This window comes from Dermacentor silvarum, chromosome 2 (genome assembly GCF_013339745.2).
Source record: "Dermacentor silvarum isolate Dsil-2018 chromosome 2, BIME_Dsil_1.4, whole genome shotgun sequence".
In the NCBI taxonomy this organism is placed as follows: domain Eukaryota; kingdom Metazoa; phylum Arthropoda; class Arachnida; order Ixodida; family Ixodidae; genus Dermacentor; species Dermacentor silvarum.
Genome location: NC_051155.1, coordinates 66,721,172 through 66,793,260, shown reverse-complemented (window position 1 = coordinate 66,793,260; position 72,089 = coordinate 66,721,172). Strand labels below are relative to the sequence as shown.

Genomic DNA, 72,089 nt, shown 5'->3' with positions numbered 1-72,089 from the left:
GCAAATGGAATGAAATGCATGAACAATTCCTAGACACATTACAGAAACTACGGTTGTGTGAGAGCCACTAGAAGCGCTTCTGGTCTAGTTCAAAAGTAAATTACGAAGTGGCATTCTTCAACGCGCAATTGGAGTGACCGCGTGAACAATCCCTAGAGCCATATAGAGAAACTACGGGGGCGTGAGAAGCCACTAGAAACGCTTCTGGTCTAGTTCAAAAGTGATATACAAAGTGAAATTCTTCAACGCGCAATTTGACTGCATGAATAAACAATCCCTAGACACATACAGAGAAACTACGGGTGCGTGAGAGGCACTAGAAGCGCTTCTGGTCTAGTTCAAAAGTAAATTACGAAGTGACATTTTTCAACGTGCAGTTGGACTGACTGCGTAAACAATCCATAGACACATATAGATAAACTACGGTTGTGGGACAGCCACTAGAAGCACTTCTAGTTTAGTTCAAAAGTAAATTACGAAGTGACATTTTTCAACGTGCAGTTGGACTGACTGCGTAAACAATCCATAGACACATATAGATAAACTAAGGTTGTGTGAGAGCCACAAGAAACGCTTCTGGTCTAGTTCAAAAGTGAATTACAAAGTTAAATTCTTCAACGCGCAATTTGACTGCATGCATAAACAATCCCTAGACACATACAGAGAAACTACGGGTGCGTGAGAGGCACTAGACGCGCTTCTGGTCTAGTTCAAAAGTAACTTACGAAGTGAAATTCTTCAACGCCCAATTGGACTGGATGCATAAACAATCCCTAGAAGCATATAGAGAAACTACAATTTCGTTAGAGCCACTAGAAACGCTTTTGGTCTAGTTCAAGAGTAAATTACGAAGTGAAATTCTTCCACGCGCAATCGGAGTGACTGCTTAAACAATCCCTAGACACATATAGAGAAACTACGGTTGCTTGAGAGCCACTAGAAACGCTTCTGGTATAGTCCAAAAGTAAATTACGAAGTGAAATTGTTCAACGCGCCATTGGATTGCGTGCATAAACAATCCCTAGACACATATAGAGAAACTACGGGTGCGTGAGAGGCACTAGAAATGTTCTGGTCTAGTTGAAAAGTAAATTACGAAGTGATATTCTTCAATGCTAAATTGGACTGACTGTAAAAACAATACCTAGACACAATAGAGAAATTACTATTGCGTGACAGCCACTAGAAACGCTTCTGGTCTAGTTCAAGAGTAAATTACGACGTGAAATTCTTCCACGCGCAATCGGAGTGACTGCATAAACAATCCCTAGACACATATAGAGAAACTACGGTTGCTTGAGAGCCACTGGAAACGCTTCTGGTATTGTTCAAAAGTTACTTACGAAGTGAAATTCTTCAACGGGCAAATGGAATGAAATGCATGAACAATGCCTAGACTCATTACAGAAACTACGGTTGTGTGAGAGCCACTAGAAACGCTTCTGGTCTAGTTCAAAAGTAAATTACGAAGTGGCATTCTTCAACGCGCAATTGGAGTGACCGCGTGAACAATCCCTAGAGCCACATAGAGAAACTACGGGGGCGTGAGAAGCCACTAGAAACGCTTCTGGTCTAGTTCAAAAGTGATATAAAAAGTGAAATTCTTCAACGCGCAATTTGACTGCATGAGTGAACAATCCCTAGACACATACAGAGAAACTACGGGTGCGTGAGAGGCACTAGAAGCGCTTCTGGTCTAGTTCAAAAGTAAATTACGAAGTGACATTTTTCAACGTGCAGTTGGACTGACTGCGTAAACAATCCATAGACACATATAGATAAACTACGGTTGTGTGAGAGCCACAAGAAACGCTTCTGGTCTAGTTCAAAAGTAAATTACAAAGTTAAATTCTTCAACGCGCAATTTGACTGCATGCATAAACAATCCCTACACACATACAGAGAAACTACGGGTGCGTGAGAGGCACTAGAAGCGCTTCTGGTCTAGTTCAAAAGTAAATTACGAAGTGAAATTGTTCAACGCGCCATTGGACTGCGTGCATAAACAATCCCTAGACAAATATAGAGAAACTACAGGTGCATGAGAGGCACTAGAAATGTTCTGGTCTAGTTGAAAAGTAAATTACGAAGTGATATTCTTCAATGCTAAATTGGACTGACTGTAAAAACAATACCTAGATACGTATAGAGAAACTACGGTTGCGTGAGAGCCACTAGAAACGCTTCTGGTCTAGTTCAAAAGTAAATTACGAAGTTACATTTTTCAACGTGCAGTTGGACTGACTGCGTAAACAATCCATAGACACATATAGATAAACTACGGTTGTGTGAGAGCCACAAGAAACGCTTCTGGTCTAGTTCAAAAGTAAATTACAAAGTTAAATTCTTCAACGCGCAATTTGACTGCATGCATAAACAATCCCTAGACACATACAGAGAAACTGCGGGTGCGTGAGAGGCACTAGAAGCGCTTCTGGTCTAGTTCAAAAGTAAATTACGAAGTGAAATTCTTCAACGCGCAATTGGACTGGATGCATAAACAATCCCTAGAAACATACAGAGAAACTACAATTTCGTTAGAGCCACTAGAAACGCTTCTGGTCTAGTTCAAAAGTTACTTACGAAGTGAAATTCTTCAACGGGCAAATGGAATGAAATGCATGAACAATTCCTAGACACATTACAGAAACTACGGTTGTGTGAGAGCCACTAGAAGCGCTTCTGGTCTAGTTCAAAAGTAAATTACGAAGTGGCATTCTTCAACGCGCAATTGGAGTGACCGCGTGAACACTCCCTAGAGCCATATAGAGAAACTACGGGGGCGTGAGAAGCCACTAGAAACGCTTCTGGTCAAGTTCAAAAGTAAATTACGAAGTGACATTTTTCAACGTGCAGTTGGACTGACTGCGTAAACAATCCATAGACACATATAGATAAACTACGGTTGCGTGAGAGCCACAAGAACCGCTTCTGGTCCAGTTCAAAAGTAAATTACGAAGTGAAATTCTTCAACGCGCAATTGGAATGACTGCATAAACAATCCGTAGACACATAGATGATGATGATGAAAAACTTTATTGAATAAAAAAAAAGGGAGAGGCAAGGGAGCGGGTAGGGTGGGTCCCTAGTCCAGGACTCCAGTGGCCGTTGCCGTAAGCTCAGCCTGGTCTAAGAGACCCTTCTGGATCTCCAAGTCAGCTCGAGCGAGGACGGCCTCCCAGGGCTCCCTTAGTGAGGTTAGTATCAGGGGCGAGTTAATGTTCGGTGGCCTACATAAACATTCCCACATAATGTGGGGAAGAGAAGGCCGCCCCCCGCACCAGGGACATTGACCGGCATATACTGCTGGCCACATTGCGTGCCACAGTCCCAAGTGCGGAAAGGTGTGAGTTTGGATTTTTCGGTACTTCCGAGCGTCTCCTACTCCGAGCTGCGGATGCGGAAACGCGTAGATTTGTCGTTCGCGACGCTGGTGCTCCAGGATGTCGTGCGGGGTGTGGTCCTTTGGTATTTTACTTGGGGCGTCGTCTGCTCGGTTCGCTAGTTCGCGAGCTAGTGCGTTCGCCCGTTCGTTTCCTGGGACTCCCGAGTGACCCGGGCACCATGTAATGCCGTGTGATGCACGTAGTGTTTCGCCTAGTAGCTTGAGGGTTATGCGCGGTAGACGTCTGTTTATGAACATCCGGCATGCTGCTTGCGAGTCTGTCAGGACCGCTATCGAGTTCCCGCTTGCGTCTGCTTGTCTGATTGCTAGAGCTATTGCAGTTGCTTCAGCTGTGCTCGTGCAATGGGTGTGCACTGAGGCCGAGATTTTGATGTTTGAGTGTGTGGAGTAGTTTACTGCCGTTAGAACGTGACCATGATGGGACTTTGCGACATCCGTGTAAATGACATCACGGTGTCCACTGAACTTTTTAGTAAGTTGTCTCGCTCTAGCCGCGCGCCTTGCACCATGGTAGAGTGGACTCATGTTCCTCGGAATTGGGGAAACCATCAGCTGTTCACGTAAAGTCTCGGGAACAGAAACGAGATCTTCCTCGCAGTAATAGGGTCGAATAGGGAAATTTAAATCCGCAAGGACCCGTCTCCCTGCCTTAGAGCGGTCGAGGCGTTCCCTTTGCCCCAGCATAGTCGCTGCCCTCAGTTCCTCGCAAGTATTATGGAGTCCAAGCGCTTGTAATTTCTCGTTTGACGTGCTGGGTGGGAGTCCTAGTGCCGCTTTATACGCCATACGTATTATTACGTCCACTTCTTTGGTTTCGCTAGGGCTGAGCTCTTGATACGGCAGGCTATACGTGACCCTATTTAGTACAAACGCGTGCACTAGTGGGATGGCCTCCGCCTCGGTTAGACCTCTGCCTTTCCTCGTTACTCTGCTTATCATGCGAGCTATTTGTTTGGTGGTCGTTTTTAACGTTTTGATAGTGAAGTCCGCTCTGCGGTTTTCTTGTAGCCATAGGCCTAGGATCCGGATTCTTTGTTTTTCCTGGATTTCCCTGTTACCTAACCATAGGCTAACGCTTTGATCTTTCCGATAGTTTCGGCGATGTAGTCTTACCCATACTGATTTGTCTGGCGCGCAGGACATGCCGCTTTGTTCTGCAAAATCATTTACAGTTTATATCGCTTCTTGTAAGACTTGTTCTTTATACCCTAGAGGGCCTGTTGTCGCCCACAGGGTAATGTCATCCGCATACAGCGAGAATTTTAAGTCTGGAATTGGCTCTAGCCGTCTTGCTAGTCTATTCATGCCTAAATTGAATAAAAGGGGCGAGAGGATGGCCCCTTGAGGGGTACCCTTACCTGGCATGTCGAATTTATCTGACCTGATGTCTTCTATACCTATCGTGGCTTTCCTGTCTGTGAGGAAGGAGCGTATATAATTGTACATTTTCTCCCCACATTCTACTCTTTCTAGTTCCTCAAGTATGAGCGTGTGCGACATGGTGTCGAATGCACTTTTGAAATCAAGCGCGACTACCACGTGCTCCCCTCCCGTAGGTATATTGCTTAGGATCTCCTCTTTAAGCCTGAGAAATACGTCCTGAGTTGATAGGTGTTGCCTAAAGCCGTACATGTAGTCTGATAGGAGGCTACGATCTTCTAGGTGATTCGTGAGCCTCGTGTGAATTACTTTTTCAAAGAGTTTCCCTAGGCATGATGTGAGAGATATCGGACGTAAGTTCTGCAGACTGCGAGCCTTGCCTGCTTTTGGGATGAGTATGACGGTGGCGTCTTTCCACTGTTGTGGAAGGTGCCCCGTCTCCCAGATCTCCTCGTTGAAATAGTGTACTAAGCGCTCAAGCTGCTCGTCACTTAAATTGCGGAGCATGGGATTGGTGACCCTATCTTCCCCTGGTGCAGAATTTTTCCTAAGGGCTTGTGCGGCAGCAAAAAGCTCTGCTTTAGTTAGAGGGGCATCTAGCGCATCGTTTTCTATACCTGAGTAACCGCACGTGACATAATCGGGGTCTTTTGTTAGACACATAGAGAAACTACGGTTGCGTGAGAGCCACTAGAAACGCTTCTGGTATAGTTCAAAAGTTACTTACGAAGTGAAATTCTTCAACGGGCAAATGGAATGAAATGCATGAACAATCCCTAGACACATCAGAAACTACGGTTGCGTGAGAGCCACTAGAAACGCTTCTGGTCTAGTTCAAAAGTAAATTACGAAGTGGCATTCTTCAACGCGCAATTGGAGTGACTGCGTGAACAATCCCTAGAGCCATATAGAGAAACTACGGGGGCGTGAGAGCCACTAGAAACGCTTCTGGTCTAGTTCAAAAGTAAATTACGAAGTGGCATTCTTCAACGCGCAATTGGTGTGACTGCGTGAACAATCCCTAGAGCCATATAAAGAAACTACGGGGGGTGAGAGCCACTAGAAACGCTTCTGGTCTAGTTCAAAAGTAAATTACGAAGTGGCATTCTTCAACGCGCAATTGGAATGACTGCATAAACAATCCCTAGACACATATAGAGAAACTACGGTTGCGTGATAGCCACTAGAAACGCTTCTGGTCTAGTTCAAGAGTAAATTACGAAGTGAAATTCTTCAACGGGCAAATGGAAATAAATGCATGAACAATCCCTAGACAGATTACAGAAACTACGGCTGCGTGAGAGCCACTAGAAACGCTTCTGGTATAGTTCAAAAGTAAATTACGAATTGGCATTCTTCAACGCGCAATTGGAGTGACTGCGTAAACAATCCCTAGAGCCATATGGAGAAACTACGGGTGCGTGAGAGGCACTAGAAGCGCTTCTGGTCTAGTTCAAAAGTAAATTACGAAGTGGCATTCTTCAACGCGCAATTGGACTGCATACATAAACAATCCCTAGGCACATATAGAGAAACTACGGTTGCGCGAGAGCCACTGGAAACGCTTCTGGTCTAGTTCAAGAGTAAATTACGAAGTGACATTCTTCAACGTACAGATGGACTGACTGCATAAAGAATCCATAGACACATAAAGAGAAACTACGGTTGCGTGAGAGCCACTAGAAATGCTTCTGGTCTAGTTGAAGAGTAAATTACGAAGTGACATTCTGCAACGCGAAATTGGACTGACTGTATTAACAATCCCTAGACACAATAGAGAAACTACGGGTGCGTGAGAGCCACTAGAAGCGCTTCTGGTCTAGTTCAAAAGTAAATTACAAAGTAAAATTGTTCCACTCGCAATCGGAGTGACTGCATAAACAATACCAAGACACATATAGAGAAACTACGGTTGCGTGAGAGCCACTAGAAACGCTTCTGGTATAGTTCAAAAGTAAATTACGAAGTGATATTCTTCAATGCTAAATTGGACTGACTGTAAAAACAATACCTAGACACAATAGAGAAACTACTATTGCGTGACAGCCACTAGAAACGCTTCTGGTATTGTTCAAAAGTAAATTACGAAGTGGCATTCTTTAACGCGCAATTGTAGTGACTGCGTGAACAATCCCTAGAGCCATATAGAGAAACTACGGGGGCGTGAGAGCCACTAGAAACGCTTCTGGTCTAGTTCAAAAGTAAATTACAAAGTGAAATTCTTCAACGCGCAATTTGACTGCATGCATAAACAATCCCTAGACACATACAGAGAAACTACGGGTGCGTGAGAGGCACTAGAAGCGCTTCTGGTCTAGTTCAAAAGTAAATTACGAAGTGAAATTCTTCAACGCGCAATTGGACTGGATGCATAAACAATCCCTAGAAACATATAGAGAAACTACAATTTCGTTAGAGCCACTAGAAACGCTTCTGGTCTAGTTCAAAAGTAAATTACGAAGTGGCATTCTTCAACGCGCAATTGGAATGACTGCATAAACAATCCCTAGACACATATAGAGAAACTACGGTTGCGTGATAGCCACTAGAAACGCTTCTGGTCTAGTTCAAGAGTAAATTACGAAGTGAAATTCTTCAACGCGCAATTGGAGTGACTGCGTAAACAATCCCTAGAGCCATATAGAGAAACTACGGGGGCGTGAGAGCCACTAGAAACGCTTCTGGTCTAGTTCAAAAGTAAATTACGAAGTGGCATTCTTCAACGCGCAATTGGAATGACTGCATGAACAATCCCTAGACACATTACAGAAACTACGGCTGCGTGAGAGCCACTAGAAACGCTTCTGGTCTAGTTCAAAAGTAAATTACGAAGTGACATTCTGCAACGCGAAATTGGACTGACTGTATTAACAATCCCTAGACACAATAGACAAACTATGGGTGCGTGAGAGCCACTAGAAGCCCTTCTGGTCTAGTTCAAAAGTAAATTACGAAGTAAAATTGTTCCACGCGCAATCGGAGTGACTGCATAAACAATCTCTAGACACATATAGAGAAACTACGGTTGCGTGAGAGCCACTAGAAACGCTTCTGGCATAGTTCAAAAGTAAATTACGAAGTGAAATTGTTCAACGCGCCATTGGACTGCGTGCATAAACAATCCCTAGACACATATAGAGAAACTACGGGTGCGTGAGAGGCACTAGAAATGTTCTGGTCTAGTTGAAAAGTAAATTACGAAGTGATATTCTTCAATGCTAAATTGGACTGACTGTAAAAACAATACTTAGACACAATAGAGAAACTACTATTGCGTGACAGCCACTAGAAACGCTTCTGGAATTGTTCAAAAGTAAATTACGAAGTGGCATTCTTTAACGCGCAATTGGAGTGACTGCGTGAACAATCCCTAGAGCCATATAGAGAAACTACGGGGGCGTGAGAGCCACTAGAAACGCTTCTGGTCTAGTTCAAAAGTAAATTACAAAGTGAAATTCTTCAACGCGCAATTTGACTGCATGCATAAACAATCCCTAGACACATACAGAGAAACTACGGGTGCGTGAGAGGCACTAGAAGCGCTTCTGGTCTACTTCAAATGTAAATTACGAAGTGAAATTCTTCAACGCGCAATTGGACTGGATGCATAAACAATCCCTAGAAACATATAGAGAAACTACAATTTCGTTAGAGCCACTGGAAACGCTTCTGGTCTAGTTCAAAAGTAAATTACGAAGTGGCATTCTTCAACGCGCAATTGGAATGACTGCATAAACAATCCCTAGACGCATATAGAGAAACTACGGGGGCGTGAGAAGCCACTAGAAACGCTTCTGGTCTAGTTCAAAAGTGACATACAAAGTGAAATTCTTCAACGCGCAATTTGACTGCATCAATAAACAATCCCAAGACACATACAGAGAAACTACAGGTGCGTGAGAGGCACTAGAAGCGCTTCTGGTCTAGTTCAAAAGTAAATTACGAAGTGGCATTTTTCAACGTGCAGTTGGACTGACTGCGTAAACAATCCATAGACACATATAGATAAACTACGGTTGTGTGAGAGCCACAAGAAACGCTTCTGGTCTAGTTCAAAAGTAAATTACAAAGTTAAATTCTTCAACGCGCAATTTGACTGCATGCACAAACAATCCCTAGACACATACAGAGAAACTACGGGTGGGTGAGAGGCACTAGAAGCGCTTCTGGTCTAGTTCAAAAGTAAATTACGAAGTGAAATTCTTCAACGCGCAAATGGAGTGACTGCGTAAACAATCCCTAGACACATAGAGAAACTACGGTTGCGTGAGAGCCACTAGAAACGCTTCTGGTATAGTTCAAAAGTTACTTACGAAGTGAAATTCTTCAACGGGCAAATGGAATGAAATGCATGAACAATCCCTAGACACATTACAGAAACTACGGTTGCGTGAGAGCCACTAGAAACGCTTCTGGTCTAGTTCAAAAGTAAATTACGAAGTGGCATTCTTCAACGCGCAATTGGAGTGACTGCGTGAACAATCCCTAGAGCCATATAGAGAAACTACGGGGGCGTTAGAGCCACTAGAAACGCTTCTGGTCTAGTTCAAAAGTAAATTACGAAGTGGCATTCTTCAACGCGCAATTGGAGTGACTGCGTGAACAATCCCTAGAGCCATATAGAGAAACTACGGGGGCGTGAGAGCCACTAGAAACGCTTCTGGTCTAGTTCAAAAGTAAATTACGAAGTGGCATTCTTCAACGCGCAATTGGAATGACTGCATAAACAATCCCTAGACACATAGAGAAACTACGGTTGCGTGATAGCTACTTGAAACGCTTCTGGTCTAGTTCAAGAGTAAATTACGAAGTGAAATTCTTTCACGCGCAATTGGAGTGACTGCATAAACAATCCCTAGACACATATAAACTACGGTAGCGTGAGAGCCACTAGAAACGCTTCTGATATAGTTCAAAAGTTACTTACGAAGTGAAATTCTTCAACGGGCAAATGGAGTGACTGCGTGAACAATCCCTAGAGCCATATAGAGAAACTACGGGGGCGTGAGAGCCACTAGAAACGCTTCTGGTCTAGTTCAAAAGTAAATTACAAAGTGAAATTCTTCAACGCGCAATTTGACTGCCTACATAAACAATCCCTAGACACATATAGAGAAACTACGGTTGCGCGAGAGCCACTGGAAACGCTTCTGGTCTAGTTCAAGAGTAAATTACGAAGTGACATTCTTCAACGTACAGTTGGACTGACTGCATAAAGAATCCATAGACACATAAAGAGAAACTACGGTTGCGTCAGAGCCACTAGAAATGCTTCTGGTCTAGTTGAAGAGTAAATTACGAAGTGACATTCTGCAACGCGAAATTGGACTGACTGTATTAACAATCCCTAGACACAATAGAGAAACTACGGGTGCGTGAGAGCCACTAGAAGCGCTTCTCGTCTAGTTCAAAAGTGAATTACGAAGTAAAATTGTTCCACGCGCAATCAGAGTGACTGCATAAACAATCCCTAGACACATATAGAGAAACTACGGTTGCGTGAGAGCCACTAGAAACGCTTCTGGCATAGTTCAAAAGTAAATACGAAGTGAAATTGTTCAACGCGCCATTGGACTGCGTGCATTAACAATCCCTAGACACAAATAGAGAAACTACTTTTGCGTGACAGCCACTAGAAACGCTTCTGGTATTGTTCAAAAGTAAATTACGAAGTGGCATTCTTTAACGCGCAATTTTAGTGACTGCGTGAAGAATCCCTAGAGCCTTATAGAGAAAATACGGGGGCGTGAGAGCCACTAGAAACGCTTCTGGTCTAGTTCAAAAGTAAATTACAAAAAGAAATTCTTCAACGCGCAATTTGACTGCATGCATAAACAATCCCTAGACACATACAGAGAAACTACGGGTGCGTGAGAGGCACTAGAAGCGCTTCTGGTCTAGTTCAAAAGTAAATTACGAAGTGAAATTCTTCAACGCGCAATTGGACTGGATGCATAAACAATCCCTAGAAACATATAGAGAAACTACAATTTCGTTAGAGCCACTAGAAACGCTTCTGGTCTAGTTCAAAAGTAAATTACGAAGTGGCATTCTTCAACGCGCAATTGGAATGACTGAATAAAAATCCCTAGACGCATATAGAGAAACGACGGTTGCGTGATAGCCACTAGAAACGCTTCTGGTCTAGTTCAAAAGTAAATTACGAAGTGAAATTCTTCAACGGGCAAATGGAATGAAATGCATAAACAATCCCTAGACACATTACAGAAACTACGGTTGCGTGAGAGCCACTAGAAACGCTTCTGGTCTAGTTCAAAAGTAAATTACGAAGTGGCATTCTTCAACGCGCAATTGGAGTGACTGCGTGAACAATCCCTAGAGCCATATAGAGAAACTACGGGGGCGTTAGAGCCACTAGAAATGCTTCTGGTCTAGTTCAAAAGTAAATTACGAAGTGGCATTCTTCAACGCGCAATTGGAGTGACTGCGTGAACAATCCCTAGAGCCATATAGAGAAACTACGGGGGCGTGAGAGCCACTAGAAACGCTTCTGGTCTAGTTCAAAAGTAAATTACGAAGTGGCATTCTTCAACGCGCAATTGGAATGACTGCATAAACAATCCCTAGACACATAGAGAAACTACGGTTGCGTGATAGCTACTTGAAACGCTTCTGGTCTAGTTCAAGAGTAAATTACGAAGTGAAATTCTTTCACGCGCAATTGGAGTGACTGCATAAACAATCCCTAGACACATATAAACTACGGTAGCGTGAGAGCCACTAGAAACGCTTCTGATATAGTTCAAAAGTTACTTACGAAGTGAAATTCTTCAACGGGCAAATGGAGTGACTGCGTGAACAATCCCTAGAGCCATATAGAGAAACTACGGGGGCGTGAGAGCCACTAGAAACGCTTCTGGTCTAGTTCAAAAGTAAATTACAAAGTGAAATTCTTCAACGCGCAATTTGACTGCATACATAAACAATCCCTAGACACATATAGAGAAACTACGGTTGCGCGAGAGCCACTGGAAACGCTTCTGGTCTAGTTCAAGAGTAAATTACGAAGTGACATTCTTCAACGTACAGTTGGACTGACTGCATAAAGAATCCATAGACACATAAAGAGAAACTACGGTTGCGTCAGAGCCACTAGAAATGCTTCTGGTCTAGTTGAAGAGTAAATTACGAAGTGACATTCTGCAACGCGAAATTGGACTGACTGTATTAACAATCCCTAGACACAATAGAGAAACTACGGGTGCGTGAGAGCCACTAGAAGCGCTTCTCGTCTAGTTCAAAAGTGAATTACGAAGTAAAATTGTTCCACGCGCAATCAGAGTGACTGCATAAACAATCCCTAGACACATATAGAGAAACTACGGTTGCGTGAGAGCCACTAGAAACGCTTCTGGCATAGTTCAAAAGTAAATACGAAGTGAAATTGTTCAACGCGCCATTGGACTGCGTGCATTAACAATCCCTAGACACAAATAGAGAAACTACTTTTGCGTGACAGCCACTAGAAACGCTTCTGGTATTGTTCAAAAGTAAATTACGAAGTGGCATTCTTTAACGCGCAATTTTAGTGACTGCGTGAAGAATCCCTAGAGCCTTATAGAGAAAATACGGGGGCGTGAGAGCCACTAGAAACGCTTCTGGTCTAGTTCAAAAGTAAATTACAAAAAGAAATTCTTCAACGCGCAATTTGACTGCATGCATAAACAATCCCTAGACACATACAGAGAAACTACGGGTGCGTGAGAGGCACTAGAAGCGCTTCTGGTCTAGTTCAAAAGTAAATTATGAAGTGAAATTCTTCAACGCGCAATTGGACTGCATGCATAAACAATCCCTAGAAACATATAGAGAAACTACAATTTCGTTAGAGCCACTAGAAACGCTTCTGGTCTAGTTCAAAAGTAAATTACGAAGTGGCATTCTTCAACGCGCAATTGGAATGACTGAATAAAGAATCCCTAGACGCATATAGAGAAACGACGGTTGCATGATAGCCACTAGAAACGCTTCTGGTCTAGTTCAAGAGTAAATTACGAAGTGAAATTCTTCAACGGGCAAATGGAATTAAATGCATAAACAATCCCTAGACGCATTACAGAAACTACGGTTGCGTGAGAGCCACTAGAAACGCTTCTGGTCTAGTTCAAAAGTAAATTACGAAGTGGCATTCTTCATCGCGCAATTGGAGTGACTGCGTGAACAATCCCTAGAGCCATATAGAGAAACTACGGGGGCGTGAGAGCCACTAGAAACGCTTCTGGTCTAGTTCAAAAGTAAATTACGAAGTGGCATTCTTCAACGCGCAATTGGAATGACTGCATAAACAATCCCTAGACACATAGAGAAACTACGGTTGCGTGATAGCTACTTGAAACGCTTCTGGTCTAGTTCAAGAGTAAATTACGAAGTGAAATTCTTTCACGCGCAATTGGAGTGACTGCATAAACAATCCCTAGACACATATAAACTACGGTAGCGTGAGAGCCACTAGAAACGCTTCTGATATAGTTCAAAAGTTACTTACGAAGTGAAATTCTTCAACGGGCAAATGGAGTGACTGCGTGAACAATCCCTAGAGCCATATAGAGAAACTACGGGGGCGTGAGAGCCACTAGAAACGCTTGTGGTCTAGTTCAAAAGTAAATTACAAAGTGAAATTCTTCAACGCGCAATTTGACTGCATACATAAACAATCCCTAGACACATATAGAGAAACTACGGTTGCGCGAGAGCCACTGGAAACGCTTCTGGTCTAGTTCAAGAGTAAATTACGAAGTGACATTCTTCAACGTGAAGTTGGACTGACTGCATAAAGAATCCATAGACACATAAAGAGAAACTACGGTTGCGTCAGAGCCACTAGAAATGCTTCTGGTCTAGTTGAAGAGTAAATTACGAAGTGACATTCTGCAACGCGAAATTGGACTGACTGTATTAACAATCCCTAGACACAATAGAGAAACTACGGGTGCGTGAGAGCCACTAGAAGCGCTTCTCGTCTAGTTCAAAAGTGAATTACGAAGTAAAATTGTTCCACGCGCAATCAGAGTGACTGCATAAACAATCCCTAGACACATATAGAGAAACTACGGTTGCGTGAGAGCCACTAGAAACGCTTCTGGCATAGTTCAAAAGTAAATACGAAGTGAAATTGTTCAACGCGCCATTGGACTGCGTGCATTAACAATCCCTAGACACAAATAGAGAAACTACTTTTGCGTGACAGCCACTAGAAACGCTTCTGGTATTGTTCAAAAGTAAATTACGAAGTGGCATTCTTTAACGCGCAATTTTAGTGACTGCGTGAAGAATCCCTAGAGCCATATAGAGAAACTACGGGGGCGTGAGAGCCACTAGAAACGCTTCTGGTCTAGTTCAAAAGTAAATTACAAAAGAAATTCTTCAACGCGCAATTTGACTGCATGCATAAACAATCCCTAGACACATACAGAGAAACTACGGGTGCGTGAGAGGCACTAGAAGCGCTTCTGGTCTAGTTCAAAAGTAAATTACGAAGTGAAATTCTTCAACGCGCAATTGGACTGGATGCATAACAATCCCTAGAAACATATAGAGAAACTACAATTTCGTTAGAGCCACTAGAAACGCTTCTGGTCTAGTTCAAAAGTAAATTACGAAGTGGCATTCTTCAACGCGCAATTGGAATGACTGAATAAAGAATCCCTAGACGCATATAGAGAAACGACGGTTGCGTGATAGCCACTAGAAACGCTTCTGGTCTAGTTCAAGAGTAAATTACGAAGTGAAATTCTTCAACGGGCAAATGGAATTAAATGCATGAACAATCCCTAGACGCATTACAGAAACTACGGTTGCGTGAGAGCCACTAGAAACGCTTCTGGTCTAGTTCAAAAGTAAATTACGAAGTGGCATTCTTCATCGCGCAATTGGAGTGACTGCGTGAACAATCCCTAGAGCCATATAGAGAAACTACGGGGGCGTTAGAGCCACTAGAAATGCTTCTGGTCTAGTTCAAAAGTAAATTACGAAGTGGCATTCTTCAACGCGCAATTGGAGTGACTGCGTGAACAATCCCTAGAGCCATATAGAGAAACTACGGGGGCGTGAGAGCCACTAGAAACGCTTCTGGTCTAGTTCAAAAGTAAATTACGAAGTGGCATTCTTCAACGCGCAATTGGAATGACTGCATAAACAATCCCTAGACACATAGAGAAACTACGGTGCGTGATAGCTACTTGAAACGCTTCTGGTCTAGTTCAAGAGTAAATTACGAAGTGAAATTCTTTCACGCGCAATTGGAGTGACTGCATAAACAATCCCTAGACACATATAAACTACGGTAGCGTGAGAGCCACTAGAAACGCTTCTGATATAGTTCAAAAGTACTTACGAAGTGAAATTCTTCAACGGGCAAATGGAGTGACTGCGTGAACAATCCCTAGAGCCATATAGAGAAACTACGGGGGCGTGAGAGCCACTAGAAACGCTTCTGGTCTAGTTCAAAAGTAAATTACAAAGTGAAATTCTTCAACGGGCCATTTGACTGCATACATAAACAATCCCAAGACACATATTGCCGCCAGCATACTGAGAACGAAAAGACGCCCGCCGCATCATAGCTGTGTCTCAAAAGAACCGCCACAACATAAGCGTCAGGCAGGGCACCGCAAGGCAACGCTGCGCCGCACGTACCCACACCACGTGCTGACCGACCGGTGGCTCGTGCTCGAGGTTCGGATGAATGGCACGCGACAGGAGGTGAAAAAGAAGAGAACAACGTTCGAAGGAGTGAAGAACAAGGGACGCTTTTGTTTTGAGTCTACAACCTTTAGTTGACGGGCACAAGTTCGCCCAGAATAAATTAGTTTTTGTAGAAACGGCTGTCGTAACTGTTGGTTACATATCTGGTGGAGGTGCGGGGTATGATTCCAAGCCCCACACGCGCCAGGGAAGGTAACCCGGATCCCCGAAGTTTGGAGCCAGCGGAATTAACGCCTGTCCACCAACGGACAAGTCGCCGCATACGAGGTGAGGCCCCCGAGTTTGGTCCTCTCGTCGATTCAGCAAGGGCAGCGGCAGCAGTCAGCCTAGGAGCCAGTGCGATGGCTACTCAAGAGATCCCTCCTCACATCGTCGTTGACTCACCCCTGACGCCAGAATCCTTTCACGGAGACACATTCGAGGATGCCGAGGACTGGCTCGAAAAGTTTGAGCGTGTCGCCAGATGTAACGGTTGGGACGAAACAAAGAAACTCCGGTATGTGTACTTCGCGCTGGAGGAATCTGCACGCACATGGTTTCAAAACCACGAAGCGTCGTTATCATCGTGGAACGACTTCCGACGAGAGCTGCTTGCAACGTACCCGAGCACGGACCGCAGAGAGAGGGCAGAAGCCGCTCTTCAGGCGAGGAACCAGCGGAACAATGAAAGTGTGACCATGTACATTGAAGACATGTCCCACCTCTTCCGCCGAGCCGACCCAAACATGGCTGAGGACAAGAAATTACGGCACCTAATGCGCGGTGTTAAACAGGAGCTGTTTGCAGGCCTGGTACGTAATCCGCCCCGCACTGTAGCCGAATTCCGATCAGAAGCGACGACGATGGAGAAGACGCTGCAGCAGCGTGCAAGACAGTACAATAGAGACGCAAGCGTCGCATTATTTGAAGTTGGGACAGGAGCCCTCCCCAGCAACATCGACGCCCTACGTGAAATGGTGAGGTCTATCGTTAGGGAAGAGCTGCAGAAATTGAAGCTGGTTCAAAGCCCTCCTACGGTGTCATCACTCGCTGATGTCGTACGTGAAGAAGTACGACAAGTAATTTGTGAACCAGAGCCTCAGGTACGGCCCCTAGCACAACCGGAGCGTCAGCCGCGGATATCATACGCCCAAGCTTTACGGCAGGACATTGGACGCGCTGACTCTGCCCGAACTACCGCGACACCCCAGATGCTTCCTCGCAGTATGCCGCCCATGCCGGAAGGAAGACCACGTAAAAGCGATGTATGGCGTACTCCAGACCGGCGTCCCCTCTGCTACCACTGTGGCGAGGCTGGTCACCTGTATCGGGAATGCCAGTATCGCCGAGTGGGACTTCGTGGCTTCTCCGTGAATGCGCCTTGCCCTCGAAACGGTGAGCGCCCTTACGAGATAGAAGCATTTTTATCTACACGCCGAAACATTCCGTACCCCCAGCAACATGAGCCTCGATCGGCAGCGCCTATGCGTTATCGGTCGCCGAGTCCGCGTCCATCCTCCATGTCACCGAGGCGTCGCTCACTAAGTCCTCGACGGGAAAACTAGAGCCAGCGACCTGTGGAGGCAAGGCCGCTGACGCCCAGGAAACCGAAGGCCTCCATCGCTAACCCGACGAGACGACGGCAGTGACACCGCGACGAACAAATGCAGTGATGGCGACGCAACTTCTGAGTTGCGTGTCATCATCGACGACTTCGAAGTGACTGCGTTGATAGACACTGGTGCTGACTATTCAGTCATTAGTAGTGTACTCGCCAGAAAATTGAAAAAGGTATTGACCCATTGGACCGGATCTCCTATACGTACAGCCGGGGGACACTTAGTCGAGCCTGTAGGAATGTGCACAGCAAGGATCGGAATTAGTGGCTTTATGTACGTCAGCAGCTTTATTGTTCTACCCGAGTGTTCCCGTGATCTGATCCTGGGCATGGACTTTTTGCAAGCAAACGGCGCAATAATCGACTTGCAAGAATCTCGTGTGTTGTTTACTACGGAAAATGCTGTCACCTTTTCTGATGTGGAACAGCCACATGTTGCCTCTCTGCGTATTGTGGATGAACACGTGACGGTGCCGGCAAGGTGTAGTGTGACTGTCATTGTAAGGAGCGACGCATTTCGAGACTATGAGGGACTTGTAGACGGAAATATTGGGCTGCTACTGGAAAAGCAAATATGTGTGGCAAGGGGCCTTGTTCACCTGCGTAACGGATGTGCGGCTGTCCTCTTGACTAACTTTGGCAATGAGGCACAACACGTGGCGAAGGGAACAGCCATAGCATCTCTTCATGGCTATGAACAAGTTACGGATATATCGACTCTCGATACAGCATCACCAGCATCTGGGACTTTAGACAGTGTGCTCGCATCTATCGATATTGACCAAGAGCTGTCATCACCACAAAGACATACGATTGTGAGCTTGGTCAAAGAGTTCGCCGAATGCTTCTCTACTTCATCGAAAGTCCATCGCACTCCCGTTGCAAAGCACCGCATTATAGTCGAAGAACCCGTAAGACCAGTGCACCAACACCCGTACCGAGTGGCTCCAAAAGAAAGGGAAGCGATAAGAAGTCAAGTACAGGAAATGCTCAAGGACGACGTCATACAGCCATCCAATAGCCCGTGGGCATCTCCGGTAGTTCTGGTCAAAAAGAAGGATAACACCCTACGTTTTTGTGTAGACTACAGGAAACTCAACCTCGTCACGAAGCGGGATGTTTATCCACTCCCACGCATCGACGACACCTTGGACAAACTACGCGATGCTCACTTCTTCTCTTCTTTGGATCTTAAAAGCGGGTACTGGCAAATAGAAGTGGACGAGCGAGATCGCGAAAAAACGGCATTTGTGACACCGGATGGTTTATATGAGTTTAAGGTGCTTCCATTTGGTCTGTGTTCTGCGCCCGCCACTTTCCAGCGGATGATGGACACTGTTCTTTCCGGACTGAAATGGCAGTCCTGCCTCGTTTACCTTGATGATGTGGTGGTCTTCTCCACTACATTCGAGCAGCACGTGCAGCGGCTGAGGGCAGTTCTGGATGCCATTCGCACGGCGGGATTGACCATAAAACCCGAAAAATGTCACTTCGGTTTTCGCGAACTCCGCTTTCTCGGACACATTGTCAGTGCTCAAGGCGTCCGCCCTGATCCTGAGAAGATCACGGCAGTAGAAAAGTTTCCGAAGCCAAGAGATAAGAAAGCTATCAGGCGTTTCCTGGGACTGTGTGCCTACTACAGGCGTTTCGTAGAAAACTTTTCTAAAATTGCCGAACCACTCACGCGGCTTACAAAAGAAGATGTCCCTTTCATGTGGCAGAAAGAACAAGAAGACGCCTTCTCTGAGCTACGACGACGTCTGCAGGGTCCTCCCATACTTGCCCATTTTGATGAAGATGCCGAAACAGACATCCACACCGACGCGAGTAACGTTGGTCTCGGCGCCATACTTATTCAGTGGCAGAATGGAGAAGAAAAAGTCATTGCGTACGCAAGCCGTACTCTATCGAAAGCTGAAACAAACTTACTCAGCTACAGAAAAGGAATGCCTGGCGGTTATATGGGCCATCAGCAAGTTCCGGCCATACTTGTACGGCAGACCGTTCCGAGCCATCAGCGACCACCATTCATTGTGCTGGCTGGCGAACCTCAAGGACCCTTCTGGAAGACTCGCTAGGTGGAGCTTGCGTTTACAGGAATATGACATCACGGTTGTTTACAAGTCCGGTCTCAAGCACAATGATGCTGATTGCTTATCACGTGCACCGATCGAATCTACTGCTGCTGAATACGAGCAAGATTTCCCGTTTCTTGGGGCTGTGAACACGTCGGAAATGGCTCATCATCAGCGTTCTGACCCGGAATTACTCCTGCTCATCCAGCACCTGGAGGGTCGGCAAGTAAAAGTTCCACGAGTTTTTGTCCGCGGATTGTGTTCGTATGTCCTCAAGAACAACGTCCTCTACAAAAGAAACTTCGAGCCCAGTGGCGAGACGTTTCTACTTCTCGTACCATCATCGCTACGACCTGAGATCTTAGAAGCTTGCCATGATGACCCTTCAGCTGGTCACTTGGGCGTTAGTAGGACTGTGGCAAGAATCCGCCAAAAATATTACTGGCCGAAGTTGATGAATTCAATGCAGCACTATGTAAAATCGTGCCGAGATTGTCAAAGGCGCAAAACACCACCACTCAAACCAGCAGGCCTTCTGCAACCAATACAGCCACCAGCAGTACCATTTGAACAGATCGGAGTAGATTTACTTGGGCCATTTCCCGTTTCGTCCTCAGGAAAGCGATGGATTGTGGTAGCGACCGATTACCTCACCCGGTATGCCGAGACTTCTTCTATCACAACAGCAACCGCCATTGAAGTGGCTCAGTTTTTCGTCACACACATCGTATTGCGACACGGCGCGCCTAAGGTTGTCATAACAGACAAGGGAACAGCTTTTATGGCCCGTTTGATGCAGTCTGTTATGAAACTAACGCATACTGATCATAGGAAAACCACAGCATACCATCCGCAAACAAATGGCCTGACTGAACGGCTCAATAGAACGCTCGCTGACATGATCTCGATGTACGTGGACATAGAGCATCGAACATGGGACAGTATTCTACCATACGCTACCTTTGCGTATAATACTGCAGTACAAGAGACGACACAGTTTACGCCATTTGAACTTGTTTACGGCCGGACCGTAACAACGACACTGGACGCGATGTTACCTGTGAATAACAGCAGCGAAGACGACCCTGACGTTAGTCAATACATAGAAAGGGCTGAAGAGGCACGACAGTTGGCGAGGCACCGCATCGTCCAACAGCAGCACGTCGACGCAAACCGATACAACCTAAGGCGAAGAGAGGTGCAGTACTACCCTGGAGACAAAGTGTGGGTATGGACGCCTATACGTACACCCGGTCTTTCGGAAAAGTTACTGCGCCGTTATTTTGGTCCCTATAAAGTACTTCGCCGGCTAAGTCCCTTAAACTACGAGGTAACTCCCGAAGGTCAAGTGCGCTCCACACGACGCAGGACTCGTCCAGAGGTCGTACACGTAGTACGAATGAAGCCTTACTACGAAAGGCATTGAATAACAGAATTTGCAGATGTGCCCAAGAATACCACCGGCCGTCCCTCAGCTTTGTTCTTTTAAAACTGTCGGCCTGTCTAGGCCTTTTCTACGCATCGGGACGATGCTTCTTCGGAGGGGGACTAATGCCGCCAGCATACTGAGAACGAAAAGACGCCCGCCGCATCATAGCTGTGTCTCAAAAGAACCGCCACAACATAAGCGTCAGGCAGGGCACCGCAAGGCAACGCTGCGCCGCACGTACCCACACCACGTGCTGACCGACCGGTGGCTCGTGCTCGAGGTTCGGATGAATGGCACGCGACAGGAGGTGAAAAAGAAGAGAACAACGTTCGAAGGAGTGAATAACAAGGGACGCTTTGTTTTGAGTCTACAACATTTAGTTGACGGGCACAAGTTCGCCCAGAATAAATTAGTTTTTGTAGAAACGGCTGTCGTAACTGTTGGTTACAATATGCAGCGACGAACGTGAGCCACGACATGATTTTGCTAAACTCATGAAATGCACAACCACAACACCGTGCTCAGCATACAGTACACGTCATCAGAACAGGCAGTTCGTATTACAATGATACTTCGTAGCTTTTCGGCGCTCCATGTGTGCGCAAACATCCCCACAGCAATCGCATTTAAAGCGATTACGCGTGTAAACAGTGTATCGTGGGGCTCTTAGCCGTGTGTGCTATGCACTGAAATATACGTCGTGCCGGAGACTACCGAAATTGTTATTTTAGGCGTGAGTTTGTGAACGTGCCTTTCAACGCGCTTTGAAAAGCTTCCGGAGAGCACCGATGAATTCCACGTAAACATTGCCTGCCGATAGCGCTTTTGTCCAGGCATGTGCTTACCGAGAGTCTTGAATCCCCACTTCTGGAACTCTGTATTAATTTCGCCACGTGGTGCCACAGCTTTGGTGTTCCAATTCATAAAGGCAGTAATCCTAGCAAAACTTTTTTCCGCCTATTTTCTACTAGAGCTTGAGCTTGTCGATGCAGAAGAAATGCTTTTCTTCGGGTTGATAACTACCATATGCTTTCGTGTTATTCTATACACCATTTTTAAAGATAGCTTGTGGTAGATTACCAGTCTAGCCCTTGAGGTTAATTACACGAAGAGGTGGACATTACTTGCATGAGAAATAAAAATCTGATATCGACACTTTAACAAAATTTCAAAAATATGCTTTTAACAAGTTACTATTGTGGTACATATTGCAATTACCAATTGTATTCAGTAAGCTCGCAAGGGGCGTTCGCTTAGAATGAATTAACCGGATCACAGCAGTGTCGAGCGATTCATGCTAAAATTGTGTGGCGAAATACATTGGCGTTTCAGTTAATTTTGCGGTTCAGTGCATAAAACAGCGCTTGAGTAAGCAAATAGGTTGAACAGCGCATTTTTGCTCCAAGTTCTAATAAGTACATCTAGGCATTGGTACCATCCTCCGAATTTGTTCCAAGTGTAAATGCCTTGCAAACTCTCCAGACACAATTAATAAATTGCAATATCTGTCTTAAAATTTGTTAGAAAGTTATCAGTGATAATCTGGTAATTAGACGATCACACGTTTTCATTTATCGTGATTTATCGTCCGCCTTTTTAAGAAATCCTGCTGACGGACTACAAGTGTGCTGTCACAAGGTATTTTTAAAGTTTGTCATAATGTCATATGTCATAAAGTCACAAGCTAATTTCCTCGAATTGTCTGCACTCTTTCAAATGCCTTCAAGCTTAATTATCTTCTTATCGTATTTATTCTTCAAAAACCGAAAGAAACACAAATCTGTGTTATAGCGTCCTTTCCGGTAAAATGTCAATAATCAGCCAGTTTCCAACCTGGACGTCGTTGCAATTTATGTATTTCCTAAAACCCATTTGTCCTATAAAGGGAGGAACATTGCGACATTATTCGTCCGCATTATATAGTGTTGTATTTCATTATTTTTATGAGTTTTCTAAAATTAAGAGGGCTAATAACTGGTATGGCCTCTGAAAAGATTGCTTACAGATATCTGCAAACATCTCTTAGCTGATCGAAATGAAACTACTCGTTGCCTTCACTTGAACCTGAACTGCCATTTGACAACAGATCTAGTTTGTCTTTTGGGACAAGTGCGTTTACTAGAAACAAGACTGGAGTCGCCTTTATGCTTTAATAATTATTGTTCGTTGCCTGTGACAGCGCGCAGTGACCTCAGTAATGTCCTCGTTGAATTGAGCGTGGACGCTTGTAGCTATGGAAGCATGGAGCTCGAAATTGCATTGGATTTCACGCAAACATATTACGTCTAGTTCTGACAGCAGGATTGCTAGTTTCGCGATGACTGAGAAACATGTGGGTTACGGCTAGGCCGTAATCTGCATAACAAAGTGCTGTTTCTCGTGTAGAACATTTAAGTAATTTCGAGTGCTACACAGTTACATTTCCAAGAGGATGTCTGCGGCGTCGCGGTCAGCACGGCCTCCCCTTTGGTCTTTCTTGCCACACCAAGTCGAAGTTTATGCGGCTCTTTAAACAGACTTCGGTTTTCGTGCAAGTGACCACATATGTTCGGGTGAAGACCATGGTTATCGTGAGAATATGCTGAAATTGTGCGATGAAATCGTTCGCACATTGTTAGTGAAACCTTAGAGCTAGGTGCCGTGAAAATGTGTAACAGCTCCATTAAATGGGGTAATTACACCATATTTTCAATAGTCGCAAATTCCAGTAAACTGTAGCGTACTTGGCATTCCCTAATTTAAAAAAAAAACTGACGAGAGTGCTTATCTTCACAGCAAGCAGCACGCTGGCAAACGATTAGAAAGCACTGTAATCTCTGTAAACGCAAGCTGGAAAGCGTAAAATTTATATAAGAAATGAAAACTTAGTGTAGTAACCATGAGCACTGCAACCTCTCAATCGTTATGATGTTTAACCTACTAACCCGAACTGAAACTCTCGGCAATGAATCGGTTTCTTTGCACATGAGCCGGAAAAACTATTACACGCGTGCGCACAAAATGGAAGGCCAGGAGATCCGTGCGAACAAGACAGAGCGTGATAAATACGTCAGCCGCTGGGGCAAAAGTAAAAACCGAGGTCGTGCCTCCTAGCGAAAGTTGGCGTGAAAACGACACAACGATGGGGAAGCTGTCGGCGGTTGCGTCCGCAGGCATGCTGGTTGTTTGCTTGTTGCAATTTCACACGGCGAGGAAGAAACCGTGAAGAATTGAGCCCGCCGAAAGGGAAGCTACGACAGCAGCAGGAGAAGGAGTCGCGCCGGCAGCAACAATGCCAGCCCCGGCACTTGGTCAAGCCGCTAGGTCAAGCTGGGTCAGAAGCGCGTCACTGGCCTCCTTGCAGCGAAGGCGTTACATTATAAAACGCTGCCGGCAGCCGCTAGTCGGCGCAGTCGAAACCATCACTCAGATCTAGTCTCCACACACCATCAGGATTTCGATACAAGCACCGGCATCGCCAGACGCCAGTTCCACGGCGGAAGCCTTTCGCCTTCAGGAGACTCGTCGTCGCAGAGATTTACTGCACGCTACAGCACGTTTCACTGCCACCATGCTTGCTCAGGTGGGTGTGGCGTATTTCACGCCGAATATGTATTCCTAGAAGTATCTGTACCCATTCAGTTTTTCATTGTGTTCGGGCGAAAAGGAATGAAGTGATTCAGAGCCTGTGCTAAACAATCATACAGAAATAGTCGAAATATTAGGTCCTGTCGGTAACCGCTTCAGTGACGCCTGTTTCACACGAAGTATTAAGCACGTGTTTTGGTGGCAGCTACATAAGGCCCGGTATATCTGGTAAACAATAGGCTTGGATGTTTTTGAGTAACGGGAAGTATACATCGTGAGAAGCGCCCACATGACCATGTAATTAGTTTATATTTGCCCGCTTTTAACTTGAGTTGAATTATAAATTTCTGACCACCTAATTGCATTTACGCCGTTTATCAACTTTGCCTAAAGAACCCAAGCTCTATCCAGTACTCACAGCAGCCATAAGCCTTCAGTGCTGGCTAAACTAATCTCAAATATTTAACTACCATGGTCAACGCTAGTACAATGACGCATATGGTACACCTCATAATTGCGCGAGCAGCTCGGTCACAACCAAAGCGTAAGATCATCAGCGGCAACACCTGGCTACAAAATCTAACTTATTTTGCCAGGCCCACTCAATGTCACAGAAAGGAGAATACCGAAGAATTAAAAAAATATTCACAGATGTATGCCAACCTCACAACTGGTACATCAAAGACAGCTAAGCTGTATAAACTAGTTCTCCCAAATTTCCGTAGCACTAGTGCTTTCTTTTGCTGGCTCACAGCCTTGCTCGAAGATAGCAGCAGTCGCTGCATTGTTCTAATGGCTCGTTATCATAAATGACGGCAGTGACAGCTCCCACGCAGGCTTCGTTGCAGCAACACGCCGTCATCGTTCCCCGCTGCCGCTGTAAATATGCTCAGCTGACCTCCAACGCCGAGCAGGTATAAAGCGATGTGAGAGGCGAAACTTACGAATTAGTGGATAAGCAAAAAAAGCAATAAACTTAAAACGCGCTTATAAGGTATTCTTAATTTTGTATGAGACACACGCAAGGGCAAGTTTTATATTGTAGTCTTCTATTATTACGTTTCAAAGGAAATTCGGTGATCCGACACTACTTGCCTCGCATTTACAGTTGTCATCGACCATGCAGTCGCACTCCGCCGAACAAAGACCCCTTAACAACCTTACTGTAAAAATCGTAGCCGGCGGTAAATGCAAGATTAAAAAACCTCAGCTCGTGACAGATGTTGGAAATTATATCGACGAAGATAACTAGCCAACAGGTGTACAAAGAAAGAAGTATGAAGTAAACCGAAGGTAAAAAAAATTATTCCGGTGCGAAGCATGCTATACTGCTTGAGTCGCCTGCGCAAATGATTCTTCTCGAAATCTGCTATTAATGCGTAAGCATTATACAGCTCATGAGACGGAAAATGCGGCGGAAATGCGATTACTGCTTTTCGCACGTGTATTTATGTATATTCCGCAGTATAAAACGATATTAGAGTTGATGTCTATTGAATCCTTAATAATTTCTGAAAGGATAAAGCTGAATCAAACTCATGGGGGCCTGAAGTTGGATATGTACTTTCGGTTTTGGTGCGTTTATATTATTAGTGTTTGGGCGCACTTATGGAGGGGTATAACTAACGGACATAAACTGAATGCGCACCATTTGTTACGCATATGCAAATATTTTCACTCGACATTGGACTTTGTTGTCTCTCCTTCAGTCTCACAAAAGCTATTACTTGGAGAGGATATAGAGCTTTCGTCCTTTTTTTAACACTTTGATTATTCGCACTTCCTATTCAGCGACCATAACATCATTTTTCAGCGCGGCAATTAAAAAAAATCATATTAGTAAAAGCATGGTCCCCTCACCTCACCTGCAGGCTTTCTTGATCTCATTGGTTCCCGTGGCCCTGGCTGGCGGCCAGTTCGGCTTTGGCGGCGGGTTCGGCCAATCATTCGCTGCCGCCACGCAGTCATTCGCCCGGCAGGAGCAGTACTACGTGAGTAACAATATTCTCGAGCTCTTCATGCAACGTTCCGCCTTCTCAATCATGTGCGAACATAATCTATACAGGACGTCCGAGCTATAATGTCGCAAGTTTTCTTGTTTTTTTTAAACCAAGCATCATTACTAGACCATAATACTCAGTAATCGGCGGCATCGATTAGAGCGTGGTGGAGAGAATGCTGTGCTGTTATCGCCGCCGCTTGGCCAAGTAACAGATGAGCAGCTTACTTTCCCACTTTCATGGCTCTACCGTCCCGTGTGCATGGGTGCGCCGTAACATAGTATTTTCATAGTTCGCGGGATTTTCCTAACTGCGCCTCGGTTAGGCCAAATCAAACGCTCGGAGGGTCTGAAAGCGCTCGCTTGCCCGCGAGGAGTTCATAACTCGAAGGATCGCTCAGGGGCGTTGAATTGGACATTGATGCATACGCATTCACAGCTCGGAAAAGTGCTATGTGTCCCGATTCCTTAGTAATGTTTTGTGAGTGGCAAAAAAATAGCTGCTAGTTTCTTTAGCAAGGCTCTAAACAACATGAACTTGGTCATAATTGCTTGGCATATTATGTTTTCATTTAAACCAGGTACATAAAAGGTTGCACACCTTAGGCATACATCTGACTACAACTGGTAATGTAATACACACGCACACGCACACGCCGTGGTTGCTCAGTGGCTATGGTGTTGGTTTGCTGAGCACGAGGTACACGGGATTGAATCCCGGCCACGGCGGCCGCATTTCGATGGGGGCGAAATGCAAAAGCACCACTGTACTTAGATTTAGGTGTACGTTATAAAACCCCAGGAGGTCCAAATTATTCCGCTGTCCCCCACTACGGCGTGGCTCATAATCAGTTCGTGGTTTTGGGGCGTAAAACCTCATAATTTAATTTTTTAACACACACACACACAGGCGCACATAAACCCAAGCGCATACACAAGTAAAATCGCTGCTACTTAAGGTATTTGAAGCATTTCTTACTTGGATCTTTCTTGTGGCTTTAAAAAACACCACACACTGTTTGCAGTGTTCTCTATAGTATTCCACGTCTTCGCAGGAAGACAGTTTAGCTTGATGTAAATCGGTGCCCACAGCTACGCAGCAAATTAAACCAGCCGCCTATGCTACCAATCTTGTTTCCTTTACTTTTGAGATGCATCCCATTCATACTACCTGCAGTGAGAGTCACTGAGTCAGTCATTTGTTTGACAGACACCACAATAACACCTCTGTTATTGCTCTGTAGGACATACGCTCTTATTTTCAAGCAATCGTCGACTCGAGGTTCTTCTTGCGTTCGACCAAGTTGAACACAGTGGCGCCCCTCGACTGAAGGAGACGGTGCCATCCGCTTTCTTGAGTCTAGGTGGAGTGTTGAGTGGAAGAACGTTCTAGAATGCGGAAGATACACTTAGTCAGCTTCAGTTAGATCTAGTGCGTAGTGAGCCTCATGGTGAAAGTGCTGTAGTGCAGCAAAAGCGCACGAGACATGAAGTTTTTGAAAGTGTATCGCGCTTATACAATCGAATAGGCTGTTCGGCTAACACTTGACGAAAACTTTCAAGTGACTTTATACAAATACAGTGCTCCTGCCTCTCCTATCAGCAAGTAATTGCACCCCACTTAATATATTCGTTTGCAATGCAGCCACCGCAGCCGTATAGCTTCGGTTACGACAACGCTGATGAGTACGGTACAAAGTCCTTCCACAAGGAGCAAGGTGACGCATCGAATACGAAGACGGGTGCCTACGGGTACTCGGACGCCAACGGCATCTACCGCCAGGTGAAGTACATCGCCGACGCCGGCGGATTCCGTGCCAAGATCGACACCAACGAGCCCGGTACCGAGCCTGGAGCCAGCGCTGACGCAACCTACACAGGGAGGCCGCTTCCTGCTGGTCCGCAATACCGTGTCATCGGTGGCTCGTCGCGCCTGTCAGCTCCCTATACAAGTGCTTCCACTTACGGTTTCGGCTATGGCCGCCAGGGTCCGTGGGCCGGCTAAAGAAAATGCTATAGTGGAATAGTGAATGGTGACTGCTGAAAAAAGAAAGATAAAAAAATTTTTAAACAAGCTACGCGCCTTCCAAGTCGATTCTGCGAAGGAAAGAAGAGGCGTGAATGGTCTGCTCAGTGCTACTTGACAGTTAGAGCATACAAACTCTGTTAAGAAATGAATAAATTATTTTTGCATTCAAGCTTAATCTTCAGTGCCAGTTGACTATTTCGCTTCGCATACTTTTTGGTCACTAAATTTGCAACACCCGCAAATTGACAATGCGAAGTGCATCTTTAGGCCAATAGTTATTTGCTTTACTTATACACATGTATTGCGCAGCGCTGATAACTTTTGTTATAACAATCAAACTGAATGTCTGCCGATGAAGTAGGTAAGCAAGTTGCGCGCAGCAGAGTATGAGGTGGAGTGATGAGAATAAGAAAGTGGCAGTAAAGAAAGGTGTCGGTTAAAGCAGATGGATGTCTCAGAAATAGGCCTTCGACTTGTAGTCTTCACGATATAGTTGCGCTGATTATATCCTCCACTAATATTATTATAATTAGAGCGATCATGAAGGGTATTTTACTTGCATAGTGTCAGAAAAAAACCGTACATTTGTGACAAATACATGAGCATCAGAAGTGGTGCCAGACAGATAGAAAGCGAGACATTTATTTTCATAGAATAGCTGAGAGGTCGGCCTGAATCAATGTTCTGAACTTCTACTCAGCATCGGCGAAGGCAGAAGGGAGTAAATAAAGGAAGAGGGAGAGAGGTGTTGAGGATAAAGTTGGTGCTGCGTTAACTTCAACAGCAAATGCTCTTCAATGTTAGAAATCTGGACCGCTCCCTTGCAAGCATTTTATGAGTCTTTAGAATATCATGTCAACAAAAATCCGGCCAAGGTCCCAAAAGCACCTTTTCAGACAGAGATTGATTGGCAACCATGAACAATTGTCTTACCAATGATTAGTACATATTGCGGGCAGATGCACAATATGTTTTCTGTAGTCTCAGGTACCACGCCCTCCCAGCATTCCGTACAATCTGCAGGGCAAATGAGGTGAAGATGTCGTCGAGAGAAGGCCACACCAAGTCGCAACCTGTCGAGCAAGTTTGCAGAGTGTGTTTTGATCGTGGGTGGTATTATCACTTGTATGTCCGGGTCGAGTCTGTGAAAGCGTCGGTGACGGTGAGTCGGCAGCGCACCGAACATTATATTCTTTTCGGACAACGGTGTTTACACAAGAGCATTAGTGTCTGGTCGTGAAAAGGACCTGGACGCTGGCGTGGTATTATTGTGGGCCATCTTTGCTTCTTCATCAGCGAACTCATTTCAATATACAGTTACAGCGTTAAGGAATCGATTGAAACGCTATACGATGGCCAGTTGTCTGAACGAAAAGGTGAGATTCTGTCAAATCTTGAGCAAGGAGAGAATAAGGTCCTCTTTTAAGGACATAGCCTACTGCAGGGCTCATTTCGCGTCACATGATTTAAGGTGGTTCCATCGATAAAAATCGCACTGCTTCAGAGATAGCTACAGTCTCTGCGGCGGTTGATGCTGTCTGGTGGTCGAGTTGGAAGCGCTCACAGAACGTCAACTCCGATATTCCCAATGCCTGTGTTGAAGTAATTGGATGCATTGATCCGTAAGTACATATATGCATACAAGCGGCACATTCTGAATAAATATGGGATGGGCCAAATCGATTGTGGCCACGTGAGGGTATACATGATTTTCCAGTAACTGACGGGATAGAGAAGTGCACTACAGGTCTTGACAATGTCCACGCTGGTACGCTCACTACTTTGGCCGCAGCAAAACCTGATGGAATTGCACTCTCCCTATGTGATAGATCGTAATAAAAGCACACTCTGGACGTAACATGTAAATCGTCGAAAGCGGATGGTGTTCGTGGCGGACAACAGTCGAAGATGCACTCTTACAGGTTCGCAGAAGCGGGCCTCAGGAATTGTGCTCTTGGTTGAAATGCAATGTGGTAGAACTAGATTTATTCGCAGTACTTGAGCTTGTAAGCTCTCCAATTTACATATGCGGGAAGGGCGAATAATAAGGCGAAAGCCTTATATGTCTCGTTTTGAGGTGACCCTGCGAAAGAGGAGCCAAAATTTGGACAAGAAAGCGGTATGAAATATGTACAAAAAAGCAATAACTCAATAAGATCATTACAAACACCATAACATTATATACCAATCGATAGGTGATTACATGAGGAATATAAATATTGATCCATTATTATGATAGACATTAAATAAGTATGACAATTATCCTGACAAAACGATAAATGGGTCGAAAAACCCGAAAAGTAGCCAGGAACAGATAAATAATGGTAGTAATGGGTGTAAATATGGTTAAGATGGCAATGATATTGATAAAAATGGGTATACAGAGAAGTGAATGAGTTGAATTAAGATTGAATTGATGGCGAATTAAACGGGTTTACTTACGTGATAGCAGTGAAACGAAAGGAAATGATCAGATAGAGTTAGCTAAGATAATGAAGAGTAAATGAGAGTGCATTGAGAGTGAATGAAGGTGAATCAAGTGGTGATATAGGGCAAATCAAGAGTGATGAAAATTGGAAATTTTAAGTAATAGAGCAAACCAAGTATTATGGAAGTAAAACCAAGATGGGGGATAAAGCGAATGAAGGTGAATCAAGCAGTGATAGGGTGAATCAAGAGTGAATCAAGGGTTATGGAGTGGGGGAGTAACTTGCAAAAATATATGTGAGATTTGAGCGTCCATGTGAGAGTGACTCAGCAAAAGAAGTGCTGTGTCACGGTCCGAGTTTGGTGAATAAAGGATAACTTGCAAAAATGACTGCATAATATGGGTTCAGAGTGGCGATGACTCCGCAAAAATAAGTGCAAAGTCACGGTACGAGTTTGGTGAAATAAGGATGACTTGCGAAATTGACTTTGCAAAATATGGTTTCGGAGTGATGATCATTTCGGAAAAAAGTGGTCGTCATGTCATTGAGTTAGCATCGCACAGGCTTTCGCCTTCAAGTCGTCCTAATTGTAGCATAAGCGGCCCCTAGTAATTTTTTCTAAAGATCAGTAAGCTGCATTGTAGGCAGCCTACAAAAACTGCCTCATGCGGTTCGAGCCATCATCGCTCTGGTGGACCCCACTTCATTGTTGCAACGTGTACCAAGCATGTGTACCAAGCTGTCTAGCTTAGACATGAGCATTGTGACGTGCTGAGATCAGGACAAGTTTCGGTCAGTGATGAGGCCTAAGAAACTGTGATGCATTTTGAACGTTATAAATGTGCCATCAATTATAATCTAATAACGGTGCATTGATTTCCGGGTAAGCGCAAGCGCTGCACAATTCGCAGTTGCCAGTTGTACACCTCGTATGCACAACTCGAATCAGTCGGACCTGCTGGTTGCTGTCATTGCTGCTGCAGGAACAATCACTGCAATGACTAGTTGCTTGTAGCCGTCTTGCACGAAGTTTGATCGTGAAAAACCTCAAGCCCATGTGGAGATGTCGTCAACGTATAGGCTCATGCTGACCATTTCTGGTACGATATCACCAAGTTCAATTAGGGTTATATTGGGCAGTTTCCGTCATGTCTTGTGCGAGGTCAGTAAGTGTATGTTGGGTGCGCCTTATAAAAGCTGTTGGGCTTGGTTCATGAATTGGGAATACCCAGAGGATATGCGCCGTAGTCTCTGGTGTTTGCAGTGTATGCATCTGGAGGCCAGGGTGTTTGCTCGGGTAAATCTTGCCAAGCACTCGAATTGTAAAGCTTCGAGCTTGGTATCTTCTTCGTATGACATCGTAAAGACGGGTGGAGGTTGGGGTTGGGGCATCGTGTTTCGTGACTTCATTAAAGTGAAATGTTGTATTGGACTGCGCTGTAGTTTGGCTTGATAGTTGACTTCATAGGCATCATCTTCGATGTACGACGTTGCGGTCTGCTTCGCACTGCCATCTCCGACTTCTTCCTTGCTTTGATGTTGCAAGGGTCGCCCATGAATTAGTTTATTCCCCGGAATGTAGCTGCATCCAGGAATCTAATGAATTCTTACCAGAGTGGATAGCTTTTGAAGTTGGGAGGCTTGTCTGACGATATACTTGCCGTATTTCTTGGCAATATTATGGGCAACAAATAAAGAGGGCAGAGACTGCGCGACCCATTTTTTATTCGCTGTCAAAGGAACAAACGTTGACGCGGGTACTGCAGGGGTATAACTTTAAGCACGGCTTCAGCATTATTAGCAATTTCGCATATACACTATGCCTGCAGGACTAACGCCACTCCCACAGGCGACTAATGAATATTTGAAAGGTAGGTTTTAAAAAAAAGCCGTTCGCAGCCAGCGGACGCACTGTAAGGCCACGTCAACGGTATCAGGGATCAGGTTGTTTTTGAGGAGGCATTTCTGCGAAAAAGAGCAACATGACAAGAGATTAACACTGAATAACACATTCAAAATTATTTTTGGTTTACTGAGCATCAAAGTGCAGGTTGCGTAATCCCGTCATAGTTGAGCACTATTTAGTGACCTTGTTCACTTTTCAACAGGAATAACTTATCAAGGTTCAGTCATTTAGGTACCACCATGTGAACATTTATCTTCATTCTGGATATTAACATATCCCGTAAATTTTGCTTGTTACGAGCGCTTTTGCATACTTTCGAATGAACGAAATCAGTTCCAACCAGTGCAGAGCTATCGACTTTCCCACTGTGTAGAGTTGTTCACGAGCAATAAAAAAAAGGCTACAGTGGGCATTCACCGGAGAAGAACCGTAAAAGACAGGCATTCGACCTATGTTCATCCGCCATAAGCACGACATTAAAAGAGATAAAGCAATGGATAAACCACACGGTAACTGTGGTTTGTAACGGTCGACCACAAGAGAAGCAATGAAAGCTTGAAATAAGGTATGCGGGCACTCTGTAAATTGCATTTTTGTTCAAAAAGGTCTCATTTTCAATTTTATATTTATGCAACCTCACATATTCCTCTACCTAGTGCAAACAACTCCGGTATCTGCATTGTGCCATTGAAAACGCACCGGCTAATTTGTAGCTATCGTTATTGGCGAAACGGAAACCGGCAAATTTTGGTTTTCCTTTTTATTTTACTTTCTTTTTTAAATAAAAATCGTTAGGCATTTTGCTCGTATCAATTATGTTTCAAAAAACGTTATATATTACATTATTTTGCTAATGTTGTGCTTAAAAGTCACATAAGGGGGCGCTTATTTGCCTGATTTGGCAAGACCCGTACAAGACGCCCGCGTTCCTGAGGCTCTGGGATTCAAAGCGTATGAAACTTTTAGTGGTCAGCAGACGAGATTCGACAGATACGCTTAGATTGTTGTTGGGAAAAAAGAGGGAAGGCATTGATAGAATCAGAATAGTTACAGGGACAGGTAACTGTACAATATGGAAATAAATGTTTCAATGAACGAATAATATATCAAGGAAAGATATACTAAATGCTATAGTGCAGTATATTTTGTAAAATCTGATGAGATCATGCAGGCTACGTGAATATTTCAACGCGCCAAATTCGGAGGGAACACCAGTCAAAATCGTGATTAGAATCGTTGGAAAGTGTTCCAAAAAGCATTCACACCAGCCTGTCAATCCTCAAGTTTGGCCTGCTTGATGCTATAAATGTAACAGCGAGAACTACGCATCTTTAGAAGTCTTGCGGCAAATCGGAATTGAACCTGGCCAATTCAGTGTGAAAGCTTGTCACGTCAAGGACCACCCTGTTCTGATGGAGACATCTTGCCCGTCGTCTGACGGAACAAAGTAAGCTAGAAAAAAATAGACCTAAATAACTGGTAAAACAAAACAAGAAGGAAGCTGAAGGACAGCCTTGCTACAAGTATGAGTCATACTTCCTATGGCACATAGCTTCCGTTTGCGTATTGCAACGGGTATTTTTTTAACTTGTATACCTTGTAATTAAAATTTGTTCATTTTTGTGCTACGGCGACATTGATGAACTTTTACTGAATGAAGATCTTTTTTTAAAACTATGCAGTCTGTTTATTATATATAAAGACGTGCAATAAACTAGGATGATTGAGTTCTGATCATAATATTTAATATTATGGCCAGTTTCCTCAGAGAAAGGCTTGCAAAAAAGCTGTTTTTCTACGCATCTGTAGTTTTGATGGGTATTTCCACAAACAAGCATCGTATATTGTATATTATAATTGATTGTTCAACTCCTAGGTGGCCTTGTATAAGCTTCACAGCATTATGGGATAAAGCAATTCGTCTGAAATATCCGAACACTGGCATGAAGGGCAAATGCTTTAGAGAACGTGGTGTGGGCTAGTTGGTTCGTATTTGTATGCTTAAAAAGCGCACGCCCTACAGGGACAAAAAAAGGGGGGGGGGTAGACTTATGGCAAGCGCTTACTTGCAAGCAAAGTTTATTCGAAACAGATTTGACAAATAAACAGAAGCGAGATAGTGCACACCGCACTGTGCATAAGTGGCAAAGAATATTGCAGTCACCTTGCATTTCATAAAGAAAGCAATATCGCAGCACTATTTCCAAAACGATTTTGGTCATTGCTGTGCAACATTACAGGGGCGTCAATGATAGACGCCGTCTCGTTCCCTCTGCCAGATCTTTGAGCTTGTGTGCTATTTTGCGTACATATAGGGCACCACCTGAGACCTCTATTATTTTCGAGTAGCGAAACCAGTTTACCGAAAGAACGCAGTCTGCTTAGTAAACCTCAGTAAAGTTTATGCTCGTGCAGCGTATGGATCAGAGTAAAAAGAAAAATCGGACTTAGTGTCCTCAAACTCCACCATCGGGTATGACCGACGTGGTAGTTCTGGGGCTCCGGAATAATGTCGACCACCTAGGGCACCTTATCGTGAACGCACCCGCCACGGCCGGAAACCGACCCTCCATGGAGGCGACGAGGCATGCCTTTAGCCAAGAAATGGCTAAGCGCGACGCAAGCCGCATGTGCTTATGGTGAGCGAACTAGGGTATATACTAGGGTTTATAGCGCGCGACTGGTATATACAGCCAAGCAGCACTATATCTTACGCATTCTTTCTGCACCCGCGAAAATTATGTTTTCCCAACTAAACCCGTTGCCCTGCAACTTTTGAATACTGTTTGCTGAGGGTTACTTCATGCAAAAATCAAATGAGCACATGCTTTGAAGAATCGTCGTCTTGAGAGATATAATTTCCGCTCCGTACGAGCAATAGAGTTCACAAAATATTTCAGCTGCCTGTGATTGCTCAATTATAGAAACTCCTAGACTATGCTCTTCGGACTAGAACAAAGGCTTACGTGTCCTGTGGCCCCGAGTTCTGAACACAGAAACTGCACGCTGAAATGTCATGAGTGATAATGCAGGTTTAATGTATTACGTTACACTTTTTTCTGTATTATGCAAATGCTCCATCGATTGGTACTCCTAATATAGAAATATATTTTATGTTCGTGGCAATAATAGTCTGCATTTGCAACACTTCTTCAGGTCAGACCTTTACAGGGCCTACATACAGGCTACATACATGCAGAAAAAAAGGCGATCAGGCTCTGTGTGTCTGTTTCTTTCTGCGTCCTCGTTTAGTCGTGATTACGAATTCTATCACGTCTGACCATCACCTAGCAGTGACAATAACTGAACGCGCTAGCACCCCGGCCGTTCTCCGTGCTTCACGTGCTTTCGGTTTCTTCGGTCCTAACGATACTGGCACAAAATCTCACTGCTAAATTGCATTGAGTTAACCTATAGAGGAAATCTATCACGGTTGCCTTGAGGTAAAGACTTCTGTTTCAGAAGCGTTTACTTCTTTACTGCTGCGCCTTGGCAGAGACTTTGATTGATGTGCAGGCTGCAGAAAAAGGTACGTTACCCTCCCGTCGATAAGTAGACCCATCGCATCTTGAAGGTCCTTTCCTCGATAGCTCTGGAACAGGTGTGCCCCTCATTTGATGTTAAATTGCTGGCACTGGTTAAACACTTTGAAAATCAAAACGTTCCATTGCCGAATGACATTGGTCAAACAGGGAATGCCGCCTGAGCCACCGTTTGACAAGGGGACTTATATGTTTGCCTAAAGCGCGAAACAACTAGACTGAACTCAAAGAAAATACGACACCACACGAGCGCTGGTGCGTGTAATTTTAATGGCTAGCGCCAACTTGCAACGGTTCGTGAAGGCAACGTGTCTTCGCAAGCCTGCAGAGGGTTTCTGCGTCATGGTTGATGTCCTGATAAAGACAAGTCCCCTCGGCGAAGCGTTGGCCTCAGTGGCATTAATTGTAGCATTACTCAGTGGCTTACGGGGACATGAAGACATTACGCGAACAGGTTTTCGCCTAATGTCTTCATGTCCCCGTGAACATTCTTTTTATCTCGTTATAAACACTGTTACTACACAACTTATGGATGTCTGCAGTATTCAAGAATTCAGTGGATACCTTATTAGAAGTGAAAAACTTACGCAAGCACACGTTCGAACCCATAGCTTCAGTAGTAGAAGCAGGTCTATTCCAGTATACAAAACAAAACAACCAACAGTAGTGTTGCAGTAGTGTTGTGTTTGTACGTGGACGAGCTTGTCACAAAAGGAAGCAACCTTTAGACTTTGTTAGCTTGACAAATGATTTATGGAGAACTATAAACTAATAATTTTTGTAAAGTCTAATTAAAATTAGTAATAATAATAGTAATAAAATATGTAATAAAAGGTTATGTGAGAAAGTACGGCGCCATTATTAAGTATTCTTCGAAATTGCTTCTCAACTTCGCAGTGCTGAGCACAGGCCGGCAAACTCACTCATGAGTCGACTGACTGTGATCGACCTATGGAGTTGAGTGCGGGTGAGCCCGGCTAAGTAGAAATTTGGTAAGTCTATCTGAGTCATAGTGAGTCCTAAGCAAAACATATACTTTGTGAGTGGGTCGGCGAGTGAGTGAGTGAGTGACCTCAAGAAACATCGCCGGTGTTGCAGGGGCAACGCGATGATTTGCGCAGCGTACATCGCTCGAGTGTAATTAAAAACTCGAGCACAGAAATACGCGCATGTCGTTCGCGTTGTCGTCCGGCTCGGTAACTTTTATTATCTTTAGCTAGAAGATACGCGCTCTCTCTTTTTGTTTGTAAATTACTCTTATGCGAGGCACCTGACGCGCCAGTTGTCTCAAGTGTTGGCTTGCACGACTTTATTGAGCTTTTTCACACATGCGTCCGTGCTGTAATGGTTAGAGCATTGGACTTCTGTGCTGGCCGACCAGGCTTCGAAACCGACCAGCGGACATTATCATTATTTATTTCTACAGGCAACTAGAAACATCTAGTGTCCCAAGTTGGTCAAAGACGGCCAGAAACACCCGAAACCGCAAAGTGGGAGAAGAACAAGAGAAAGGTAGTACATTAAAAAATCACATAAGGACGCCAAGCGGCAAGCCAACCTTCTCTGACACCGCCTCGCGACGTTCTGAATGATATGAAATGAAATTATGGGGTTTTACATTATGTTTTACAGCGCTTGTTCAGCATAATGCTGAACAAGCACTGTCCGCTTCAAGGAAATCTTGAATGTATTTTTAACGTGATGTAGTGGCTTGGAGTGCGCTTGAGCTCTATTTGTTCTTCTTCATGGACCAATGAAGCATTATGATTTATCGCTTAAAACTAGCGCTCGCCGAATGTTTGTAGTCTCGAATACAAATCAAATACTACACACTAAGTATTTGTACTCGAAAATTAATTATTGGGTATTTTAGAATATTATAATCTAGCCAAATATTTCCCAAAAACCGAGTCGTCAATTCTAGTTACTGATTTTTATGATGATAATTATGGGATTTTACGTGCGAAAACCACCCCATGATAATAAGGCATGCCGTAGTGGGGGACTCCGGATTAATTTGGAGCACCTGGGGTTCTTTAACGTGCACCTAAATCTGAGCACACAGGTGTTTCTGAGTACACGGGTCGCCGTGGTCGGGACTCGATCCCGCGACCTCGTCGTGAACTTCTCTCGGGGTCTTATCTGCGCGGTGACCCTTGGGGAGTAGGCTTTCCACGGTTGATAAACATTTTCAAGACATTCCTTCATACGTGGGTAACTCTTGCTGGTGTACCCGTCACAATCGACCCTCGCCATGCTCTCTCCTCTGAGTCCGCTCTATTGCATACGCTCCGCGCGCTGAATAGAGAGGTTTAGCTTGTCCGGTAATCGGGTAAACGCGGGCGGACCGGGCTTTGAGGCGTGTAGGCGGAACCGTAAACGTGAGCGATCTGTACGGTGCTGCCACCTTGTGGCGCAGAGCGCAAACAGACAAAAACAGCTAATATTGCCGAAACGAAGTGTATTTTACTTCGCTGCTAGTGTAAGTTTTGGGCAGCAACACGATTACGCCACCACCTCATACAATAAGTATGAAGAGGTGCGTGGATTCTGGAAAGGAGTAATGGTGCCAGCGCTAACATTCGCAAATGTCATGCTATGCTTAAAATCGGATATCTTGTCGGGTTTGGAAGTTAACCAAAGATCAATAGGCCGGTTGGCTTTGGGAGCCCACGGTAATACCACAAATGAGACAGTGCAGGGTGATATGGGTTGGGCCTCTTTGAAGTCAGAGAAGCACACAGCAAAAATAGTTTTGAAGAAAGGATCAGGAACATGGATGAAAATAAATGGACGGCTAAAGTGTACAAGTATCTCTACATGAAAAGCGTGGACACAGAATGGAGGAAGAGGTCAAGGAAGTTGGCAACCAAGTACAGGATAATCGAAACTGTAAATAGACAACCAGGAGTCATCAGAAAGAAAGTGAGAGAAATAGAGACCGTGAATTGGATGCAAAGAATACGAACAAAAAGGACAATGTAGATTTACAAGAATGAGAAGAAAGAAATTAGAAACGAAAATTTGTACGATAACCCAAAGGAAAGTGCCTTGCTATTTGAGGCTCTAGCCGGCTGCCTAAGGACCAGAACATACCGGAGCAAATATTCGGAATTAGATGAGGCATGTGTACGCTGCAGTAAAGATCCAGAGACCACTCAGCACATCCTAATGGAATGCGACGGGATCCACCCAGCGAGAATCGTAGGTAACGTGCAACTCTCAGAAGCGCTTGGGTTTAAAGTGGAGGGAAACATCAACAGATCAGCCATAGAGATAAGCAAGAGACGATTAGAGTACTGGTGGAAAAAAATCAGGGAAAAGATGAATACGACCTGAGCTCCTAAAATCATAGGTAGTGGTACTAGTTTAATAAAAAAAAGAATAATGAGAGGTATACAAAAATGCTAGATAAAGAGCATGTATAGTATACCTGAATAAATCAAGCAGGCTAGTTGACTATTTGTCGCCGCCCCGTTTCAAAGGGCACGCCAATAAATCATCATCATCATTATCTCACGTTTACGGTTCCGCCAACACGCCCCAATGCCCGGTCCGCCCGCGTTTACCCGATTACGGGAAAAGCTAAACCTCTCTAATGGCTAGACATTACCGATTGGTGAGGGCTAATTTCGCATGATCCTTTTCCTTGTATATTTAATGGGGTTAGCAACCTTTGGAGCCTTCACCCAGTTCGCGGTATGTATGTATGTATGTATGTATGTATGTATGTATGTATGTATGTATGTATGTATGTATGTATGTAGGTAGGTAGGTATGTGCGCATTTCTAGCATTGCGATAATCGGCCCCGTGTCCGCGTAAAAAAAGCGACACGTGCTATGGTGCACGTGAAAAAAAAAGTCGCAGTTTCGCCCCACAGGCGATACCAAATTCGATTGCGATACCAAATTAACAGATAGCCATACGAAGTAAGGAAAACACCTTTATCGGCTGTATCGACTTGTAAACATTCGCTTGCTAGCGAAATAAACAATCATCGTGTCAACGCGGGCAGCAAACATGAAGGCATCACACTCGATGACCGCGGGCACTCGCTGGAAAAACTCTGGCGTGAGAAAACGCCGCAGCAGCAGCAAGCGAACTATATACAGCGCTCTTTTCTAGCATTCAGAGGCTGAGGACGTTCATGTAACGGATCAAATGACTATTAAAAATACCCTCAGAGTAGCTCTATAAGACTTGTGAATACTTCATAAATGTTTAGTGCGTGTAAGTCACCTGCATTATTGCTTCTGCTTTATATTAGGCTTGTATGAATGTATTTTATTATTTCATGTGCTAAATTGACTCGAAATCTTGAGTGGGTCAGAGACTGTAGTCCATGTGAACCTGCATGAGTGGGGTAAATGAGTCCAAATGAGCCGGGCTGAGGTAGAATTTTGGTGAATGTGAGCTCGAGTAAGCCCGGCTGGGTAGAATTTTGGTGAGTTCCAGTCCGAGTAAGACTGGCTGAGTAGAATTGGGCGAGTCCGAGTCCTCGTGAGCCCTAAGCAAAAAAACTAGCGAGTTAGTCTGAGTGAGTTGCGTCTATTAGTCCGACCTCTGGCGCTATACTACTGTCATATGTAAGTGCCGCGAGGTGCCGCTAAAAGATCGGAGCGGCCACCCAAGCTCTGGGAAGAAGAAGTAAACGGGTACACGAGCGTGGCGGCACGAGGTGAGCTCGCAGTGTTCGAGCCAGGCGGGCCGCAGTTCCGAGCTCCTGGGGTGAACGAGGCGAGAGGACCTGCCTGGCGAGACGTCCGTGGCAAGGTGCGGAGGATCGCGGAGCCGGGCGTGGACGAGGGCGTCCGAGGAAACAGGGCTCCTGCTGCCAGTGCTCGAGGCGCTGGCTGACCCGAGTGCCGCCGGTCCCTAAGCGGCTGCACCTGAGCTGTGCCCAGCAGCGTTCGTCTGGCACAGATGTTGCTGTGCTAGACGCGGTCCTCACGTGCGACCGCCGCACGTGGATTGCGAGCGGCGTACGAGCTGGGCACCGAGGTCGTGCTGGACAAGGCGTTCCCTGGCTGCTGCCGTTGCTGCTCCTGAGCGTGCCGAGCCCGAGAACCGTGCTGGACGGGGCCTGAACGTGTCGTCGTCGCAGTCGGCTCGAGCACGGGTGAATTCGCAGCGCCTTGGACGAGAGAAGCGTGAGCCTCGAAACACGGGACTGTCACAGCCCGTTTACACTCGTGTGCTGTGCGTGTGTGGACACACTGACTGCCGTTACGCAGATCATCAAATATCTGTATATATATATTTTAAAGTTTCTTTTTGATTTTATAAATGCTCCAAAACGACTCTCTGTCTCTTTTCCGCATCACTGCGCACTAGCGAAAGTGCCGAATAGTCCCAAACACCACAACTACCTATGCCCCTCTTTATGAAGGTACCGCTACAATTGTGTAATATCTCACCACACCTGCTCTCGTACATGTTGGTTGAGGTGATAACCACATGTAGCCCTTGTAACTTCTGGGGAGATCTTTCCTACTCAGGGATCGAATTCACAAACTTCTTTTGTGCGGTGTTTCTCTGATTAGCCGGACATACTTGCTTGTACGTTCTCCATAACGACTGGCCTACGCCTGTTTTTCAAACCTTTTTTGTGTCAGATGTCAGAAGTGTTTCAAGAATATGGTTCTAGGTAATGAAATGTATTATATATTAACAGCATCATCTTTCCCCTGCGTATACAAAGAAAGTAAAGACAGAAAGGCAGTTCATTTAAGTAGGGTTTCCCTTGTGTCCACATATTTTATTGCGTAAATCCTACTTGTGCTCTTGAAACTTGGCGGTCACGTCACCCATAAGATTCCCTCTAAATAAGGTCAACTTTGTACCACCTAGTTCCTTTCACGAAAATTGAGAAATTTTGACATAGATAGTAAAACACACTAATGAACCTTTCGGACACCTGCACGTGGATCAGTAACTTTCTATAAACTTTATGTATGTCATGTAGCGGGTTCAATTGTTTTATTGATTTTCGAAATGTTTTATATCAGGCATGTTTTTGGAGTGGCTGCAAAGGTGCATTCCAAGTAAGGTTGACATCAAATAGTTAACGTTCTCCTATCTGCCATTCCTGCAGAGAATTCTTGTATGGAGGCCATATTCCGTAAACGTGACAGGATCGCTGTAGAAATTATACTTAATAATTTGTTATGAAGCTATACGGTGTTCAAGCTTCTGAAGCTACCGGAGATGTGTTGAAATTTCATTTTCAGTGAACAGTAATAAATGGTGCTTGAAAAGCCGGAACTCACAATAACAATAAAATAAAAACGAAACTCACGCATATTTCTAGCATTTTGCTCTCAATTGTCTCGGAAAAATGTTTCTTCGAGGGCCCTGTTTTCAGTATTACTACTTTGGGACCCTCGCCTGTATATTAGATTTATGTACCCATCTTTTGTGTACGAATAAACTTCAACTTCATAAAAATGGCTTAGACTAGAGCACATGAATTGCCGAGTGGAAATTTATCCCTATAAACTTATTGTCGTTTTTGCAATCCTGTCCGCACATTTTTCTTCACTATATTGGCACCTTCAATAGATGGAACAAATCAACACAAGGCGATAATGTCCCAGAAAGACCAAGCCTTATTTGACTAAGAGCTAGTAGGAAAAGAGGAAAGGTTCCATTTTGAGGAAACATTTTTCTGAAGGACAAGTCTACCTTGCAAAAAGTATTGCTGGCGGCTGAGGCTCTCCTTTTGAAACACTGTTCATTACATTGTCCTTATGCTGTGTGCCATAACTATGCGAAACAATTCAGTCACCCTTTTGAGGCATGTGCAAGGATGCACTGTCTACTTACTGAACTAAATCGGCTCAGTGCCATGATTGTGTTCTTCACCACACAGTCCGTCATAATTTCGCTGTATTGTTTTTTGTTCTGTGAAAATGAAGAAAATTGGCATGAAAATATAAAAAACAACCAACGCTCAGCGGAAGCGAAGCTACAGTTTTCTTGCTTTCCATGTCCGTAACAATCCTAGAGCCCCTTGACAACAAAGCACGTATGTGTGTTATGCGCCATATTTGAAAGGCTAAGCGTAATGTTGTGCAAGCAAAACTATAAAATTTCCGGCAATGAAATTATGTCCAAAATAAACACAACATTCCCGGTCCACTGTATGGTACTCTAAATGATTAATGTATGTAAAACAGGGCATAAAATTTAAGAATCCACGATCACTTGCACCATTCGCTTTTTAAGCCCGTTCTTGACTGCCGCAACTGAAACTTTGTTACAAATTAACCTTTCTACTATACGTTTCAAGTTCTTAGCAACCTAAAAATTATGCTAGTTGTTTTTCAACAGACAAGGCCGAAAGTATCAAATCTGAAAGGTATAAATTGTATATTTACCTTTGCTCTCATTTCCGCGTACTTTTTGAAGCAGAAGCGTATGTAGGTACATATCGCCTTTAGGCCCTGTGACAAAAGCGAAGAACACATTCCATGCAAACTTTACTGATATACTGTACATTCATTTGGGAACCTTAGGCCTTGGTGTTGTTTGTAAGGACATAACAACATGTTTCAATATGTTGGTAAGACCTCGAACAGATGTCTCGAAATGCACATGCAGAGAAATACTAACTGTGAAGAAGGTGGAGAAAATTGTGGTAATATTACTTGCGCTCCGTCACAGTTTGACCACAGTCTATGAGAATGGGCAAAATTCAGGCAATTTTCATTTCATCAGATGCGTTGGCAACTGTAAATTTCATGACTGCCTCAACAAAGCCATAGCAGAGTTGAAGCATGCACGCTGGAGCTTTTTAGCCGTGAAGGATACACCAACGTAAAACTGCGGCTAAACGGCGATCACTCGAATGGTAGCAATAGTATTGAGCTAATGCCACTCAAATATGACAATAATGCTTTATTCGCAATTGAAACCTTTCAAAAAAATAAAAAGATATAAACAGGCACCAATACACCAAGAAGATGTTTGTTGATATTTCCATCTGATTTTCCCTTCAATTTCTGAATTTATGAATAGCCACTTTGATATATTATGATAATGCTTTCTAGAGACAACTACATTCAAATTTTTCTTAATTTGTGAACGAATAAGCTGTGAGTCATGCTAGCTTCGCATGCTTTTCCAGATGTGAGGTGATAGTGCGCGGACTCGCATATACAGCGCCGCATTCAAGACTGGCAATAACCGGCGCATATACAGGGTGTCACAGCTAAAGGCAGCCACTGTTTTAAAAACGACGAAGTGTGCTTGGAGGCTCAAACCAACTCAGTGTTGTTGAGGATCGCGTGTCCTAGTCTGTGGTATTGTTTTCGTTTTGCAAGGTCAAATAATTAGCATAAAATAGTTGCATAAGTTTTTAAATATTGGCTTCGATCACCAAGAAAGTGCCAATAAGAAAGTTGTACACCATATTAAAAATGGCTGACTAAAGTGTTTGCAATTAAGAACCATTGATGGAGGGCCTTGTAATTGCCTTTAAGGAAAGCCCGTGAAATACAAAAACAAGGGGGTGATAGCACCGCTGTTTCCGGAAATGATCGGCAAAATTGCCAATATTTAAAAATTAGGCAATTAGCTTATGCTAAATAATCGACTTTGCAAAACGAAAAAAATACCACAGACTAGGACACGCGATCCTCAACCCGACTAAGCTGGTTTGAGCCTCAGCACACTCCGTCGTTTTTAAAACATTGGCTACTTTTAGCTAGGACACCCTGTATATATTAACGTTAACATAGTAAGAACTAAGGTCACACGCATAAACGCCTCTACATAGGATGCAGTGCGTGCGACGTGAGCGCTTATGGCACCTGACATCGGTAAATCACGCACTGCGCCACGCACAAAACAGAGACTGCATGTGCGCTGCGCAGAAACAAGCAAGCCAAGGAAAAAATCACTGGCGATGTAGCAGTAAATGAGTGAGAAATAGGTTAGCATTGCCTTGCATCCGTTTGAGGTGTAACGTAATGTTAATGCATTTCGGGCTGCCAACCTCAGAAATGTCACGTCCTCCAAAATAACTCAGCTAACTTCAAAGCCTTGAGCACCATACGGAAAAGTTCAATGCAAACTCTCCACCCTGATGAGTACCGCTAATGTTGCCAAGAACACCGCGTCTTCATTTTAATTCAAAATCCAACGGAATTACAACTGCGACACTTGTAACCTTGTTTGTCTATCTCTTCAAATGCACCGTTTGCCGCGCACAATACATCGGACAAACGGAAACCCCCTTTTAGGCACGCTTTATTAATCACAAATCAAATGTAAAATCTATACTGCAACTCCCCTTCTCCAAACATGCGAATACACTAAGTCACCCTGTCAAAAAGTTTAAGGCCGCTGTATCGAAATCAGGATTCTCCACTCACTACGAAAAAGAAGCTTGAGAGTCATCTCTAATACACAAGTTAAGCACACTTTCTAAGGGAATAATGGAAGCATAGGTAGGCTGACGTGTATGGCCAACTAGCAAGAGACATGTTTCCAAGATTTCCATTTGTTTGATACACCACTGTAAATTTTTCCTGTCTGTTTTATTAATTTACTGACGGTTCTATATGGTATTTATTATATAGCATCATCATCATCAGCCTGTATTTATGTCCACTGCAGGACGAAGGCCTCTTCCTGCGATCTCCAATTACCCGTCTTGCGCTAGCTGATTCCAACTTGCACAACATGCCGCAGTATCCAATCCAACCCAATTTTATTCTTCTGAAAATTTCCTTCTCATGATCAGGTTCCCCTGTGGCTAATTGACCTAGATAAACGTACTCCTTTACAGACTCTAGAGGCTGACTGGCGATCCTGAATTCTTGTTTCCTTGCCAGGCTATTGAACATTAGCTTTGTTTCCTGCTTTTTAATCTTCAACCCCACTCTTACACTTTCTTGGTTAAGGTCCTCAATCAATGTTGCAACGCGTAATAAGTTTTTATTTCCTCAGGAAATTATGCAGAAAATATTTAATCCTCGTTGTAATCTGTCAGCATTTCTGCAAGCAATAAAATATTTATCAGCCCAAAAGATGCCGGGAGCTTTAGTGTGAGATTGTCAAGGTTTAAGAGCAGGAATTCAGCTGAAGCTTGGTCAAATCAATAACTGGTTCAATTCGACATGGCTCATTGTTACTCATTCAGCTAATGCCTTGGAAAGAAGTTCGAAAGATTGTCAGGAAAGTCATTACCCGTTGGCACAAATTGGGTGGTAGGCCATATCGCATAACCGTGTAAGTCATGCAGTGCTGCAAAATCTTCGATCCCAATTTTGCGGCTTTTCCTGCCGTAATCACAGCTGGAAGAGAATGCAATGTGAAATATTTCTCAGGAATTGCTAAGATTGCTTTAATGTGGTATGTTTTTATGCAAACTTTCTTCAGCCACAAAAACACAAAAAGTATTTAGATATGGTATAAATTTAGGCAATTCTTTTGATAAAAATTATACTCTTCCATACCGTTGGAAGAAAGTTATTTCATTGGTAGTTCATTGCTAAAAGAAATCGTAGTTCATTGCTCAACAAAGATGTGTCTTCAATCTCAGCGTTCCAAATATCTAATTTTTTATGCAACGATGGAAACTTGCATGCGCATGCACAAGGAGTACATTTTTGCTTTTATTCGATCACGTTCTGTTGACACTGGCTTCTTTTTATTTCCTATCACGCCGTTTTCAATAATTTTCGCACCGTCTAGGGTTTCGATTTTCCCCGAAACGCAGTGGCACTGTGCGGTGCTTGTAAACTGCAGTACAACCGCAAAATTTATCAAGAGCTAGCTTAAGCTATGCAGCACGTTATCTGAAACTCCGCTACTTCGCATGCAGCTCTGTCTTGTTTGTCCTACAGTAGAAGTGTATGTTCGAACAAAAATAATATGCTTGGCTCTCCAATATGAAGACAGTTTATAGAGAGCTAATATATTTCTGTACATCAATAGTTTATATACGACAACCGAGTTTCATTATCGCATTGCGTCATTACATGCTATACCGAACACAATATCCAGGCAGTGGGACTAATTTGTACTCTCCATTATTCCTGATTTAAACATGACAATTTTGAAATGCATTGTATTACATGCACGAGTCCATCCTTGACGCTTGGATGAAAGGATTACTATTTCCCGAACAAATACCCGTGTCGTGACACATGCTGCTTGCTATTACCGCTTCAGAGTATTTCATTCAAACTGCGTTTCATGATATGTAATTATAACAAATCAGGTTTGCAGAAAACCACAAGTAGAAAGAAACGTCACGAAAAAAAATTATTGACACGATTCTACCACGAAGCTAAAAAAAGCAGTACGGTTTTGAGAAACCCGTGTTAGGTTTGCTTTGTAGCAGTGTGGTGCAGTCAGGTGCGTGATCATTTTTTCTTTCATTAACTTTCCTCTACCTTGGGGTCCTACGCACAAAGAATTCGTCATAATCGTCATCGTGTCTTTGTGCTTCGAGTGGTCGAATAATTAGCCTTCGCTCTATGATCCGCTAGCTCAGTGACCGCCCCGGAAATGTCTTGGTGGCGCGTACGATCCCTGAACCGAGGTGAAATTTCAACTCCGAAGCCTTCTTTATTAGAAACCCGTATTGTGTTTCTGTTGTAGCTTCGTGCTGGAGTCAAGCGGATGATAATTTTACCGAAATCTGACTTTAAGCAAGCTTCTTGTATCCACATTATTCCAAGGTTGGCCCATGGCCGTGAGCGACAGGAAAGCAACGCTAACACGAAGCCGCTGCTGCAATTTCCGGACCGCAATTAAACTTTCGATTTTCGACGCTTGAGGTCCAAAATTATCAAACGACTTAGATGGATTTGATCAAGCCCCTATGCGCCCAATAAAAAAGAGCAGGTTAAATGCTTTACCATTTTTGCGTCTTCGTAACTCGCGACTTTAGAACGACGGCATCCTAGCGTCGCGATAGACCAGTGCGAAGGGCCAGGCTTCTTATGTGCTCATCACGCGTTCACGCCTAAATCTACACCGAAAATAGTACACCTAAAACGGAAGATTCACTACGTTGTTTCCTGGTAGCTGTATTATTAGGAACCTTAGATATGTGATTTGTCCCATGCAGTCCATTATTAAATATTTGACATCAGTCCCGATATGTTTCAAGGGAGCAGGATATACATACACCGCATTTTTTATTTCGTTTCTTGGCCCACAATAAGCATTCCCAATTTAACATAATGCTCTAGTAAAGTTTGTTTGCTATAGCTTGCTATCTTTGAGGGCCACTAGTTTATTGAGGTGGCATAAGTATGCCCAAAAAGAGTTACATCCGCGACTCGCAGTTTAAGCAGTCTTGTTGTAAGGCCACAAAGGAACGCGGTAATTTGATATATGAGGGACGCGTAACGTGCCATGACATTTCTTCGAGAAACAAATGCTATGGTATAGCACTTGAGCAACCAGTATTTGAAAGCTTTATAAGCCTGCTTCCATAAAGCTGAACAATCATTTTTGCGAATAGTTTTCTTACAGTCGGAGAAATATATAATAGACAATCGGAAAGCATGGCATTGTTTCTGCGTCTTTTCACAGTCATTATTAAAATATTATTCAAAGTACTCATGATTGTTAGAACGCGCCTGTGTGCTGGTTGCATCTCAGTGTACGTTAAAGACAATTGTTAAAGACCCAGGGGGTCAAAAATTAATCCGGAGCCCTCCACTACGGCGTGCCTCATAATCAGAACTGGTTTTGGCATGTAAAACCCCAGAAAGAGAAAGAAGTGGAGGTGGGTTATCTTCAAAAATAAAATTTGTCGTTGTGATACGTGTATCTTTCATGCACGTCTAACGCCTACGTAGTGGGTGATGTCGTGCACGTTGAGCGCGACCCCACTGGTGGTCGCGTCGACCTGCCATCCCCCGTTTCAAGTAAACCGTACATCACAGGAAACAAGGCCTGCGTCAGTACCACAACTTTGAATGTAACAGCGATCGTATGAATGAAAAACGGCACTGAGAGAGAACAACGGTTACTAAGAAAGTAATACACAGCTTAGAACGAGTGGTGGAGTCGGGAGAATGCACGTTTACTGCGGGCCCATTCCTTTTCAAGCACGATGTGCGGATGCCACGTGTGCAATAGGGAACTGCGTAACGACAAACATTTCCTAAACAAAGAAGACTCGCATTTTCTTCCAGAAAAAAAGCATTTAATGTCGCGTTTTTGTTTGCGCTGACATTCAGATTTCGATATCTTTTAAAAGGTAACGGAACTTGGAATATTGAAGAAATCACAGCAATTTTGAATGTGGTTAATCGTGCAGCAGTCTCCTATTTTCGGGTATCTTCCTGGTGTGCGCTCATTCGATGTCACACCAGTTGGAGAGATGGCGCCTTTACCACCATAAGCCCAGGCTAATATACCTCTTCAAAAGATATTCGTGCAATATAGTTAAAAAATAAGCCAAATTCATGTATTTAATTTTTGTGTAAAGCTATACTTTGGTTATGAATAGAACCGATTTTTGGTGAGTTCTACGGTCATAAAAAATAAAGCGATGGGCCCTCGGGACTAACGCAGACATAGATTAGGTTTACATGACGTGGTTAAGGCGAGATTAAGTTAAGATTGGTGAAACGTTACAAGGTTATTTTTCATTCCATTGGCACCGCTGCTATTTAAACCACAGACACGAAGACAATACTTACTGTAGTCTCCTTCGCAAACATCAAATTTTCCCAAGGTTGAATTTGTCATTGTGCAGAAGCAGGAATGTAATAAAATGAAAATCACAGCAAGCTTCATCATGACTCCGCGCATTCTTGTAGGACCGTGGCAGCGAAATCCGTTAGGCGAAATGGGAAAGAAATGGGATCGAAAAGCTTTCAGACTCATTCAACAGGCATTTACGAGAAAAATATACGGACGTCTTAAGACATGTCAAACGTTTCAGCAGTAAATTGAGCAATATGCTGTATCAGACTGCCTGGAAAAACAATAGGGGCATTCATTTTCTGTTCTTGTCATTGTAAAACCCTAGAGGAAGCATCATACCACAAAAAATCGCATGCGAAATAATCCAGGGCATTATGCTGAACAAGCACTGTCCGCTTCAAGGAAATTTTGAATGTGTATTGAACGTGATGTAGTGGCTTGGAGTGCGTTTGAGCTCTATTTGTTCTTCTTCATGGACAAAAGAAGTAGGATGATTTATCGCTTAAAACTAGCGCTGGCGGAATATTTGAAGTCTCGAATACAAATCAAATACTACAAACTAAGTATTCCTACTCTAAAATGAATTATAGGGTATTTTATAGTATTATAATATAGCCAAATATATCCCAACAACCGAGTCGTAAATTCTGGTTACTGTTTCTATAATAATAATTATGGGGTTTTACGTGCGAAAACCACCATATCGTTATGGAATACGCCGTAGTGGGGGACTACGGATTAATTTGGACCACCTGGGGTTCTTTAACGTGCACCTAAATATAAGTACACGGGTGTTTTCTGCATGTCGCCCCCACTGAAATGTGGCCGCTGTGGCCGGGATTCGATCCCGGGCCATAACACCATAACAGCTGAGCAACCATGGCGGGTGTTACTGTTTTTCAAGTCGTAAACAAAGTATCGCAAATTATCAGAAATGGGACGACGACAAAACTTTATAAAGCAATGCAGCAACAAAAGCTAGGGGCAGTGCAAGGTTTGTTTTCGGTTGTACGGTGGAATCATATGAGCAGCTTTAATTTTTGCTTATCTGTTAATTGTTTTTGGTAGTCTAGGTATGTAGTGGTTTTAGATTTTAGACTACAACCAGTAATGCTTTCCTTACAAAGGGCCCTTTTACTTGCGTCTACGGCACGCCAGTCAGTCAGCGGCTTTTTGTTTCGGAGTTATATTTATTTCTCGACCATTTTTAGTGTTTTTAGATAGCTAATGACAGCTGAAAAAAATGTTTACAAAGCTTTTTTGTAAACAGGTTCTAAAATTGTTGACAGGCAAACCGTGCAATTCTTCAAGCAATAATTAGTGATCCTGTGTTTAAAATCCTTGTTCTTGATAGTTAGCTTTCCTTTCTAGAACTAGTAAGTAAGGGCATGTTGCCGAATTATGCCGAAATAGATATTCAGCTGCATACGCGTCTTGGCATGACAATTCGATATTATTTTTGATATTGGATACTTACCAATCGTATGCGATTCATATTGAAACAAGTTGGTATTTACTCACCTCTACTTTAGAGGGTAACTGTAACGAAATCTTGGACCGCGTAAAAGCATAGTACAAGTTAATTCAGTTCAGTTCAGTTGATTACCTTAAAGGTCCCACGTAGGGGGATTACGTAAGGGGTGGGTTATAAAATCGCGGAAACTATGTGATAAATAATCTGTACTGAATAAGAACGAGCAATATGCACTGCTTCGAAAAAGCTGTGTAACCTCTCGCCACGGTGCTCTACTCTCAAATTAATTAAACCAGAGCACCTCCCTACATTTGGTGGAGGTGCTGGGCCCTTTACTGACCTGGAACTCCGCAGCCAGACGTTCCCTCCCGTTTCTGCCATGCCTGAGGACGCGGCGCACCCCGATTCTCCCCAGGCATCGCCTGTTGTCGGCTCCGGTGCTCTACGCCAACGCGATCCTCCTGTCTTCAGCGGCATTAACGACCATGACGTCGAGGATTGGCTCTCGTCATACGAACGAGTGAGTGCGCATAACAAATGGGATGACAAAGATAAACTGAGTAACGTCATCTATCTTTATGGAGTCGCTCATCTCTGGTTCCGGAATCATGAATCCGACCTTTCCACCTGGACAGCATCTACGAATTGTTTCAAAGAAGTCTTCGGTCGCCCTGCTGTGCGAAAGCTTCGTGCGGAACAACGCTTGCGTGGTCGCGCTCAGCAACAGGGTGAAACTTCTCCAGTTACATTGAAGATGTCGTTGTCCTTTGTCGGCGCATTAAGCCCACTATGCCAGAAAGTGAAAAGATAAAGAATGTCATGAAAGGCATAGAGGACGATGCCTGCCAGATGCTTTTGGCGAAAAATTCTCGAACGGTTGACGAGGTGATCACCCTGTGCCAGAGCTGCGACGAGCTCCGCAAACAACGCCTCAGTACGCGCCAAGCTGTCATGTAGGGAGGTGCTCTGGTTTAATTAATTAGAGAGTAGAGCACCGTGGCGAGAAGTTACACAGCTCAGGCAACACAGGCACAAGGCTTCGACCAACTCATCGTCATCGCCTTTCTCGAAGCAATGCATAGTGCTCGTTCTACTTCAGTACAATTAATTTAACGAAATGGTCTGTGAAAAGTTCTAAAACGAACATGGGCAGGCGGTACTAGCGATGTTGGGGGAAAGGCCATTCCAGTCTGTGACGGTTCGGAAGAAAAAGGAGGCAGTCAAGGTGGATGTCCAAGTACGTGGGTGCGCTACTTGAAGTGGATGGCTGGCGTAATGAGATATGTGTGCCGCTGCTCTGATGTAGGGTGCTTGATTAAGGGAAGAAAAAAAATCTAGAAGTTGTGGTACAGGGAAAGACTGGAAATGCGACGTCGACATGAAAGCATTGATTGGCCGGATTATGATTTTAGAAATGAAGCGCTGACGCCATATGAGTTTAAGGTATGAATGAATCTAACAGCACAATTTTGAACTGATTCTAATGCATCGATGAGATATGCTTGAGGCGGGTTCCAGATGGCTGACGCGTATTCTAGTCACGGCCTAATAAGTGTCTTATAAGCTAGTAATTTTACATCTGGTGGATTGTTATCTAGGTTCCGTGCAAGAAAGCCTAAGGTTCTGTCATCTGCGGAGATAATGTGAGTGACATGTGCGCGCCAAGATAAATCATGAGATAGGGTTACACCTAGATACTTATAAGATTGCACTGGTTCTAGCGGCATGTTATTAATTGTGTATGCAAAGAAGATGGGCTTTCGATGGCGGGAGAAGGACACGCATTTCCATTTGTTGGCGTTAAGGGTCATCAGCGAATTGCTGCACCATTCTAAAACAGTTAAGATGATTCTGGACAGAAGTTTAGTCAAACAATTATTGATAGTGTGGTAGATGACGCAGTCGTCTGCAAACATGCGCATATTACAGGCGAGGCCGTTAAGTAAATCATTAATCTATATTAAGAACAATAGGAGACTAAGGACGGATCCTTGGGGCACGCCAGATGTTACTGGGAGGGGACTGGAAGTTGGCTTGAAAGGTTTTTGTTGACGAAAACCATTTGTGTGCGATTAGACAAAAATTATTTTATCCAGATCAGTACGTTAGGGTCCAAGTTCAACAGTTTATAAGTTTTGGTAACAGGCGTCAGTAGGATATTTATCAAATCCATTTGCAAAATCCAAAAAGATAGCGTGAGTCTGTACGTTGATTTCAATGTTAGTATGCAAGTCAAGAACGAAAAGAGCTAATTAGCTTTCGCAAGAGAAGCCTTTTCGAAAACCGTGTTGTGAAGGGTGAAAAATGTGATTACAGTGTATGAAAGCAACGATTTGAGAGTAGAAGACATGTTTCATGACTATGCACGGCACGCTTATTAGGGAAATGAGTCGATAATTTAATGGAGAATGTCTGCGACCTTTTTTGTAGACTGGAACGACTTTTACCACTTTTAAATCATCCGGTATGGTTCCTGTAGAGAGTGACTGAGAGAACAAAAATGACAAGTACGATGTAGCCGTGTGTCTTGTGTTTCTTAATAGTTTAGAGTTCATTTCATCAATGCCAAATGAAGATGATAGCTTAGTCTTCAGGATAACGGATGAAATTCCGTCTGCATAAAATGTGAAACATGGCATGTGAGCTTCACTATCGAATAAAGGTAAACAAAAATTTATTTCGGTATCTTTCGTGAATACTGTTGCAAATACGGAGTTAAAATTGTCAGCGCATTCAGTATCGGTAATCGCCTCGTGTGAGTCGTTGGTGAGCATATTGGTGCGAACTGGATGAGGGTTTATTACTTGCTAAAACTGTCTTTTGTTAGTGCACAGCAAATTTGGGAGTTCAGTGGCATAAAAGGAACGCTTTGCGCTGCGAATCACAATCAGATAATTGCTTTCAGCTTCGCAGTAAATTTCCCATTGATGTGAGTTCTCGTTATTTTTTGCTGCTTGATAAACGTGTCTTTTAATTGTCTAGGTTTTTTAAGACGTTAGTAAACCATGGTTTTTGATTACTGGTGTTAATGCTACCTTTTGGAATATATTTATTAGCAAATCTTATAACATATTCTTAACATCGACCATTTCCCATGTATTGACTGATTGTGATACGCAGCTTCAAACGTGAGAAAGAAGGCTTCAAGTTCCTGGTTAATCGCGTCAGAGTTACCCTTTTCGTAAAGTCTTGTAGTTTCCTTATGCGTCTTATTTGGCGTTACAGGAAAACAGAAACTAGCGTGAATGACGTCATGGTCACTAATTCTTCGAAGGTGTGCAATGGAAAAGAGTGTACTGGGGTTATTAGTCAGCATTATACGTCCAGAATGCTTGCGAATTCGGGCGTGACGCGCGTTGGCTGAAAAAGTAATTGCGTCACATTAAAGTTCAAACAGATGTCGATAACATTCCTTGTCTCTGCAGGACGTGCCAATCAAGAAGATGCTATGTTTCTCCAGTCTATATTTTGGAAATTAAAATCCCCAAAAAGGAGGATGGACGCATTAGGGTATGTTGTCGTAAGTTGTATTAAGTTGTTATTGAGCTTATCGCAGAATTCAATAGTGGAATGGGGAGGCCTGGGTGAAACTCCCAGTAGCACTGTAAGGCACTGTTTCTGACGGCGACGTCGACGCGCGTTATAATAGCCATAGTATTTCGAGCTTAGCCGTGATATTAATATACCAACACGAAAGTTGCCGGTGAACTGCTATAAGAACATCGCCGCCCCTTTTGCCTACGCGGTCAGTTCGATAAACTTGGGAGTCAGGTAGCTCGGCCAAAACTTCGGTATCGGTGATGTCAATGTGTAGCCAGGTTTCTGTTAGAATGAGTATGTTGCTGTCTGGTGATGATATGATATTAGATACAAGCTTGCACTTCGGAAGATAACTGTGTGCGTTAGTAAAGACTGCGGAAAACGAAAGATCATTTCTGGATGCCAGTCTTGCTTGAATCTTTTTTTTTTGTAGAGGACGCGATGATTGCTACCAATTTTCCTCTACAGAGTTAGATGATTGGTTAAAAATATATGGTTTAGTATCAATGCACAAGGCTTCATAGCGTAGACAGAATGAAACTGATTTAGATTTAGTGAAAGCCAAAAGGGCCTTCTGTGCTTTCTGAACCGGGCGAGAGAAATCTTCACCTACACTATAACCTGTTGTTTTCAGCATTCTCTCGTTTTCCAAAGCGCGAAATTTAGTATTACTGGACGATTCCGATCCTCGGCATCTTTCCCTAAGCGATGGGCCCGTTCTATATCTATGGAGTTAATGTCGGTTTGGAGATGATCACGGCAAATCTGAATTATTTCTTCAGACTTAGTAAAACTTTCATTTGTAGTAAGGTCAGAGACTCCGTAGAAGTTTAGATTATTGCGGCGGGATCGGTTGTTGGCGTCGTCGAAACGGGCCTCTAACGCTGTGACCAGGCGAGTTGTTTTAGTTGATGTTGTCTGTTGTGCTTCTAAGTCTTTGCGTAGAGGTATGAGGGCTTGAGTATGGGCCTTTAAGTCAGTCATGCGCTTATTAAGGTCGTTGACTGTTTAGTATGTTGTGGTCGGCTACAGTTTGAGGTCCTTTATCTCTTGCACAAGTGTCGTTTGGCCGGCGGTTAGTTTCTGTAATTCGGCCTGTACAGTGTCCAGGCTGGCAGGGCCACGGTTAGTTTGGCAGGGCCACGTCTGCCACGATTAGTGGCAGACGCACGACATCAATGTATTCCGTGGCAATCACAACGCAACACTGTGGGCTCCGGAGGTGTGCCAGAAGGCATTTGCTCAATTTTTAGCAAAAAGTGCGTATGTTTGACTGCCCTGCAATTCGAGAGCGAAACGGTTAGCGAGCTGCACCATGGTACAGTGACCGGGCCCACAAAGCTGCGTCGACGGTGGTTGTTCCTTTATAGTTGGCGGTGCAGTTGCTGTTGGTGGCGATGACTCTTTCCAAGTTAGCACCAGGGCTGGTAGTTCGCGTTCTAACGGTATCGCCGATGGAAATAGTGATCGGAAGTTTAAACAGGGCAAAGGTGGCACGTGACCGCACCTTCGTGACAAAGGAAAGCCTGCCCTGACGAGGCACCCGAGGATGCGCACGCGAGAGCAGGAAGCAGCAGGTTGGTGATGAGATAGACGACCCTCTGTAGTTCGAGAGCGAAACGGTTAGCAAACTGCACCGTGGCACAGTCACCGGGCCCGCCTAATATAAACATAGAGGATCCTCCGTGCAAAACGTCAGGTTTGAAGTACGAGCGAGAGTGTCACCAAACACTCGCAAAAATACCATTTTCCATACGTATTCCCGAAAGAAAACCACCATTACCGCTCACTGGAAGTGACGCAGGACCTAACGCGCGGTTCCTACGCATGACCTCCGCAATTAAAAGCGGTATAATAAAACGTATCGCGTTAACTGCCTGAGCAACTTTTACTTTATACGCTTCACTGAACGGCATAATACGAAGCAATTGAAACAGAGGTTTACTTTGATCAGTATGTTTAGAGAAAGTAACTATTGGTAGCGCCCGTTTTTGAAGACCGACGGGAGGTTCTACATAGGTGTTGTACGTACTGCCCCAATATTCTAAACAATAATAAAGGCGACTCTGTATAAACGCAAAGTAAAGTATCCGTAAAACTTGAAGGTCAAAACATTGACGAGCTTTTAACAATACATGACAACCATGCGCCACTTTGTAACATACCTTACCGATTTCATATTTCCAATGCATATCCGATTCAAACCAAACTCCTAGATACTTGAAGCGATTTACTCGGTTCAACCGGACATTATTCAAAAATATAGACGAGTCACAATGCGTTTCCTTCCTGCTGGAATTAATGGAAGGCTACAGGATTGGTTCTGTCGATGTTAAGTATAAGCTGATTCTGCCGGAACCATTTCGCGACACGACCGAGTTCTTGATTTATTTTGCCTTGCAGATCTTCAATAGTGTCCCCAACAAAAAATAAAGCCGTATCTTCTGCGTATAATAAAGCTTGGTGGACGCTTAAGCTTTGCCTTTAAGAGTGGAACGCGATAGCATTCAGAGATCCCTGGCTCCTTATCATGCTTCTTTCTCGTATTTTGAAATTACAATCCGACGCTATCACGCCTGTAGGCTGTGGTTAAATCGCACGTTACGTTTTTTGTGACGGATTTTACTTTGACAAATTCAATTTTTGTTCTCTAACGCCTTGCGCCACGCGGAGGGCCTGTGTATTCGGGGTGGTTCGGGATGACGTGGTTTGGCATGATTATTTCCGCCAGCCGCCGATGCTTAACGCCGACGCCTAAGGCCTCATTCACACAGCCGTCAAACGCTCCGTCACGTCACCGTCACGTCAAAAAAACGCACAGCAGGCGCGACGGAGCAGTGTACGAATAGGCGACTTTCGCAATGCCGAGTGGTTTTCTGCTGCTGTTCTTGATTTGCAAGCGGAGACCGCAACAAGGGCGCAAAGCTCGGCGACGAACAAGTACGTGGGGGCGAAAAATGTGCAGGAATCGCAAGTTCGGCCATCGGCGTGGTCCATGTCGCACATTTGAGCACCACCGAAACGCACAGCTGAGTTTTCGACGTGCCGCACGTGGAACCAATGCTGGCACGCATGTAAACAAACCAGCCGCCGCTGCTGTTGCCAGCTTCAGCTTTGTAATGTGGCTGTATTTAGCGTCGACTTCTTAATTTCTGATTGGTCGATATTTGAGGGGCGGGGATCCGTCACCGTGCTGGCGACGGAAACGTAGAGCACCGCTCTGCGTCGCCGGCGAGCCGTTTTTGAGGGGAAAACGACTCGGAAACCCTCTCCCCTGACGAAAACGGATGCCGTGACGGTGACGTGACGGAGCGTTTGACGGCTGTGTGAATGAGGCCTAAGCCGACGCCGGATTTTTACAGCGAAGCTGTATACCTCTACCAGCCAAGGAAATTTTCGTGTCGTTGGCGTAAGCAAAAAACGACAGGCTAAAAATTGAATACAAACAGCATATCTCCTTTGAAATCAGGCATACAGTATACAGCTCAGCACTCGTTTAAAAAAATCCACAAAACAAGCCTCAAAACCGCATGATGGATGATAAGGCGCGTGTGAACAATGGGGACACCCTCCGACGCATTCCAGTAAAGATTAGGTTTGCGGCTACTTCCAATAGGTTTGACGTCATTCAAAAGCCTCGTGTGAAGTGCAAGCCGTATAATGCATGTTAATGACATCGCGAATACTGCGAAGCATGTTCCTTCTCCCGCCTGTGTTTTCCGGTAAAGATTATGGTTCCGTAAGCTACTCCGAGTGGAAAAGTACCCAACAGCATAGAAATCACGTAATGACATCCCCACGCTTTCATATATAAACATTCAGTTCATTCCGGGCTACGATGGGTAGACCACGGAAACTAAAGACGCCAGAAGAACAGCGTGAATGTAATGCTCGATGAAAATAACAAAACCGTCTCGCTCAACAGTGTCGTAGGCAAAATCAAGCAGCTCTCGCACAAGACGCCGAGCTCAAGCGACAGTCTAGCAGGACCCAGCATATGCCGCCAGAGAAGCCTAGCGCAAGCGACAAGCCAGCCGAGACGACGAGGAGTGACGTGCCAAGTTTCACCTGTCTCTGGTTTCACTCCTTGTAGAGCCACGTGCGTGAGTTCAAGTGACGTCACAATGGGTAATCGTTGTGGGTGTCGTTTACAGCTCCGCTGCCCAACCACCTTCGCAGCGTGGATTGGAGCCGCAGTTCTTTTTTGCGGCAAGGGGCCCTCACCGCTATCGCGTTCAAACGTCAAAGCACGTTACCACCGACAGAAGATAGTCGACGTATAGGCAGAAGAAGACTGGCCCCAGGACTCAGCCTTACGGAACAGCCATCGAAACACCATTTGAGGCTGACATGAGGTTATTAATTACAACATACTGCTTCTGCTCCGAGAGATAACTACTCAGCAGATCCAATATGGTACCTCTAAAACCGTAAGCATACAATTTCGGCAATAATATTTTATGATTAACCGTATGAAATACTTTTTTCAAGTGCAGAAATATAACGGCAATCTAATTATCATTTAATGCTGTATTGATCAATTGCGTAAGTACAAAAACAGCACATGATGTGGATCTGCGAGGACTAAACCCATGCTGATAAGACAAATAATAATTTGTTTACGTAAAAATTCCTGCATACTTGTACAAATTAGTTTCTCAAACAAAGCATTAAATATGTTCAGAACAGATATCGGCTTATAGTTGCTGGGGGCAGAAAGATCTCTTTCCCTATAAATTGGTAATACTTTTGCTACTTTAAGGACATCAGGATATTTTCCCGCTTCCAAGCAGTCATTAAACATATGCAACACATGAATACCTAGTATATCTATATTATATTTCAATAACCTAGCAGGAATTGCATGTAGTCCTGCCGCCTTACTTACAGAAAGGTTTTTCACTACCGTTAAAATATCCACCAGCTCTATATCATGTATCGCAAAGCTATCACTAACAGGTTGTATTGGTACGGATGGATCATAAGTGGGAGGAAATTGCGCTGCTAGTGACGGCTCTATGTTAGAAAACTAGTCATTAAAAGTATCTACCGTAGCTTGGTCGACTAGTTCGGGCAATACAGGCTGATTTGAGCGATTACCGATTACGTCACTTACAATAGTCTATATTTGTTGCGTGTTTCGGTCGGCCTGCTGTACCATCGATATGAATGGCTGCTAGCAAAAAAAAAAACTACAAAATTACCCGATCTGCGGCTTTGCCAAGAGATTTAGTGGTATTTAGTTTATAACATTCATAACAAATTTACTCAAAGTAACATTTCGTTGCCAATAATTAAAGTATTATTGAAAGCAAAGTCAGGAGTAATTTTTTATAAAATCGTTTTAAATTGCTAGCGTTACAAGGTAATAAAATGTGCAAAACCGCAAAGAAACAGCAAGAACAGCAAAGAACTACTCTCGCTTTCGGGCTATTCACGACCACGCCGAGTAATGGCTGCGCAGTTGTTTGGCGGATCGAGTCGTTTTGACTGTTGCTGGTCAAGTTGCGGTCGTTACCGGAGCTTGCAAAGGTGGATTGTAGATGTTATTTCTAACAATAATAAACCGTTTTCGGGCACACATTTTTATATGAAAAAATATATGCTTTCTCATTTGACTCCCGATCGCCATGGCCATCAATTTGAAAGAACACTTTTCTTTTTCGTGTAGCAGCGCGCCGCCAAAGTGACACTCAGCGCGCTGAAGTGCACTCGCTCAAAGTGCACGTTACTTTGCCCGTGTGGCACGGGTATTAGTGACCGCGCTTAGGGTCGTGCACACTTTAGATTGTTCACTTCGCGGCACCAGGCCAATGGCCGGCTTGTTCATGCCGTTATGGTGACCAGAATACTGTGCAGCAGGCACGGAGCATCATAAGAATGTCGCCTGCTGGAAGAAAATTGTTGTGTTGAATTCACAAACGCCTATGAAGGGCTTCTTATGCCAGATGAGGGAAATATATAAATAACATCCCACGAAGAGACTGAAAGACAATAGTGACGTCATTGTGCCCAGGGCTGATGTTAGTCTTGGGTTTAGAATAATATCTCCAGCCAGTCGTAAGACAACGATGGCTATTGTGCGCTGTCGCTTTTCTTTGCCGTCTGTTCTTAGGGTGGGCTGTTGCCGGTTACTGGCTCTGAGCATGCAAAAAGAAGAAAAAAAAACACCTTTGGTGGAGCTTTAAGCTTCGCCCTTTAGAGTGGAACGCGATAGCATTCAAACATACCTGACAGGTTGTCACGCATCCCGGCAACTGCAGCTTATATAACCCGAAGGTTTGCCGGGAAACGCTGGCGCGGAACGCTATGCACGAATGCGAGATTTCTGGTAGAAATGCGGCCTTTTTGCGTGGGCCGATCCCGGCTGTGGTTTATACTCCACATCATTTACATACAATTACATCATTTTCAGGTTTCCGTTATTGTTTTGCACTTTTAATATTTCAGTCTGAGAAGGATTAACACAAAAGGCAGTGCGCTGTGGATGTGTTGCTTCATGGCATTTGTTTGTGGGCAATTAGATGACAATGACGTCTCACACAATCGAAGTAGTCCACGAACGCTGATCGCGCGTACAGCGACAGACGCAAGAGCGCTTCTTCTTCCTCTTCTTCACTACAATGGCCCCCGGGAGAGATGAGCCATCCTGGCGACTTAAGGCGTAGGTAGGATCAGGGGGTCATAGTATGGCTTAAGTCGGCTGACATGAAGCATGTCACGCCCGCGATATCTAAGGTCATGTGATGGCGTCAGTGGCTCGACAACGTAATTGACAGCGGAGGTACGGCAGATGACGCGGTAGAGGCCATCATAGCGTGCAAGAAGTTTGGTTGAAAGGCCAGGGCTGTGAGGTGGGATCCACAACCACAAAAGGGAACCAGTCGGAAAATGTAGTGTAGGCACGTTACTGTGAGCGAGCTGCCTACAGTCCTCTACGTATTTGGCAGCTTCAGACCTTGGCGTGCATTCAGAAGCGTCGGGTCGGTATGGGAGCAGTGTGTCCATTGTACACGAGGGCTCACGGCCATGTAGCAGAAAGAATGGCGAAAAGCCAGTGGTAGCTGGTGTGGCCGTATTATAGGCATACCATACGAACGGCAAAACAGTGTCCCACTTACTGTGATCCGAGGCAACGTACATAGTCAACATGTCACTGAGTGTGGGTTTGAACCTCTCCGTCAAGCCGTTCGTTTGCGGTTGGTAGGCGGTAGACTTGCGGTGAACGATTCTGCATGCAGTGAGAAGGGCTTGTATTACTTCGGAAAGGAACACACGCCCCCAGTCGCTGAGTACTTCGCGTGGTGCTCCATGTCGAAGAACGAAGTTCCGCAAGATGAAGAAGGAAACTTCGCGCGCAGAGAGCGCCGGGAGTGCGGCAGTCTCGGCGTAGCGCGTCAAGTGGTCGACACCTACAATTATCCATCGGTTACCCGAGGAACTGCAGGGAAGTGCACGTATAGGTCTATGCCGACGCGATGAAATGGCCGGGCCGGGCAGGGTAGCGGCTGTAACTCGCCAGGGGGCGCTGTAGAATTTTACGTCGTTGGCACACCGTGCAAGCGTGTACGTACTGGCGCACGAAGTGACACATTCCGTGCCAGTACAAACGTTGCCTCAGCCGAGTATACGCTTTCAGAACACCGGCGTGACCATTATGAGGAGCAGCATGAAAATAAGCGCATATGTCAGTAGGCATGTCCTGGTATCACAAGTAGCCATTTGCGACCATCAGGCAAATAATTTCTGCGCTAAAGGAAGTTGTCGCGGACAGCAAAGTGAGCGGCATGGCGATGAATTGTTCGAGAAAAGGGTGTGACAGGATGGATCGTGGAGGAAATTCAGCATATTTGAAAGCAGGAGATCCTTACGTTGCTCGTCCGGCATATCGGCGATGTTGATCGTCGAGATGGAGGCGAAAGGCGTTTACAGAGAAGCCACATCGGAAGGTATCGGCGATCGCGAAAGCGGATCGGCGTCAGAGTGCTTTCTGCCCAATGGGTAAACAACGCGGATGCCATATTCTTGTAAGCGAAGTGCCCAGCGACCGAGGCGACCTGACGGATCTTTCAACCAGGACAGCCTGCAAAGGGCGTGGTGGTTGGTAAAAATGTCAAAAGGGTGACCATATCGTTGAGATGAAATTTGACGAGAGCCCGAATAATGGCCAAGCACTCTTTTTCTGTCACAGAGTAGTTGGTTTCTGCTTTCTTAAAAATGTGACTCGCATATGCGACGACGTACTCGTCGTAGCTGTATTCCCGTTGCGCTCGGACTGCACCAAGTCCGATGCCGCTGGCGTCCGTGTGTAGCTCTGTGGGCGCTGTGGGATCGTAGTGTCGAAGAATCGGCGGCGAAGTAGGCGACGTAGTTGCTTGAAGGCTTCGTCACACGAAGTTGACCACGCGAAGATGCCGCTGCTAGCGGTAAGAAAATTGGTCAGTGGTGCGATGATAGTTGCAAAATTGTGCACAAAACGCCGAAAATAAGACCAGAACCCTATTAATCTGCGCAGTGCCTTAAGAGTAGTGGGTATCGGAAACTGCGACCGCGCGAAGCTTGGCTTGGTCAGGAAGCACACTGTCCTTCGAGACAACGTGTCTAAATATTGTTAACTTGCAAAACGGCAGTTTTTCATCTTGAGTAGGAGGATGGCACAGGGGAGGCAGGTCAGTATCTCACGCAAGCGAACGAGGTCCGTCAGGAAATAGGGAGAAAACACGACGGTATTATCAAGATATATATAGATTTATTGAAGACGAGCACATACTAATTGACGCATATCAAGTGAGCCAAACTCAATTCGAAGAAGTTCACTGAAGTGTAGAACATGTCTAGTTTAACCAATGCAGTGATACAATTGAGCGTAAATGGGGTTTGCGACTGCGCGGAACATAAGCAGCAGCACGTCCGAATAAAACTAGTGTGCGTTAAACGGGTTAACTGATGAGCGGTACATAAGCAACGTCACATACTGATCGACCCAACTTGTCCCGACGTTTTGTTGTGGATGCCGTTTCCACATTACAGCAGCCCAATCGCCTAACCATTTGACCATAGAATACCCAGTAAAGCTAGTTGGCGACAAAACGGTTAGAGAAAGTGGAGGAGGTGCCCATATAATCCTAATACATGACATTCGTGACGGCCCTCAACTATGTGCTTGCTAACGGTATAAACCTGGGCCACGTACACTTTCAGCAGACGGTAGTCGAGACTAGTATTTATATGAGGATATAGAAGATTCATATGGCTCCTATAACCTTACTCTATCACCCTTCGGGGTAGCCGAGTACCTAAGGCGCTAGTATACTCAGCTCGAAATTGTGGGCTAATACCCGGCTCCGGAGATTGCAGTTTGAACGGAGGCAGACAGCGAAGACGCCCGTGTGCATCGCAGCGCACGTTAAAGATCCCCAGAACGGCTAAATTCTCCGTAGACCTCCACTACGGCGTCCAAGCGACGTAAACCGACTATTGGCTACTAAATAATGCTTTCTCTGGCACGTTTTCAGCTACAAAGTTCCTTTCGGGATGGGCGGCAAATTGTTTTTTTTTGTTTTCTACAGCGATAGCCAAAGTGCATATAACTAATCTCTCACAACCGTGGGAGCAGACAGAATGGTGAAATCACGAGGACTAGATGGACCACCTTAGTTTCTATGCAATATCATTCTTAGGGTACTTCACGCAGTTTTCGGGGCTATGTAATTATGTATGCTTGCGCCTATCTTTGTATCGGTGTTAGTATCTAACCGTTTTTCCGACTACCTCACTCACTGCGTAGATTTTTGTTATTGAAGCAAGAGCATTCCCGCTGCAGTAGACGCCTCATACATAACGCAATATGACGATGGCAATACGTTGGGTCGGCATAATGAATCAGTGCTAACTCACTACCGCCGAAAGTCATCATGACTTTCGTTATAGCGCAATGTTTTATAATAAAATGATTCAGTGCTTCCATTCCTCTTGCATTTCATTGAATTTTGATCATACTTAGTTTCACATGAAGCAAGTTGCGGTGAAGTAGATTTATTGAAGACGAGCACATACCAATTGACACATATCAAGTGAGCCAAACTCAATTCGAAGTTCACTGAAGAGTGGAACATGTCTAGTTTAACCATTGCAGTGATACAATTGAGGCTAAATGGGGGTTTGCGACTGTGCGGCACATAAGCAGCAGCACGTCCGAATAAAACTACTCTGCGTTAAAAGGGTTAACAAATTAGCGGCACATAAGCAACGTCATATACTGATCGACCCAACTTGTCCCGACGATTTGTTGTGCATGCGGTTTCCACATTACAGCAGCCCAATCGCCTAAACATTTGACCATGGAATACCCAGTAAAGCTAGTTGGCGACTAAACGGTTACAAAAGTGCATGAGGTGCCCATATAATCCTAATACATGACATTCGTGACGGCCCTCAACTATGTGCTTGCTAACGGTATAAACCTGGGCCACGTACACTTTCAGCAGACGGTAGTCGAGACTAGTATTTATATGAGGATATAGAAGATTCATATGGCTCCTATAACCTTACTCTATCACCCTTCGGGGTAGCCGAGTACCTAAGGCGCTAGTATACTCAGCTCGAAATTGTGGGCTAATACCCGGCTCCGGAGATTGCAGTTTGAATGGAGGCAAACAGCGAAGACGCCCGTGTGCATCGCAGCGCACGTTAAAGATCCCCAGAAGGGCAAAATTCTCCGTAGACCTCCACTACGGCGTCCAAGCGACGTAAACCGACTATTGGCTACTAAATTATTCTTTCTCTGGCACGTTTTCAGCTACAAAGTTCCTTTCGGGATGGGCGGCAAATTGTTTTTTTTTTGTTTTCTACAGCGATAGCCAAAGTGCATATAACTAATCTCTCACAACCGTGGGAGCAGACAGAATGGTGAAATCACGAGGACTAGATGGACCACCTTAGTTTCTATGCAATATCATTCTTAGGGTACTTCACGCAGTTTTCGGGGCTATGTAATTATGTATGCTTGCGCCTATCTTTGTATCGGTGTTAGTATTTAACCATTTTCCGACTACCTCACTCACTGCGTATATTTTTGTTATTGAAGCAATGAGCATTCCCGCTGCAGTAGACGCCTCATACATAACGCAATATGACGATGGCAATACGTTGGGTCGGCATAATGAATCAGTGCTAACTCACTACTACCGAAAGTCATCATGACTTTCGTTATAGCGCAATTTTTTATAGTAGAATGCTTCAGTGATTCTCTTCCTCTTGCTTTTCATTGAATTTTGATCATACTTAGTTTCACATGAAGCAAGTTGCGGTGAAATAGATTTATTGAAGACGAGCACATACCAATTGACACATATCAAGTGAGCCAAATCAATTCGAAGAAGTTCACTGAAGTGTGGCACATGCCTAGTTTAACCAATGCAGTGATACAATTGAGGGTAAATGGGGTTTGCGACTGTGCGGCACATAAGCAGCAGCACGTCCGAATAAAACTAGTCTGCGTTAAACGGGTTAACTAATGAGCGGTACATAAGCAACGTCACATACTGATCGACCCAACTTGTCCCGACGATTTGTTGTGGATGCGGTTTCCACATTACAGCAGCCCAATCGCCTAACCATTTGACCATGGAATACCCAGTAAAGCTAGTTGGCGACTAAACGGTTACAAAAGTGCATGAGGTGCCCATATAATGCTTATACATGACATTCGTGACGGCCCTCAACTATGTGTTTGCTAACGGCATAAACCTGGGCCACGTACGTTTCAGCAGACGGTCGTCGAGACTAGAATTTATATGAGGATATAGAAGATTCATATGGCTCCTATCACCTTACTCTATCACCCTTCGGGGTAGCCGAGTACCTAAGGCGCTAGTATACTCAGCTCGAAATTGTGGGCTAATACCCGGCTCCGGAGATTGCAGTTTGAATGGAGGCAAACAGCGAAGACGCCCGTGTGCATCGCAGCGCACGTTAAAGATCCCCAGAAGGGCAAAATTCTCCGTAGACCTCCACTACGGCGTCCAAGCGACGTAAACCGACTATTGGCTACTAAATTATACTTTCTCTGGCACGTTTTCAGCTACAAAGTTCCTTTCGGGATGGGCGGCAAATGTTTTTTTTTTTTTCTACAGCGATAGCCAAAGTGCATATAACTAATCTCTCACAACCGTGGGAGCAGACAGAATGGTGAAATCACGAGGACTAGATGGACCACCTTAGTTTCTATGCAATATCATTCTTAGGGTACTTCACGCAGTTTTCGGGGCTATGTAATTATGTATGCTTGCGCCTATCTTTGTATCGGTGTTAGTATCTAACCGTTTTTCCGACTACCTCACTCACTGCGTAGATTTTTCTTATTGAAGCAAGAGCATTCCCGCTGCAGTAGACGCCTCATACATAACGCAATATGACGATGGCAATACGTTGGGTCGGCATAATGAATCAGTGCTGACTACCGCCGAGTGTCATCATGACTTACGTTATAGCGCAATTTTTTATAGTAGAATGCTTCAGTGATTCTCTTCCTCTTGCTTTTCATTGAATTTTGATCATACTTAGTTTCACATGAAGCAAGTTGCGGTGACATAGATTTATTGAAGACGAGCACATACCAATGACACATATCAAGTGAGCCAAACTCAATTCGAAGAAGTTCACTGAAGTGTGGAACATGTCTAGTTTAACCAATGCAGTGATACAATTGAGGCTAAATGGGGTTTGCGACTGTGCGGCACATAAGCAGCAGCACGTCTGAATAAAACTAGTCTGCGTTAAACGGGTTGACTAATCAGCGGTACATAAGCTACGTCGCATACTGATCGACCCAACTTGTCCCGACGATTAGTTGTGGATGCAATTTCCACATTACAGCAGCCCAATCGCCTAACCATTTGACCATGGAATACCCATTAAAGCTAGTTGGCGACTAAACGGTTACAAAAGTGCATGAGGGGCCCAAACGTGACATTCGATACGGCCCTCAACTATGTGTTTGTAACGGCATAAACCTGGGCCACGTACGTTTAAGCAGACGGTCGTCCAGACTAGAATTTATGTGAGGATATAGAAGATTCATATGGCTCCTATCACCTTACTCTATCACCCTTCAGGGTAGGCGAGTACCTAAGGCGCTAGTATACTCAGCTCGAAATTGTGGGCTAATACCCGGCTCCGGAGATTGCAGTTTGAATGGAGGCAAACAGCGAAGACGCCCGTGTGCATCGCAGCGCACGTTAAAGATCCCCAGAAGGGCAAAATTCTCCGTAGACCTCCACTACGGCGTCCAAGCGACGTAAACCGACTATTGGCTACTAAATTATACTTTCTCTGGCACGTTTTCAGCTACAAAGTCCCTTTCGGGATAAGCGGCAAATGGTTTTTTTTTTTGTTTTCTACAGCGATAGCCAAAGTGCATATAACTAATCTCTCACAACCGTGGGAGCAGACAGAATGGTGAAATCACGAGGACTAGATGGACCACCTTAGTTTCTATGCAATATCATTCTTAGGCTACTTCACGCAGTTTTCGGGGCTATGTAAATATTGTTACGGGCCGCCTCCTTGCATTAAGGAAGAAGACGACTGATCGCCGACAAACGCTGCGCGTGTTCAGCCATCTTGGCCATCTCTGCCAACAATCCCTGTAGATAAATACTATCCCTTTTTCGTCTATTTGACGCCCCGTCACACATTGGTGGAGGTGCGGGGTATTCTCGCCAGGCGACGGAGCTCCGAAGCGGTCGGCGCTGCGGTGCGACCACCATGGCACACCAACCGGAATCTGCTTCTGCGCCGCGGACACCGATTGTAGTCGTCCAACCCCGATACCCTGGAATGTTCAACGGCACCGATGGTATCGACGTTGAGGAATGGCTCACGCTATACGAACGGGTGAGCGATTCCAACCACTGGGACCTGACAGTCATGCTGGCCAATGTGGTGTTTTATCTTAGTGGAACGGCGAAGTTGTGGTATGACAATCACGACGCCGACTTCGGAAGCTGGGATACATTCAAACAAAAGCTCCGTGACCTGTTCGGTAACGCCTCCAGTCGAAAAATCATTGCGAAGCAACAGCTGTCAACTCGCGCCCAGACGTCCACGGAATCGTATTTGTCTTACATACAGGATGTGCTGGCGCTGTGCCGTAAAGCTGACAGTAACATGTCAGAGTCTGACAAGGTTGGCCACGTCCTGAAAGGGATAGCGGACGACGCATTCAATCTGCTCATGTGCAGAAATTGTGCTACCGTCGATGCCATGATCGAGGAGTGTCAGCGCTTCGAGCAGGCTAAGAGCCGCCGTATTGAACGACCATTCGCCCGGCTTCCCAACACCGCTGCAACGTCTTCGTGTGAAGAGCGGCCGCCATCTAACCTTTCACCGCCGTCGGCCGAATTGACGAGGATTGTCCGTCGTGAAATCGAGGCAATGGCTCCCGCTAGCCTCTTTACCAACTCTAACGCCGGCGACTCGAGCACACCAGCGGTTTCGCTAGTCCAAGCCATCGTGCGAAACGAACTCGCGAATCTCGGGGTTCACGCTGCTTGCGCCGTTGTCAGCCCTACATCCGCTTCCGGGGCCCCGACATCGTTCCCTCGATATCCGCGGTTCGCTCCACGATCGCGAAACCCTGCTGATTGGCGAACTGAAGACGATCGGCCTATCTGCTTTCACTGCCGCCGTGTCGGGCACGTTGCTCGCTACTGTCACAACCGCTGGTCGTTCCCGCAACGTACTCCATCCTTTGGCCATGCTCGCCGCCTTGATCGCAGCCCTTTTGAGCCACTATCTGCAGCACACCCCTACAATCCTGACGCTGCCACGACATGGTCCAGCCGCTCGCCGTCACCTAGAGGTCACCAGTCGCGTTCGCAACCGTACCGCCGTCCGTCCTCCCGCTCCCCGCCTCCTCGCCGCGCCCCGTCGCCGAGCAACCGTGGCTCCTTCACTCCGGAAAACTAAACGATGCAGCGCCCGGAAGTAACGCTGCATCTACGACTCTGCCCGAAAACCCTATAGTTACTCTGCCGACTCGACGCTGTGTGTTGGACGTTGACGTTGATGGCGTGACGATTTCTGCACTTGTCGACTACGGGGCTTATATTTCCGTCATGAGCTCTGGTCTTCGCCGTCGCCTAAAGAAGGTGGTCACACCTGCTGTTTCCCACGTTGTAAGAGTGGCCGATGGAGGAACTCTCACCATCCTTGGCATGTGCACCGCCCGCGTCACAATCGCCAGTCACCCAACTACTGTTTTATTTGCCGTTCTTGAACAATGTCCGTACGACGTTATTCTTGGTCTGGACTTTCTCGCGACTCATTCTGCCCTAATTGACTGTGCAACTGGCCTCCTGCAGCTCGAACTACCTCACCTAGCCGATGCCCCAACCACCCCTTCGGCACGTCTCTGCTCTCTCGACTATGTGCGCATGCCCCCGCAAGCCGCCATATATATCGCCATGGTCTCGAGCCCTCCTGTCGCTGATGGCGATTACGTGCTATCCCCGGTAACGGACGTTCTGCTCGCCAAGAACGTCGCCATGCCTAACACCCTCGTGACCGTCACCGGCAACCGCATCGCCATTCCTATTTTAAACTTCAGCGCCTCTCCTCAACTGATTCCGGCAGGCATGTCACTCGCCGCCATCACTGCTGCCGAAGACTGCGAGATTTGTGCGTTGGATCCCACCCGTTCCTCCAGTTCGTCCTTCCTTTGCACCACAACCAGTTCGCCGCGCGATGTCTTTGTCAGAATGATCCCTGATGACCTTCCTTCTGATCAAGCTACTGACCTTCGCCGCCTCCTGGAGTCTTACCACGACATTTTCGACTTCGACGATCGTTCTCTGAGCCAAACGTCTGTTGTCCAACATCGCATCGACACGGGGAACGCGAGCCCTATCCGTCGCCGTCCCTATCGTGTCTCCCTCGCCGAACGTCGTGTGATCCAAGGCGAAGTTGACAAAATGCTCACAAAAGGCGTTATCGAACCTTCTTCCAGTCCGTGGGCGTCCCCTGTGGTGCTAGTAAAAAAGAAAGACGGCAGCTGGCGCTTTTGTGTTGACTACCGACACTTGAACAACATCACACGCAAGGACGTCTACCCTCTGCCCCGAATCGATGACGCCTTGGACTGCCTCCACGGCGCCACGTACTTTTCCTCCATCGACCTACGCTCCGGATACTGGCAGATTACCGTTGATGCCATGGACCGTGAAAAGACTGCGTTCGTCACACCGGATGGACTTTACCAATTCAAGGTTATGCCTTTTGGATTGTGTAATGCCCCCGCGACCTTCGAGCGAATGATGGATTCTCTCCTTCGGGGCTATAAGTGGTCTACGTGTTTATGTTATCTAGATGACGTGATTGTATTTTCGCCTACTTTTGAGGACCACCTAGCCCGCCTGTCGGCCATTCTTGATGTGTTTCGCCGCGCTGGCCTACAACTCAACTCCTCCAAGTGTCGTTTCGCTCGGCGTCACATCACCGTTCTCGGACACCTTGTTAGTGCTAGCGGTGTCCAACCTGACCCCGACAAGGTGCGTGCCGTCCGAGACTTTCCTGTTCCTCGCTCAGTTAGCGATGTACGGAGCTTTGTCGGCTTGTGTTCCTACTTCCGCCGCTTCGTCAGGAATTTTGCCGACATTGCCCGGCCGCTTACTGACCTACTCAAGAAGGACATCTCTTTTTCCTGGGGTCGTGCACAAGCTGCCGCATTCACCACCCTTGTCAGTTTACTGACTTCACCGCCCATTTTGGCGCATTATGACCCGTCGGCCCCTACAGAAGTTCGCACCGACGCTAGTGGCCACGGCATAGGTGCAGTACTCGCCCAACGCCAGAACGACCAGGACCGTGTCATTGCCTACGCCAGCCGCCTTCTCTCGTCGTCGGAGCGGAATTATTCGATAACTGAGCGCGAATGCCTGGCTTTGGTCTGGGCTGTGGCAAAATTTCGCCCTTATTTGTACGGCCGAACTTTTTCCGTTGTCACGGACCACCATGCCCTTTGCTGGCTCTCGTCGCTGAAGGATCCTACAGGAAGGCTTGGCCGCTGGGCGTTACGACTACAGGAATACACCTTTGACGTGCTCTACAAATCTGGCCGGATGCATCAAGATGCTGACTGTTTATCCCGCTACCCTGTCGATCCTCCCGACACCACCGAACGTGATACCGGTGACTTCGTCATGGCTATTGCACATCTGGCCAACATACGCGCTGAACAGCAAAGTGACGACACGTTACGATCTATAATTGACCGCCTCAATTCTCGTCAGCCCGACCCATCGCTTCGT

The 72,089-nt window shown here is 45.0% G+C and overlaps 2 protein-coding genes across 2 annotated transcripts; one reads left to right on the top strand and one right to left on the bottom strand.

The window, feature by feature from the left end:
- The first annotated feature begins 23,992 nt into the window (after window positions 1–23,992).
- LOC119440973 (cuticle protein 10.9) lies at window positions 23,993–28,225 on the top strand. The gene is made up of 3 exons (XM_037705747.2): window positions 23,993–24,174; window positions 26,051–26,170; window positions 27,824–28,225. Exons 1-3 carry the CDS (start codon window positions 24,163–24,165, stop codon window positions 28,181–28,183), a joined length of 492 nt encoding a protein of 163 aa, XP_037561675.1. The 5' UTR covers window positions 23,993–24,162; the 3' UTR covers window positions 28,184–28,225.
- Window positions 28,226–28,253: 28 nt separating this feature from the next.
- LOC119440972 (uncharacterized) lies at window positions 28,254–61,029 on the bottom strand. Its single transcript, XM_049662759.1, has 7 exons — window positions 61,011–61,029; window positions 46,281–46,387; window positions 43,466–43,531; window positions 42,912–42,989; window positions 36,081–36,134; window positions 32,549–32,601; window positions 28,254–28,275 (listed from the first exon to the last, which is right to left on the bottom strand). The coding sequence occupies exons 1-7, from the start codon at window positions 61,027–61,029 to the stop codon at window positions 28,254–28,256; spliced, it is 399 nt and encodes a 132-aa protein (XP_049518716.1).
- Between the last annotated feature and the right edge of the window lie 11,060 nt (window positions 61,030–72,089).

Coding starts and splice junctions, on each gene's coding strand:
- LOC119440972 (XM_049662759.1), bottom strand. Junction 43,532..46,280: donor CACCCAATTTGTGCCAACGG/GTAATGACTTTC, acceptor CTTTTGTCACAG/GGCCTAAAGGCGATATGTAC. Junction 36,135..42,911: donor CACTGAGCCGATTTAGTTCA/GTAAGTAGACAG, acceptor CACCTGTTCCAG/AGCTATCGAGGAAAGGACCT.
- LOC119440973 (XM_037705747.2), top strand. Junction 26,171..27,823: donor CCCGGCAGGAGCAGTACTAC/GTGAGTAACAAT, acceptor TTTGCAATGCAG/CCACCGCAGCCGTATAGCTT.